Raw genomic sequence first — 72,089 nt, forward strand, 5'->3', positions numbered from 1 at the left:
CTCAAATTGATTAATTTTTTGTTGTATACATTTCTACAATCCCAAAGTTCGACCATCAGTAGCACAGATGTTGTAAAGGTGTGGTGCTCTGTCATGGAATAACCCCACTGAAGAAGATAACAGTGGTTGCCCAGAACTCATTGCTGGTTGAGAAGGAGTGTCCCCAGATGTAGATCTGCCAGTGGGGCCATCCCTCCTTCATAGTACCTGTCCACATATAGAGAAGGGATATCTCACAGGGCTACAATTCTCAGTGTTCCCTCAGAAGAAGGATTGGCTGTTAAACCACTCTGAAAATTGTAGCTCTGTGGGGAGAATAGGGGGTCTCCCCACATGTCTCATCACCCTTAACAAACTACAGCTCCCAGAATTCTTTGGGGTAAGCTATGGCTGTTTAAAGTGGTACCATAGTGCTTTAATTGTATAGTGTGAAAAGTGGCCTAGGTGTTGCCAATTTATTATTTAAGAAGCTTTGGAAATATAGGACAACCCATATGTTCCCTTCCTCTTCTCCCCTGCCCCTCAAACACACAAACACACTGCAAGTAGAGCTTTCATTAGAAGAAAGTGCTTTTTTTAAAAAAAAAAAAAAAAGCAGCTCAGTAAAATACCAAGATAATGTAAACAGAGAATTTCAATATTCTTTGTTTAAATTGCCTGGTATATTGTAAACCACTTAATCCTGAAAGATTTTGCTGTTCTATAAACCTTTTCCATACATAGAGAGAGATGTATTTCTAATCTCTTTTCTCTTTTCAGCATAGCTACAGAAACAGATCTTGTTCTGTGTATTTAACATTTTCCTCGACTGCTGCCGTAGCAGATTCTAACAAAGGGATTAAGAAGTTTTAAAGTCCACAGGGGTGGCACATTGTTCCGTTGGTCAGGAAACACTTTTGTGTTAGTTTACTCAGCTTAATAGTGGCTGAGATTACACTCTTTGGAGCTTTATTCTGACCCAAATTTCCTGGACCAGAGAGTTTCATGGTTTTTTGTTTTGTTTTGTTTTTGCACAGGGCAGCCTCAGAACCCAGAGAGAGGAGGCTTTAAAGGCAGGGAATTCCATGAGCTGATGGGCAGGATCAGGCCCTCTCAGGCATTCTTTCAGACATTGAACCCTCTTCCTTAGTTCCCTTTACTTAACCAACCTTTGCATTCTTATAGATACCTGATTTTTTATTTGTAGCCAGCCCCAGTAGAATGGTGGGTCTATCACCTTGATATTTACTTGCTGAGATTACCATCTGAGATAGCTCTGATGATAAAGCATGGGACTCTTAATCTTAGGGTCATGGGTTTGAACCCCACGTTGGGCAAAATATTCCTGATTTGTAGGAAGTTGGACTACATGACCCTCCTGGTCCCTTCCAACTCTTTGATTTTATTATATTTATTATATATATATATATATATATATATATATATATATATATATATATGGGGCCAGTAAATTCTGTTAACAGCATTGATTCTTGCGATCCCTGGGATCAATGAGGGTGCACTGCGCTGCTCCTTCAGAATGCTGATTGTTCTGCTCTAACACTGCCTCTAATGGGCTACAGCAAATCAAATCTCACAAGATCTGGGCACTAGATACATAAGTACAGAGAAATAGGTTTCCATAAATAACCCTCAAGCAATTTAGCCTCAGCTTTTTACTGATGATAATGCGATTGCCCTGTAAAATGCACACAAACCCCTCCCCCCATACTCTGGAGACACTACAAAAATTTTATCAGTTGGGACGGGCCCTCTAAGCATTACACCTGAGCATCAAAACCTTTCAAAGAGGGATGGAATTCAAGATTTGGGGGAATGGCCAAAGGGACCCAGTTCCCCTTTGATGTTTTGTTTTCTGCTACATTTGGAAGTACTTTTCCAACCCCGCAATCTGAAGAGTGTTGTTTGTTTAGTAATCCTAGTGAGGTGTGGTTACTGGAGAAAAGGCCCTCTCATCTCTGCTCTCCTAGACAGGTGCAACTGGCACCCGCCTTGGTGTCCTTTTGGCACTACTAAAAGACTTTGTAATTTTCCCAGGCCTTTTGATCTGGGTTAATATGGGGAGTATGGGATCTCAGGGTGACTTTTACCATCAGAGGGGAGAGCATAGGCAATTGGTTCCTATTTCCCTCTCCAGAGCACAAGTAGCCTTGAGTAGTCATGCTGGCTTACCCTTCGAGTCTGGTGGTGTTGCTGGTGAATACCGAGTCGGTCCATAATAAAACATTGCTCAGCCAGGATTTGATCATGGATGAGGGGGCTGGGCTGGCATGCATTACAGAGGCCTGAGCGGGTAAGCCAGTTGTGCCCTATTAGGTACCATATTTTTTGCTCTATAAGACTCACTTTTTCCCTCCTAAAAAGTAAGGGGAAATGTGTGTGCGTCTTATGGAGCGAATGCAGGCTGCGCAGCTATCACAGAAGCCAGAACAGCAAGAGGGATTGCTTTCACTGCGCAGCAATCCCTCTTGCTGTTCTGGCTTCTGAGATTCAGAATATTTTTTTCCTCCTCCAAAAACTAGGTGCGTCTTGTGGTCTGGTGCGTCTTACAGAGCGAAAAATACGGTACTTGGCCAGATCGGAGGGTCAGAAGAGTCGCAATTGACCACAGGGGTTCCATCATAATCACTAGGAAACCAATCTGGCTGGGTGCCAGATGTGAGGGGCTGTTATCAAGTGTTGGGTGACCGGCAGATACCGCTTGCCCTGATTCATGTGTTACAGACAGTCTTCAAGTGTGGTTTCGAGAACTGTGGGATTTTAGCTTGTCATTTTTTCAGGTCTAGCTCAGAAATTCATGGGCAATGCGTCAACCACTGGGCTGCCTCAATACATTGATCGTAGGTCCAACACATAGTCAGTCATGTCCTTGGTCTGGTTTTTACTACAGGACAAACTAGGAGTAATCCAATGGCCAGGAAGGGTGACCATCTGCTTTGCATTAAGAAGGTCCTATGTTCAACTCTTGGTATCTTCCGATTGGGCTGGGAATGTCCCATCTGAACTCCTGGAAAGCCAGTGCCAGTTGGTATGTACACAATACAGAGTTGATAATGGTCAGATTCAGTATAAGGCAGCTTTCTATGTTTCTTTGTCACAGACGGATCACTTTCCGGTGAGGTTTGGACTAATATGCCCCCTCCCTACTTGGGGCAAAAAGAAGAAATAGTCCTCCAGCCACTTACAGTGAGATACTGGCCATTGTGCCTTTTAAAGCACCTACCCAGCCCACAATGACTCGTGGGAACTATAGTTCATCCCTAAACAGAGCTACAAATCCAAATTGAAACGAGCACCGCTAGGCCTGCATCATGCAGTTGAAGAGCCAAAAGAACTTCCTTCAGCCTTTTTGTGGCTAGCCTGCGAAGGAATCAAATATGTTACTGGTACGGAAGAGTCTTTATTAGTTTAGTTTCCCTGCATCAAATAAATAGTTGGATGGCAGTCTCAGAGCTGCAGCCAATCACTGTGCTTTGAACTGTTTCAGATGCCTTTGATCCATTCATATCCAAGACAAAATGAATTATGGCACTGTAATGCGGCAAGTGTTGCATCCTTCAAAAACTTGGCTGATAAATTACCCAGGCAGAAGCATCACTAACCCACAAGCAACGAAGAGAATCATGTTTCAATCACTTTGTGGATTTTTAACCATTGGAGTTTGTCTACAGACATGGCATCCCTTGAAATTTCTTGCTAAGCTACTCATTCAGATGCAGACTAAATCTACTCAGCTTCATATTTATCTCATTTAACAGGAGCCAGGGTTAACAAACTAGCATTCCTTTTGGCTAAATCAAAACTTAGGCATATCTTTGTTCGATGGTAAATTCTACAATTTCTCTTTATGACTCAGCCTAACATTTTAAGAAGGATGGAAATAATTTGATAGCTCTGTCACTACCCTTCAAAAAATATACTGGGATGAATTCTGGAAATGGGGAAGGGGGTGGGACTTAGATCAGTTTGAACTGAAGGAAAGCTGACTGAAAAAAGTACCTGTTGGCTAGCATCTGTGACATCACCAACAAGGCTATTTTAACTTTTTACTTACTTTAGACGTTTTATGGAGAAGCTAATAACTTTATTTTTAAAAAAGCATACTTTATTCCCAACAGTCGCTAGAGAAGTTTTGCAACTTTTTTTTTAATGTTTGCAGTTTTTGCTTTAATTATGTGATTGATAATAAGACTTTATGTACCAGAACCATGATTTGGCCAAGGTTCCCAGAAGCAGCACCACCACATAACAGCATCTTCAAAAGCGCTTGGCACTCAACAGCAGAATCCGTACCCAAAGCTGAAAGTTGCCGTGGCTGCTGGCAATTTAGGCTTAATCAAGTGTGATGCAAAGAACTTGTAGCCTAAAATATTGAGATTAATATCATCTGGGTAAATCACAAACCTTTTATTTTGCAATATGTTGTTGCAAAGTTACTCAAGTAGAGGTGGGTAGCAATCCGAAAAGGCCAAACTAAACAAACCGCAGAAATTTGCTACAATCCATAAGTTAAAATTGAAAACAGATTCCATAGGAGTTGAAGCAAGTTTTGACCTGTATTTACCTAGGCTCAATAAAGAGCCAGTTTAATCTCATCGTTGAGCCTCATCAAACTTAACAGAATAAATTAATCACAACTAAATTTGAGTCTCCATTCTTCTTATGTGATGCAAGTATAACTAATTACCTGGCTTGGAGACACCATATTTGCTCAGTTTGATCTTTTGCTACACTAATTAATGCCTGGATTACAGAAAATGGATTTCCATTGTCTATAGGAACCCCTTTCAAACCATTTGGGACTGTAAGGAACCTTGGGGAAACTGATATTCTAATTAAACCACTGACATGTATTTAATTCCATTACCTGATGGCACAGATTTCTTTATATGTTGAAGGCCACATACTGGGGAAATTTGGGGCCATAATGTTGGACATTTTTTTGGCACATTTTACATATGGTCAAAAGATTTAATTGTTGTGATAGAAAATACTCAGCTGCCTAAGTATCCTTACAACAGTGTCAAACTTCCTATGTGTCTATTCCAGAAGATAGCTGGATTTTTTGAAAGAGGCAAGGACACAAGTGACATGCCCAGTGCCTAGCATTTAGGTAAAAGATGTTCAACTTGTTCTCAGGAGCTACTACAACTCCCAGCATCACTGACCATGAGCGATGCTGGACAATGCTCATGGGAGTTGTAGTCGAAAACATCTGGAAGACACTGAGTTGACTACCATGACTCTAGATGATAGTTTGAGGTCCAGAACTGTTTGATCCACACTGACACACCTAGTGGACAGTTATATTCCATGATAAGGTTACTGTCTAGGATGAAGGACTTTCTGGGTAGAGACAGCATGAACTCAAATGCTATGAAGTCACTGACTGGGGTGGGGCTGAGGGTTTGCCAGATGAAAGATTTGTGTACCTTTCTGATTTTCCGAGTCTGTAGAAAATAGCGATAGAATAAAATTTGCATGAAATACACGAAGAGCATCATTTTTCTTTTGCTTACAATTGGAAGCGGGCAAAGCTGCAGCTGGATTTGGGCCTTATTCTGTACGACAAGGGCCTGCTTTAAAAACAGTTTCATATGCTCACATTGCACACTCATATTGTGACTTTCTAAAAGAAATCTGTGATTATTAAAATTTCCACATATACCTCAGATAGCAATCTACCTCATAATAAAAGGTTAGTTCCTTGAAACAAGATTGATTTCTCCACTGAGTTAATTAAAAGAAACACACACAGTAAGAAAAGCTATTTGCCAGTACAATAAATAGACTACATCTCAACAAAATACACCAAATTGGGCCAGGAAAATAGAAAACTAGTATAAATGTGATAATGGAGAGGTATTTTACTTTTATAAGTAGAATAATTTATTTATGTAATATATTCATATATATATACTATATATATATATAATATAGACAAAAGATCTCTTCCTTTCTTGCTGAAAACAATGTCCATTACTTATTTTGCAAATTTTATATAGCTGGTTTGGGGATTTGCACGTTTTCTGAATGAGCCCAAAAGTTCATCAGTTCAGCCTACAGTCTTAACTGTGGTCTCCAGAACTATGTTCTTGTAAAATAATAGACTTTTAAAGAAAAATCCATTCTTATAAAAGTATCCTTTGAAAGATTCTCAACTATCAGTAATGAATGTCTTTTTCTTCTTTCTGATTAGCAAACGCTGGGTGAATGTTCTTCCGCAGTCTTCTTAACATGCACCCAACTAATTCAAAAAGGCCATCCATTGATTGTGTAAAAATGCATCCAATTCTTCTGCTTCGTCTGTTCCTCAAAAATGAACTTTCATAATTGCAATTAACAGTTCCCATCACTGTATTTTTCCCAGCCAGTCCTTCTAGCAATTTGAATTAAGGGCTAATATATGGCTTTGAATGTCAGTCAAATGCATTTTTAATGTTTCAGAATTTCTTCACCCCGGGGCAGCAGAGTGAATAGGACGGATAAACTAGCGTTCTTCTCTCTCAACATCTATCCAGTAGATCTGTTGTAAAATTCCATTTCAGTGCAGGAATAATTGGTGCCTAAATCCAATAGCCTATGAAATACTCCCAGTATACTGTTAGCTTGCTATATGTTATAATTATATTAATATTAGCCATTCATATTCAATCTGCATAGATATTGTCATTTACATTTCTTCACCACTGAGATTACAATAGGAAGACAGGTTTGAACAACATTATGGAGAAAAGGGTGCCTTTCATAAAAAAAAAGTGACCAGAATATCAAATACAGGTACTGTTCTAATGTCCCAACTTGTCCCATGACAACTGCATGCGAAAAGCTGGACATTCATACATATGACAAGCAAACAAGTGAAGGATTCTTTTTTCCTGTCCCACATCTTGACAGAGTAGGAAAGTTTTTCACTCTTTGAATCTTTATTTTTTTTCTTTTTTAGCCAGTGGGTGCTGTTCTTGGGACCGTAAACAGCGAAAATGTTGCTTTCCAAAATTGATGGATGACATCATGGATGTCACCATCATGTGGGGTGTATAAGACTCAAGAAAGACATTAGCTAGAACATTGCAGTTCAGTAACACTTCCTCCAGGCAGGTACATTGTCCACTTTCAAGATTGCATCAGTTCAGGAAAAGGAAGCACCTGCAGGTAGATAATCCATTTGAGAGTCTTGAACATTTGTTCATCTTCAGTGAGTTTCATGTCTTAGGTAGTAGGTACTCAACTTCATACCTGTGGAAGAAAAATGCACAATGAAAGGCTTTTCCAAATGCTGTTGAAATTTTGTTTTGTATTCTGAAACCATTATTATTTTTAACGGCCAAAAGCAAGGGTTATTTTATAAATAAATGAAACAAGCACTGAGAGCCTGTGTGGTGGAGTGGTTAGAGCTGCTTTCCTCAATGTGATGTCTACACAGATCAGCTACAGATCCCACAAGACCCCTGCTCCATACAAGACTTCAAGAAAAATATATATTTACCAGGTGTCTGGACATACTGCAAAGCAAAGCGTTGTCAGGCCATCCAGCTCATTTCTGGTGGTTACTGCAAGACAAGACTTAGCTCCAATTCCCCCCACAGAAACCAATTTGTTGCTGTTGTTGTTTTGATTGATGGCATGGGCTTTTCAGGAACAAACTAAGAACAGAATGCTTATGCAACTTTTGAGCCATTTGCTGTAGAATAATTCTTCATTTGTAAATATAAATATATACCCAGAAATGTAGCAAGCAGTGCCAGGAAATGTGCGGGCAACAGGCAAAAAATTAAATTTCTGAGAACTATTAGCCATATGTTACCACAAAAATCAACTGCCATTCTAGCAAAGAGAAAGGAATTGGAGTAAGCATCATAGTATGGAAGGAACTGCTTTTAGTTATCATAGTGCCTTAGTCCACAACTAGTTTTTAAGTAGGTCAGCTCTGAGCAGGGAAGGGAGGGTGCTGCAGCAAACCTCCCCCGCCCATCTTCAAAATGGGCTGCCAGCAAGTCCTACTGCAATTGCTGCCACTATCTTCACACACATCTCTCATATCTGGGTCCAGCATATTCCTTAGACCTTAGGCTCGGGGCTTCGATATGGCCCAGTCTCCAGCTGGATGGAGTTCTACTTACTTCATTCAGGAATAATCCCACAGACATGAAGTTAGGGTAATGTACGCGGGTGGCACTGTGGGTTAAACCACAGAGCCTAGGACTTGCCCATCAGAAGGTCAGTGGTTCGAATCCCCATGACGGGGTGAGCTCCCATTGCTCGGTCCCTGCTGTTGCCAACCTAGCAGTTCAAAAGCACGTCAAAGTGCAAGTAGATAAATAGGTACCACTCCAGCGGGAAGGTAAACGGCGTTTCCGTGTGCTGCTCTGGTTCGCCAGAAGATATTTAGTCATGCTGGCCACATGACCCGGAAGCTGTACACCAGCTCCCTCGGCCAATAAAGCGAGATGAGCGCCGCAACCCCAGAGTCGGGGAGTCCCTTTACCTTTACCCTTGGTCCACCTAGCTAGATTAGTGAAATTAGTGCAATGGAGGGGGCATCTTTCCCAGGTTGGTGCCCTCCAGATGATTTGAGCACTAGCTTGGGAAATGCTGGTCTAATGCAATGTTTGGAAGGTTAGCTGTGCACGTCGGAAACCCAGTGTCAGTTCCCTGATGGGTCGTGAGGTAGTGTGACTGGCTGGCTGTCATCAAGTCTTAATTTTTCAGCCTAACCTATCTCATAGGTCATATTGAATCAAAAAAAGACCAAGATGTGGAGTGGGAAACCCCTGCCACAGCTGAAATGTTATCTTGTTATCTCTGCCATGAACTCAGTAGGTGGCTTTGAGCAAGATACTGTTTCTTAGTACCCGCTCCAACTTCAATTGTAGGAGTAATAAAACTAATCCATCTTATTATAGGGCATCTGTAAGGCTTACTTGAGATAAGGTATATGAAGCACTTCGAACACTCTGAAATGCTATATGTTGCTATTAATAACACAGTATTAAAAAATTCTAAAATCACCAAATAATTATTTTAGGTTATGCTTTCTGTTTTGCACCAAACAAAGCTATTGAGTTGAGTTTGGTTGCACATTTGAGTCAACAGAAAACACTTTACATTTTGAATACAACACTTCTGCCTTGAGGCAAACCAATTTCATTTTTTGGCTGGAAGAACAGCGATGATTAAAAAGTGCCTTAAATATGCACATGATCAGGTAGAAACATGCCTGCTACCTGCTTCTAGGCCTTTTCTTTAAACTAACAAACTTGACAATTATCAAAATATTAACTTGCCCTCCAAACGTTTTAGCCACTTACGCGCACAATATAATTAAAACATAGACTGCACCTCTCCACTTTGAAGAAGCTGAAAATTCTCCTGGGCTACAGAGTGAGATATTTGCTCCTTTTCTCGATGGGGATCTGTTTCTTCTCTGCTGTTCAGTTGCTCATTATTACTATGGAAAAGAAAGTTGGGGCTTTTAAATTACCACGCAATTTCTTCATCCCAAATATTTATCTAGCTTTAGTTTTTAATTTGCACTTTGTATTTTATTATATTATTTGTATCTGTTGTTGAAAACCACCATTATCCTAAAAGGTTTTTTAAATAAAGGGTTGCAGCCAATGCTAGACCTACTAAGAGTTGATCCACTGAAATTAATAGACATGTTCTTTAATTTCAGTGGGTCTGCACTAAGTAGGACTAGCACTGAATATAATCCAAAGATTGTCTCTTTCAAAGAACAAGTTCAAAACATACCCATTGCTTTTCCAGCGTCTGCCTTTAAGGAATGCTAGAATAAAGTAAGCACTGCTTAACAGTTAACTGGACAAGTGAGCTCAACTTTTTTTGACACTATTTCCACAACGCTACATTCCAAATAAATATTAAGGGCTCTTCTCCATGTTTCTTCCATTCACTAAACTCATCTGGGACAAACTCTGGTGCTTGTGCTATCTTACAAACATCTGAGTTTCCTTGTAGGATCAAAGCAAGGATCCATCTAGTCCACTATTCCGTTTCCAATGGTGTCACAGCCAGATGCTTCTCAGCAGCTCACATGTAAGGTGTTAAGATTATAGATATCCATAACACTTCTGAATGTGAATACACCAAACAACTGAGCTGGCTGAGCTCAGTTTCAAACAAATTAACAGTGGCATAACACATGGGCCATTCTTGCCCATCTGCACCATGAGGATGCAGCTAGCTGTGGATGCATGTGAAAGGGCACAGTGCTAACGGCCATCATCACATTTGTGGTAGGGAATTCTATACAGTCATACCTTGGGTCTCAAACGCCTTGGTTCCGGAACAAATCAGCTCCTGAACGATTGAAACCCGGAAGGGAGTGTTCCAGTTTTCGAACCATTTTCGGAAGCCGAATGTCTGGTGCGGCTTCTGACTGGCTGCAGGACGCTCCTGAAGCCAATCAGAATCTGTGCCTTGGCTTTCGAACAGTTCCGGGAGTTTCGAACAGACTCCCAAAACGCATTCCGTTCGAGAACCAAGGTACGACTGTACACTGAATTAAGTACTTCCTGAAAAGTTACTTCCTGTTGCTACTGCATCATTTAGTTTCTCTTATACGAGAGAGGGAGAAAAATTATACCCACAATATTCTCAATTCCTTTTAGATACACAAATACCATAAAACAGGAGAGTGCAACATGCATTATCCTTGGGCTAATTTCATGTGAGTGGTAAGAAGGGGGAAATGAGGGAAAGGGGGCTATGCAAGAGAGGATAGGGGACAGCCCCACCCACCATAAACTCTGTCCCCACCTACCATCACTATTGCGTCCCTCAAAAAAAAAGAGGGGGCTTCTCACCCCTGTCACAGATGAACAATCTTACCATTGGCCATTCTGGGTCCTTCTGCAAAAGTGCATACACTGCTTGTCACATCTGTCTGCACAAGAGCAGCGCAATGGAGGCTGTTTTGATGAATGCAAGCTCTTACGATGCCGCTCTGTAGATCTTTTGCCTCTGAAACTTCCCCTGTAATTTGCCAGTCCATATGGAACAATCCTCCTGCAACAAAAACGTAAGAATGCTTTAGCATTTTCAAGATCGTATGGAAGCTATCAGGGGTCAGCAAACTTTTTCAGCAGGGGGCCAGTCCACTTTCCCTCAGACCTTGTGGGGGGCCAGACTATATTGGGGGTGGGGATGAACAAATTCCTATGCCCCACAAATAACCCAGAGATGCATTTTAAATAAAAGCACATATTCTGCTCATGTAAAAACACTAGGCAGGCCCCACAAATAACCCAGAGATGCATTTTAAATAAAAGGACACATTCTCCTCATGTAAAAACAAGCTGACCATCCGCAGGCTGGATTTAGAAGGCGATTGGGCCGGATCTGGCTCCTGGGCCTTAGTTTGCCTACCCATGTTTTAAGTGTTTTTACCCCACACTTCAGGCAAAAAGAGCAGCCATGGTGGGCAGAAGCAGCGGTATCCCATGAGAAGGAAGGAGAATAGTATGTATTGTATTATTGCTTCCCAACTTACACCTCAACGCAAGCAGCCTCAATATCCTCATTGGAGTGACAAACTTCCTAAATTTATATCCAAAAGATATGATGATATTAAATGAATTAGCGAAATAATTTTGGAATACATCCTGGAGTGTAAAAAGGGAGTCTACTCCAGACCTGGTAAGAATCGCATGAGGACGATCAGACTGGAAAGAAAAGAGAAAAATAAGGACATGCTGTGGAACTATGGAAGAGAGGGGGAAGGTAGCCGAATGACTTTAATTAAAATTGAAGAAATAAACCAGATGATTTCCCCTCCTCCCCTCCCGTATTTCAACAACTCACTTTCAGCCTCAACAAAATAAGAGTGCTGAATTGAAGAAGGAAAACTGAAAAAAGCCAGAAGCTGCATATAAAGTCCACATGGATCTATCTGTTCATGTAAGGGCCCCCCAAATGGCCTCACAATACATTTTGTGTCAACATACATACTTAACAAAAGTAGATGCAGCTTTCAGCTATACCACACAAATCAATTTGCATGCACTAGTTCACTTAAGAGACACAGCCAGTAATCTGGTTTGGAGACAATGCTAAACTATGGCTAAGTGCTAAAATGCACTAACTTTGGGCTTGTGCACTTTTCCAATATGGCTGCAAACAGAAACTTGTTAGTTTTCACTTCCGTTTTCAATTAACTGAACTCAAAGTATGGTTAACCTTAAATGTGGTTTAGGCAAATAAGCAAGGATAATAAACCATGGCTTTGGGCTTAACGCTAAAGTGCGGTTAAGCAAAAGTAGAAGCAAAAGTTTCCAAAATCCTCCTCATAAGGGGAGGAATGAGCAAACCAAAGGCTCAACGAGGCTTGTTTCTGCAACAATTAACCATCATTCACCAATTATATGCCCACTCAGATGCTTTGATCTTCCGAACTGGCACTTTTACAAGAGCCACATAATGTTTGTTAAACACTTACAATGAACCAGCGCTTCAGTGTAGGTAGGTTTCTTTCTTGCACTGTTTTCGGTGCCTGGTAAAAACTTTTTTGTCTAGGCAAGCCTACCCAGACATGTAAATTTAACCAGTATTTTAATATGTAACATTATTTTATAATGTATATTTGTTAACACTGCTGCTTTTATTTATATTTGGGGAAAGAGTTGTTCAACCTGTTTTAAAACATCTGATTTTATCAGTGATTTTAATTTATCACATATGTAAACCACTTAAGAGATTCTGATGCTCTTAAATAAGTAAATGCCAAAAGGTATCAGAGAGGGAGATGAACAGTGCAGATCAGAGCTTTCCAAACTGTGTGTCACGACACGTTAGTGTGTTGGCTGCAGTGTGCTAGTGTGTCACACGAATGCTCCCCGCATTCCTCCCAGGGCTGGAAAGGGGTTAGTTTAACCTCCGGCTTGCAAGTAAAACTGAATTTCTGTGTCGCAAAATGATGCATGTCTAAAAAGTGTGTCACCAATATGAAAATTTTGGAAAGCTGTGGTGTAGATAGTAACGCTTCTAAGCCATAGTTTATTGTTTCTTATTATTGTCACAATTACAGTAACAGCAAATAAATTTAAAACAAAACTAAAACCCTGACAAGTGGACCCTCATGGTAAAGACCCAGCCAAATCAGCTTGGAAAGACTGATTGAACAAAACTGTTGTGAACTGTTCCTGGAAAGAGCGGGTAGCGGGTGCCAGTCGTACTGCGGCAGGAATTGTCATTCCGCAGAACAGGGGCAGCAGAAAGTCCTACTCTGAGTTACTGCAGAGTGGGCTTCTGAGATCTTTAGAATTTGCATGAGAAACTCTCCTACAGACCACAGCAATTTACTGAGTTTATAAGAGATAAAGCGGTTTCTCAAGTAACCTGGCCTTTACTTACAGGGGGAATTATAAGACTATGTTAGCACCAATCCCCTCAACCTGCTAGCAAATTGGCAGCCAGTGCAAATTCTGAAAGTAAAGGATTATATGCCCAGTGGTAGCTTACACCCACAAGCAACCTAACCACCATGTTCTGCACCACTTGCAGCCTCCAAACCAACCCCACATAGAGAGCATTGTAGTAATCCAACCATGAGGTTACAGGTGCACGAACAACTATGATCAAGTTATCCTGATCCAGAAAGGATCGCAACTGTCTTGCCGAAAAAAGGAAAAAAGGCACTCCTAGGACTTAGCTATAGAGCTGCTATACAGCTGCAAAATAAAACATTTTAAGTGTGTTTTAAGTGCAATATACAATGTGACACTAGATGGTGAGCCTAATGGAAAATTCAATGTATTTTTACAAAGACTTTTTTAAAAAAAGCTTTTTCAGAACTGTTTTTATATGTGTGTAGATTCCACCCTAGTCACTAAGGACACCTGTACAGTGGTACCTCGGGTTAAGAACGTAATTCGTTCTGGAGGTCCGTTCTTAACCTGAAACTGTTCTTAACCTGAGGTACCACTTTAGGTAATGGGGCCTCCCGCTGCCGCTGTTCTCATCCTGAAGCAAAGTTCTTAACCCAAGGTACTATTTCTGGGTTAACAGAGTCTGTAACATGAAGTGTCTGTAACCTGAGGTACCACTGTACCTCCAGTGACAGAACTGGATCAAGGAGCATCCCCCAAACCACAAACCTATAGTACTCCTTCAGGGAGAATCCAAATTCATTTAGCATTATGTCCAAAAGGGACACTGAAGAGTCATGAGTCCCCACTGAATCATGTAGCTCATTGGAGTAAAACAATGATAAAATTGGAGCTCTAAGATGCTCGGAGGAAGGGTGGGAGAAAATGTAACTATTCAGTAATGCCCAAGACTGGTTCCAGCAATGTCATCACAACCATTTCCTTCCTCCATTTGAGCGACCTAGAAGAGCTCAATCATCAAGAATGATTACATTCTGCTGGAATTGCCAAATGAGTCTTCCAAACAGCACTGAAAGCTTACATATGTACACAAGAATACAAAGAATGGCAACGCTGATTGGCTATAGCGGTTACAGAAATCCTATGACTAAAGAAGAGGAATTAGGAAGGAAAGAAAGAGGAGGAAGGAGTTTGACAGCTGAAAGTGTAGGAGGTTGCATCAAGGCCTAGGAATGGCCTGAAAAATTGGTACAGAAGACATATATTTGCAAAAATAAATGGAAGTAGATAAGAAGGCATTAAGTGAAACAGGCAGAAGAGAAAGGAGGAAAAGGAGTGTAAAATCATGGAAAAGTTACAGCAATAGAGAAAACTAAGCAATTTAAATGGGCTAACCCTGAATAAATTGGCAAGAAATTGGACTCCAGCGCAATCCTTTTGGGCTTCAGCCTACACTGAAAAAGTCAACTCTCACTTATTACAATTATTTTTTTAAGCCAAACACAGGCAAGGGAACACAGTGAATTTTATATTACATGTTTTAGGTTTATGTGCTCCTCCCCAAGTGCCCGTAAATATTAGCCTGACCGTGAAAAGCAATGCGTCAACAAAACTACTGAAAAATTTATTAGAGTGGAAATGGGAGTGGGGAAGAATTCGCAGAACACTGACACTAATCTTGGAAAAATTAATAGGGTTTCGCACCAATGTGTATGACTAGTAAAATTCCCCATCTCAAAGGCATTGGGTGGCTGTGTGTCTCATTTCCTGTTCAGCAAGCAGTCTGATCAAAATTAAGTTTTATTTTCTCTAGTTTTGCACACACACACAAAGAAAAAAGGAGGGAAATTCTAAATTCATGCAGCATAAATGTTGTTTAATATGGAACCATACAAAATTCTAAAATATTCAAACTTTATTCAGATGAACTGAATTGAATGCTACACTAGAAATCTCAGCTCCAAGGAAGGTAGTACAAAATATTTTCTCGCTCGCCAAGCCACTTGTTTTCCATCTATTTCTTTAACAGACACACAAGCACACAAGAAAAATGTTCTTCTCTCCCAACCCCCTCTTCTCCTGTGTCTGGGTCAAAAACAAGGCATGAGAAATTAATTTCTGCCTCTTAAAACAAAACAGACCTTCCCGCAATAAGGAAGGGAAGAAGGGCATCAATAAACATCAGTATAGAGGTAGAGAATGTGAAATAACGCAGAGCATTTTCTACAGCAAACAACACAGCATATGGGAGTTAGTACTTACTCTTCTGCACTTTAATATTCAGCAGCATGAATAAATGTACACCAGTATTAAATGCCTCAGGACACCTTAGACCAAACTGGTACCCAGTCCAGCATTTTATCTCTAATATTGTCCAGCCACCTGTGAATGTCCATTTATGTCATTCACAAACATGGCCTGATGGAAACAGCCATTCTGGATTGTTTACATCCTGCATCTGATAATCAGGAGTGTGCTGCCCCTGAATATGCCATTTTTCATTATTTTGGCTACTAATTTCCATGAAGCCATTCAATCCTCTTTAAAAGGACCATTAGACAGAGTGTTGGACTGGGATTTGGGAGGCCAGGGTTCGAATTCCCCATCCAACCATGAAGTTCAATGGGTGACCTTGGGCCAGTCACTGCCTCTTAGCCTAACCCACCTTACAGGGCTGTTGTGAAGATAAAATGGGTAGTGGAGAATCATGTACACTGACTTGAGCTCCTTGGAGGAAAATATGGTACATAAATGGCAATAAGAACATAAGAAGAGCCTGTTTATCAGGCCAATGGCCAGTCTAGCCCAGCATCTGTTCTCACAGTAGCCAATCAGATGCCTGTGAAAAGCTCACAAGCAGGATTCAGGCACAAGAGCGCTCTTCCCTGTTGTGGTTTCCAGCAACTGGTATAGCATTGCCATCATGAATTTGCATTGTCATCATGGATTTGTCTATCTAGGTTAGTGGCCATCACTGTCTCTAACGGAAGCGATGCAGTTTCATTTTTCCTTCTTCAATCTATTTCAGAAACTTCTCCTTTTTCTCAATCAATCCAAAATCCACTTACCTAGAACTCAATGGGACTTCCCTCTCTGCAGACATGCATAGGATGGCACTTTCAAATGTTTTATTCAAAGCATGAACAGGTGGACCTGCCACATAGGATGCCATGCTGTTATACCCTTTAAGATAAAAAATAAAACCATGCAAAACTGACCAAAGACTGATCAAATCTGCATAGGGAAACTAAACCCAAAGCAAACCATGGGGCTACTGTCCTTAACCACACCACCCTGAAATCTATTTTTAGGATGCAAGTACACTTTAGACTTTTTCAAAATAAATAAATTTAAAAGATAAACTAAACTTTCCCATTCAAGGAGGAATGGAAAGCTTTTGTTGCTGACGATGTGCAGGCTTAAACCTCATCCAATTTTATTTTTCTCAAAAACGTCTGAGAACCACCAAACATTAAAATTTGCATGTAAAACGGCAAATGATGTCTGTCTCTGAACAGTTAGGCAGAACTAGTAGCTTCCAAAAAGGATTATCCGCTGTCTGTTTTGCCTGCCCTTTTTCCCTGTAGCGATTACAACTATAATCTTTCCATTATTTACTTTTAATAGTTTGAGACATTGATTCACTCTTAATCCTTCTGTCTGTCTCTCTCTCATGCAAAGTTGGAAGCAAATGCGTATACAACCCGGTGCTGTATAATTCTCTCACGCAAATCTCCCAGAAGACCATGGCAGTTTAGCAAAGGCTCAGGAACTATCCAAAATTAGATTCTACAGTCCAATCCTTGGTAATGGCATTTATAAGCTTCTTTACATAATATTCTGTGTGTTTAGCTAATTTTGTTTGAACTGCAATTAACATTAAACCGTTTGTGTGTTAGCTGTATTGATCTTCCCTACAAATATAAGTAATAAGTATGCCAACAAAGGTTAAATCCTTTATTTTTATTGTGTTTTGAAAGATGTTGCCAACACAATACTTTTGCAACCTCGAGAATTTATCTGCAACTTAAGACAACTGTACAGTCATACCTCAGGTTACAGATGCTTCAGAGTGTGTTTTTTCAGGTTACGGACCCGCCGAAACCCGGAAGTACCAGAAGGGGTTACTTTCGGGTTTCGGTGGTCGCACGTGTGCAGAAGCGCTAAATCGCACGTGTGCAGATGCGGCACTGCGGGTTGCGAAGACTGCGGGTTGCGAACGTGCCTCCCGCATGGATCACGTTCGCAACCCAAGGGTCCACTGTATTCTCTAAAAGTGTGTATACACACACACACACACACACACACACACACACACAGTGAGTCTTTTAAAAGAGGCCCCATGGAACATGTGTACTCTGTATCTACAGGGCCTCTTTTAAAGGACTCGCCCTGTATATCTGTCTGCAGCAAAAAATACATGAACAGCTAATGTTTCATGAGCAGGTGTCAATGTTACAGGAATGTTTACTGGAAACTGTGGAAAGAAAGTTTTCCAATAAATGACCTGTGACCAACAGGTGACTACTCACTGACAGATACACAAATAAAGGCCTCCCAAGCAAGGCCTCGTGCATATAAGGCTTTACTATGTGTTAACAAATTGCAGATCTGCACAGAGTCCATGTGGAAAGTTGTAATGCCCATGGGAATTTGCACTTGGCTGTGGCAGTGCCCAAACTATTTGTTTCTTTTCAACCTAATCTTCATCTTCATTTTCAGGGAAGACAAATGTCAGAGGAGTCCCATTTTTTAACACAAGGATTTCATATTCAACCATTTTCTTTTCAATTTCCGTCTCAGACTCAACAATAACAAATTTGCCAACTGAAACCAGTACTTCAGTGACTGCTTCAGCACCTGTGCTTTCTTTCAGGATAATCATATTTCCTATGAGGGCATCTTCCCCTGTGTTCATTTTAAAATATGTGAAATATCCATTTACACTTTGTGTTCAACACTGCTTTCAACATTTCAACATTTCTACAACATTTCCGGAGGTGAAGTTTTGGATTTGTAAATGCGTCCACCTGTTCAGCCTGGCTCATCAGGCTGGGCCTCCCATTCCTTGACCCATCTGAGTGGAAACTGGTATGAACTTGTATATACTTCAAGAAAAAGAGTGGGGGCTCTATTAGAGAAAAATCAATACTTGAGAGAGGAGTAGAAAAATTCTAAGTTGTATGTAAAATGTCATCTTGAAAAGCTGCTTACCAGATGGAACTTTGGAAAGTTTTAAGATTATAAAGAGCACATTCGGTATACATGAAAATGAAAAATGGGTCTGTAGGTTGACATTTTAATGGAATTACCCTCCTGTTGTTTTCAGTGGGTAGTATGTGAAAGGGTTTGCATGTAATGTTGGATAATAACGCAAGTTTAGCAGCTGCAGAAACCTAAACAAAGGTTTTCCACAAGTTCAATGTCAGTGGAAAGTAGCATGCAAGGGGCAGATTGGACAACACTACTAAAGACTACCATATCCAGATCAGCAAATACTAATGTATAATATATACCGTTTTTTTCTGTGTATAAGACTAGGTTTTTTTACCAAAAAAAATTGATTTAAAATTGGGGCTCATCTTATACATGGGGGCATCTTATACACGGAAAAATATGATATATATACATATATACAGACACACACACACACACACCACCAACATGTGTATATTACCTTTCTGTCTTTAAATAAATACAGCCTTCCCAAGGAAAGCAATAAATCTCTGTTAACTTTTTCTCCTTTCTCCCGTCTCCTTGGATGCTTAACTTACATAAATCCTCGATACAAAACTGTCCCGTGCTGCCCACTTCTGCATAGTAGAAAGAAGTGTGGCCCATCCTGTTTCACCACCCAAGGTGAAATAGGAAGGTGTCGTCCCCACGAAAGCCTCACTTTCCAGCGTATGCAGGCTGAGACCCTATCTGCTCGCAGACTGCCTTGCCAGAGTGGTGCATGCTCTGGTTATCTCCCATTTGGACTACTGCAATGCACTCTATATGGGGCTACCTTTGAAGGTGACCGGGAAACTACAACTAATCCAGAATGCGGCAGCTAGACTGGTGACTGGGAGCGGTCACTGAGACCACATAACACCAGTCTTGAAAGACCTACATTGGCTCCCAGTATGTTTCCGAGCACAATTCAAAGTGTTGGTGCTGACCTTGAAAGCCCTAAATGGCCTCAGTCCAGTATACCTGAAGGAGAGTCTCCACCCCCATTGTTCTGCCGGACACTGAGGTCCAGCGCCGAGGGCCTTCTGGCGGCTCCCTCGCTGCGAGAAGCCAAGTTACAGGGAACCAGGCAGAAGACCTTCTCGGTAGTGGCACCCGCCCTGTGGAACGCCCTCCCACCAGATGTCAAAGAGAACAACAACTACCAGACTTTTAGAAGACATCTGAAGGCAGCCCTGTTTAGGGAAGCTTTTAATGTTCGATGTATTACGGTATTTTAATATTTTGTTGGAAGCTGCCCAGAGTGGCTGGGGAGGCCCAGCCAGGTGGGCGGGGATGATGATGATGATGATGATGATGATTATTATTATTATTATTGCAAGATTTTGAAGTGAAGCTGCTGCCAAGCGACTCCAGGAATTCCACCGTCCAAGGCAGCTGCTTCAGTCTGCCTCATGGTAGGAAGCTCCAGAACCACTTTACAGTCCACCGGAAGTTTGTATTTTTAAAGGTGGTGTTCCTTTACATACGCCAGTGAGAAGTTGATAGGTACACAGATGGGCAATGCTAGTATTATCAGAACTGTCAGTCACCAGAAGGAGGACCCCTCCCACATACGCAGAGCCAGCTCCACGACATCAAAGATGTTTTCTCTGTGTGTTCAAAGAATGCCCAAAGGGACCTCTAGAGACAGCTGTGGCTTCAGGTTTCTTTTCCCATGCTTTTTTTTTTTTTAGTTTAACATCTGCTTAACGGTCCATTAAGGAAACAACTATTGTTCACCGTCAATTAGCAGGCTATAAGAGAACGCTCTCACTGTCCTTTACGCAGCAGCATTTTCATTGCAAAGGACATTATTATAGCTCCCGACATTCCAGCAGAGTGTCAGTCAACAATGACGAGTCTGAGACTAAGCCGCCGTCCAGTTCAAGGACAGAGGAAAATAGATTTTGTAGAATTTACACTTACAAAAAAAAGAAATCTACCACATTACTAATTCTTAAAGGCGGACCAAAAGCAACACTACAAAATGACAACTCAATATTTGAGCGCAAAGGAACAAGAATAATTTTAGTTTTAAAACCCCTTTTTTAAAAAAACAAAACAAAACATGTTATTGGTGATGCCCTAATATTAATCAGACTGGAAGTAATGGGGATAATTTTCAGCATTTGTGGCTTTGGCATAATAATTCAATGGGAGATATTACAATCAGCAATGTGAAACAGCTGTGTGGCAACAGCTGAAGGCAGAAGTTGACTGCATTTTGATTTCGGCAGCCAGGATCTCAGAAAACAATTGAAACTATACTTTTTGTAGCACAGTGGGCAAAAGTGAGAAGGGAACGTTTCTTTATTTTTGTTCTCTTGTGAAGCACCCAAGCTAAAAATCAGCTACTGAAGTTAACCTCAGCAAATAAAGAACCAGAGTATACCGTTTGATTCTGGAATTGTCTTTGTCACAAAAAGGCCACAGATGTGTTCTAAAAATAAGTTCCAAAAATGAACATTGACACTGATTTGTTAAGGCATTTAGTGCATCTGCCCTTGGTATTAATGAGCAATTCTATAGTTAGTCACTTATCCAGAGCAATTCCTAGTTGCACCAACTATTTTGTAACTGTTCTAGGTGGACTGAGGGGGGAAGGTGTGAACTGGTAAAACATTTTGAAGTAATCTGCATTTAAAAGGGGGGAAAGATTCTGGGGTTGCAATCCTAAACACATTTGAGGCCACTCAACACAGTTACTGTAGATTTACTCCAGAACAGAAATGCACAGGACTGCAATAAAAGCTGCTCAAGAGCTGTCCAGAAAGAGCTGTCCGGAAAAAGGAATTGATTTCCAAAGCCACAAATCCTGTGAGGGGAATATGAAATATGGGTCTCCTTGGGTGGCTTTAAAAAGTGGCTTTGACTGAGGGCTCAAACATGCTTCTGCTTATCCAATGCCTAGATAGCACAGTCTGAGAGGTTTTCCCCAGGGGAAACTTGCTCTTTACCACTAAATCGGACCAAACGACTGGAAAAACCGATTGGCGTTTGCTTTGATTCAGCGCTAAAGAGTGGGTTTTTTCCGGCAGGAAAGCGGCAAGACAAGCAGAAATCTAGATGAGCACAAAATCTTGAAGCATGATGAGGCTGTTAGTAGCAATGCTGCCACCCATTCTCCTGACCCTGGAGCTATTTAGATACGCTCCGCCACTAATAGGAGTCTCCTCACAGCACGCTTAACAAACTACAGTTGCCAGGATGCTTTGGGGAAGCCATGACTGTTTAAAGTGGTACAATGCTGCTTTAAATGTATACTGCAGAAAGGACCTTGCTCTTTATTTTTTAATCTCTTCCTCATTAACTCCCTACCGCCATTGCTAAGCAACATCTCAAAGAAGGCGTCTTGCCCTTCCTCCACCATTGCTAAACAACACTTCATGGGAGTAACTGTCAGTTCCAACTGCCAACTTGAGGGAGTAACTGTCAGTTCCAACCAGGGTGGATTTGATTTAAATCACGATTTAAATCACTGGTCAGTAAGACTTGATTTAAATCATATTTTTTTACAGAAAGACTCATTCTTGCTGGTATAATCTTAATATTTACAACCAGATGAAGGTATCATTTTTGGAATAATAATTTTTTAGAGTAGTTTTTACAGTTATATCACAAATTACTGATTTGGTTATACTATCATTAACAGACAGATAATTATGAAATAATTATGAGGTTTAATAAGTTAACTGTTTATATTTGCACAACTTTTCTGCTGTACTTTATTGGAACGAGAAAAATAATCATTAGTAACAATTTAAACAATTTATTTAACTAAAACAATAACATTACAGCATATGTATCCATGTTAACTGATGTGGTTAAACAATTTTTTTTAACAAAAAACCTACTGAGTTTTAGCACACATGAAAAACTTAAATCCTTATTTCCTGATGAATAGCCTTTGGACTATAACATAACTTAAATAGAAAACTATCTTTAGAAATATTTTCCCTCCAAAAGCATTTTATTTTAAAAATCCAATTTAAATCAAAAGAATCTGATTTAAATAAAAAAAACCATTTTTAAAAAATTCTTTTAAAAAAAAATCATTGATTTTTATCCACCCTGGTTCCAACTGCCAACTTGAGGGAGTAACTGTCAACCAGCCGTGAGGGAAGAGGACTTGGAAGGAAATGGTTACTCAGATTGTCTCAAGAGTTGAAGGGGAATTTACATGGCAAACATTTCATTTGGCTGCTTTCTCATGGCAGGAGACCACTTCAGAATTAACTCATTTTAAATGGGTTTGCACCAGCAAAAGTAAACCTCACCGTACTCTAATTCACTTTGTGTTCACAATGTAGTTGATGTTAAAAAATAATAATTAAGTGCTTTATAATAAATGATTAGGTGCTGCACAGAACATTAAAAGATGTTCCTGCCCACACACTTCCAATTCCACAGACATGATACAAAAAAGGTGGGGAAGAATGGGCAGGGAAGAGAAAAGCAAGTAAATGTGAAGCAGATATGGGGAAATTGTCCCAAGGGAACCTTAAAATAACAAAAAGCCACACGGGAAGTCAAGTATTTGCAAACATTGAAAGCTGGCTGGGAATAGCTCACCTAAGTAGGCCTCTTTTCAATGGCTACATGCATGTGGTTTCCCTTAAGTTGTATATGCAGTTAACAGGGGAGACGTGAAAAAGCTGTTTTAAAATGTATTCTATATTATAGCCAAAGTAGGTTTTATATTTAAATTAGAAGCACAGATAAAGTGTGCTTAAGAGACTATTGTGAGAACAGTTTAAATCTGCTTTGCCATGCACACAAACATATTAACTGTCCTGCTGGATGTACAAAAATATCCATTTAGTCCAGTCTGATTTCTGACTCTGAGCATGGTTGGTTCCTTTTATAGCCAAAGGCTGTAAATATTGTCTTACATGTACATGGTTTTTCCAGTCCCCTTCTACATTTGTGGCAGCAAATTCCCCAGGTTCATTATGTGCTTTGTCACAAGTACAGTGGTACCTTGGGTTACATACGCTTCAGGTTACAGACTCCGCTAACCCAGAAATAGTGCTTCAGGTTAAGAACTTTGCTTCAGGATAAGAACAGAAATCGTGCAGCGGCGGCGCAGCAGCAGCAGGAGGCCCCATTAGCTAAAGTGGTGCTTCAGGTTAAGAACAGTTTCAGGTTAAGAACGGACCTCCGGAACGAATTAAGTGCTTAACCCGAGGTACCACTGTACTTCCTTTAGTGGTGAGGAGTCTTCCACTTCCATTGTACTGTTCTACCGTTATAATTTTAAAGTCATATGTAGTAGTTTAACATTCTGTTTTTTGTTTTTTGAAGTTCCCCTTTACAATAAAGACATTTTCAAGTAAAGCAGCAGAGCACAGAAACCTGGCCTGGAGCAATTCCAATTCTAGGTAACTGTGATGTCAAATTCTACCACAGAGAGCAAAAGGAGTTCACAGAACTATGAATTAAGCCTCGTATGTCCCTTGGCAGCTGTGTTTCCTTGACGCCTCTGAGTATTAAACAGTCTGCTCCAAAGGGTGAGTGTTCATAACATTCTAAGGTGACTCAAAATTACATCACTCTCATAACCAATTTTAATGCAAAACTCAAGACTGCACTTTAGGGCTTCTTGTAACATTTCTAATACTATGATTTCGCGTCACAAAATGTGTACAGAGAACATACAACCCTCTCCAAAACAAACACACACACACACAATTTATTCAGGAGAGAATAGTGATCAAAACAGTTTTGTATCTTGTTGAGCATTACCAGCGTGCTGTGATTTGGGCAAGAATGTAAGAAAAGCTATACTGGATCAGGTCAAAACCCAGCATCCTTTTCTCACAGTGAAGAAGCAAATGCCCATGGGAAGCATGCAAACAGCACCTGAGTGGAACAGCATTCTCCCCACTTGTGATTTCTGGTATTCAGAGGTATAATGCCTCCCAACAGTGGAGGACAGAAAATAGCCATCATTGTTGTAGTCACTGATAGTCTTACCCTCTATGACCTTGCCTAATCTCTCTTAAAGCTATCCAAGTTAATGGCAATCACAACATCTTCTGGGAATGAATTCCAGCATTTAACTATGCAGCGTGTGGAAAAAGCACTTTATTTTGGCTGCCATGAATATACTAACATTCAGTACTGTATTTGATGGCACCCATTTCTACGATTACAAGAGAGGAAGAGAAATGCCTCCGTATCCAATTTTTCTATGCCAGGCATAATCTTATACAACTCTATCATGTCCCCTTTACTCACCTTCCTTCCCTAGACTAAAAGCTGTTAATGCAGTAACCTTTCTTTATAGGAGAATTGCTCCGATCCCTTGATCATTTTGGTTGATCTTCTCTGAACTTCTGCTAGATCTATGATATCCTTTTAGAGGTAAGAAATGTACCAGAAATGTGCACAGTATTTCCAGGATGGTGTTCAAAACTCACCAAAGATTTGTATAACCGCATTATGATATTGACAGTTTCATTTTCATTCCTGTGACTAGTGATTCCTAACTCGGAATTCACATTTTCCCCAGCTGCCACACCCTAGGTTGACATCTTCATCAATCTATCTGCTAGAACTAATTTTCTATGTGCCTGGAACTTTCTTCATGTCAAAGAACAATCATGTGAGACACACTTGCAGTTCTACTTCAGTAAGAACTGGGTCTTGCAGGAAGGAATGTGTAAATGTTTGTTATAAACATCTGCAATGTTTATTATTACTAGTGAATTTTTATAGAACCATCTATGTACGTAGTGCTTTACAAAGAACACACCTGACATCTTCCTCCTCCAAAGGGACTTTACATCCTAAGTATTTCAAATAGGCATTCAGATAATCTTTATTATCACACCCTGCATAATGTGGAATAACTCAGTGTTCGCCAAGACCTCAGTCACGTAGCAACATGGACTCGTATTTTATTTCTATTCAGATATCCACCCTGCTTCGTAAAGCACAAGTAGGAAACCTTAGTCACAGGGGCCAAAGGTGGCTGCCCAGACCCTCCCCAAGCCACAATCTTTACTGGCTCTGTTCCAGGCCCTTCTTTTAAGTGATTCTCCCAGGGTAGAGGTGGGAATGTGTCCTGGAACTGTGATAATACCTCAGTTGCCTAGCTGGATGGATGGATGGATGGAAAGATTTTGTGGGTGTGTAGAAAGCCAACCTGTTTGTGACTAGAATGTAGCCTACTATACAAAGTATAGCCCTGCCCAGAACTAGCATATGGTCCCTGAAAGGTCTCCCATGCAGGAATGCAGCAGTCAGGCTGCAAAAGGTTCGCCATCCCTGTCATAAACCATGCTCTCAAATATCTTTTCAATTAAAAATCAAGAACAGTAGAACTCAGCAAAACCAAAATAAAGGAAATACACACTAAGTTAAGACCATCAACTTGGCCACAAAAAGACCAGTTTCCAGAACAATTATCTGCCTTCCCCTGGTCTGCAAAACAAGAATATTTTAACCACCTACAGCCTGGGAGAGAGTTTGATTAACATAATTCTGTGGCTAGGGAAACTTTTAAGTTCCTTCCTGTGGGTAACACCACTTGGCTGGGGAAAAAACATGAAACAGGAGAGTCACATATCTCCCGAGTTTTTTTCGCCCTTTGCATAAAAGTAGCTGCTGGGGTGACTTAACCCTTTCCCTAACACCATTTTCTATATGTAAATCAAGCCCTTTAGTTGGGACAGCCTTTTATTGCATAATTTTGTTGTTGTTTAGTCATGTCCGACTCTTCATGACCCCATAGAGCAGAGCACGCCAGGCACTCCTGCTTCCACTGCCTCCCACAGTTTGGTCAAACTCATGCTGGTAGCTTCAAGAACACTATCCAACCATCTCATCCTCTGTCGTCCCCTTCTCCTTGTGCCCTCCATCTTTCCCAACATCAGGGTCTTTTCCAGGGAGTCTTCTCTTCTCATGAGGTGGCCAAAGTATTGGAGCCTCAGCTTCACGATCTGTCCTTCCAGTGAGCACTCAGGGCTGATTTCCTTCAGAATGGATACGTTTGATCTTCTTGCAGTCCATGGGACTCTCAAGAGTCTCCTCCAGCACCATAATTCAAAAGCATCAATTCTTCAGCGATCAGCCTTCTTTATGGTCCAGCTCTCACTTCCATACATCACTACTGGGAAATCCATAGCTTTTACTATACAGACCTTTGTTGGCAAGGTGATGTCTCTGCTTTTTAAGATGCTGTCTAGGTTTGTCATTGCTTAATTAAATTGCCTCATTTGGTCTGACCCCTTGGAAGTTACACCAAACCTTCTGTGCTAAAATAGTAAAGTTTAAAACATGCCAGGAACCCACAAAACAGCAGGGAATTAAAATGTCCAGGCATCAAGCACTGGCCATTAGAAGTCTTTTCGCCTTAATAGGGAGAGAAAACAAAGGGTGGAAAGGTTTGTGGTGCTTCTGGAAAATGTTCAGCCTCTAGCAGATTGGCAGCTGCCCATTTGGCAGCAAGAGTTAATGAGGAAGGAATCTATTTGAATTCAATTATATTGTATACCTAAATTCCTTTTTAATATGTTACTCGCCTTGAAGCTTTGGAATAATAAAAAAAAGGTAGGAAGGAATGAAAATATAAACCAGCTAGCAGTCTGTCAGCATGTTGCTAATGCAGCAGAGCATGTGAAGAGGAAAACTTGGCATGCCAATGTCATTGAGTAACACTGCCCAATAAGCAACACATGCTTACTGATTCCAACACATCAGTGGGCTGGCACATTTAAAACACTTTCCCACCCTTATTATTCTAGTTAACTCCCATTCCCTACAAATAAGCACGTATATAAGCCTGGATAGTTCAGTCGGCTAGAGAATGGTAGAGAATAATAACACCAAGGTTGCAGGTTCAATAGCTGTATGGTGCAGCTGCACATTTCTGCACTGCAGGAGGTTGGTCTAGATGATCCTCAGGTCCCTTCCAACTCTATGATTCTATTATTCTATATTATACCAGCAACCATGCCACATTTAATCATAGAATAACAGAATTGCTCCCTTCTTACATCAGTTTATTATGCTATCACCAGGCTGGGCATCACTTTCCTTTTGGGTGAAGACAGAGGCAAAGTGGGTGTTTGTCACCCAATAGCATTTCTCCATCTTCTCCACGCAGAGGACCTACCACTTGTTTCTTCTTCCTCTTGCTTCGAACACAGAAAACTTTTAAAATTATTTTTAACCTCTCTTGCAAGCCTGAGCTCATTCTGAGCTTTAGCCCACCTGGCATTCACCCTCCAAATGTTTACTACTTGTGTACACTCCTCCTTTCTTCCATTTCTTACACATGCCCTTCTTAACTCTCAGCTCATCTGTAAGCTCCTTATGCAGCCACACCAGTTTCTTTAAACAATCGTCTTCCAAAGCAACTACTCTGTTCCAAACTTAAAAATGGAAAGTGTAATGCTGGTGGTCAACAAAAGAGGTTTAAAGACAAATCTTTAAAAATGTAGTATAACTGTAGTATAACACTGACAACTGGGAAACACTGGCCTGCGAGCACTCCAACTGGAGAACAGCCTTTACCAAAGGTGTCATGGGCTTTGAAGACACTCGAACTCAGAACGCAAGAGAGAAATGTGCTAAGAGGAAGGCACGCTTGGCAAATCCACACCGTGATCAGCTCCCTCCCCAGAAACCAATGTCCCCACTGTGGAAGGACGTGTGGATCCAGAATTCGCCTCCACAGTCACTTACAGACTCATTGTTAAAACCATGTTTATGGAAGACAATCTTACTCGGCTATGAGTGATTGCCAAAGAAGAAAGAAGAAGGAAGAGATGCCTCAACCTTTTTTTTCTTGTTGGAATTGTCTGCCTTTGTGCCTTTGATAGCTGACCCATTCATCTAGGACTCCCTTCTCTTGAGTATTTCTGACCCAGTAGTGCCTTAAGCTTTCTGAAATCAGCCTTAGCTTGATTTACTTAGTGCATAAATCCTCAGAATAATTGAACATCCTGTCAATTTGTAGGTAAATATTGGGGAGACAGAATCAAGTCTCCACTATTTTCCAAATTTATCCTCACAACAACCCTTTGATGTAGGGTAATGATTTACTCAGTATTGCCGAGCAAGTTTCATGCATAAGCAGCTATTTGAACCCATGCATTGCCCTCCCAAGTTCAGCAGCCTGCGCTGTCAACCAAATTGCCAGTGTTGCACTAGCAAAAAGAAGGAGTAAGGAATCTGCAGGAAATAACAATGGCATGTGGGGTAGAACTTCATGTCTTCCTATCTTTAACACCAGAGGTAGTTGGTGGCTAGACCAACTACAGTAGAGAATTTGGCTGCCTGAGTCTGAATAGTCATTCAGCATAGCAGAAAAGGCAAATCAAATTCAAAACAGTGTTTTCTATTTTAACACTCTTTCACAGTTTATTAGAAAGCACTGCCAATTTAAAAATGGAAAGCATATGATTGATTCATTGCAGAAGGCCCATTTTTCAACATTAAGGACTGGAACCAGCAATTCTGCACATAAAATCCTACTAAGGTGAGCAGAATTTGATCAAGGATAACTGGCTCATTGATTGATAGTATGCTATGATGTGAGATGTTTATTTCCCAAATTCAGATCTCAAATTTAAGCTGCCTCAGGCAAGAAGGTTTATCTAGACAGATAATGCTTTGGTACAAAACAACATTGATAAGAGTTTAATATTCAGTTGTATTTTATTGCACAGAAATGTGGCGGGAATGTGCATCCTATTAAAGAGAAGGGTGCATTTATCATGTGTTTGAGGAGCTCAACTGCACAAAAGCAATAACTTACAGAAATCTATATTGTGTGAAAAGGTCCTCACCTTAAAAGTTCCCTAGCAGTACCTCTTTTTTATATATACTAAAAAAAGGTTCAGAGACTAAGGACAGAAGTGTGCAATCCAGTAACAGTTTTCCAATAACAGTTTCCCAAGAAAGAAACACATGCTTATCATATGTGGTATGAAAACCAACCACATGTCTAATCTTTTCTCCTTTGAAAAATTACAAGTGGGAAACAGCAGATGTCCTGGGTCACATTGATTAATGTTTTGAAGGGAACAGCCACAATTTGTTTATGTAGGTTCCTTACAAAACCAGTATCAGAAATTTCAAAACACAATACTTTGAAATAACCCTAAGTTTGCTTTAAAATGAGAACTCCAAATGCATTCTTATCCATGTCATCTTCCTTTAGCAGATAAATAAAGATAAACAGACGCTCAAAACGTGGCATATTCAATGCACAAAAATTGTGAATACTGAAATAATGTCTTATTATTTGGGTCATGATTTAGCCTGCATTTTAAAAGAGAAATAGAGTTTAGAATGTCAATTTATATTCCTTTATTAAGCCACTTCACTCACAGCATTTTAAAGGTTTACTTCTAAAAAAAATGCAATTTGTGAATTAGGCAAATGCACTAATGTATGGCACAGGTACACCTAGAGAGCCAGCATTAGCCGCACCAATCTTTCAACAATTCACTCAGTACATTACTGTGTGGTATGTGGTATGGCAATTATTCTGCATTCCATCTCTGAGCCAAAGAGGAGCATTAGGATCAAGAATCACAGTGATATAGCTTCCAGATTCCGGTGCACCAGGAATGGGGTCTCTCCCATCACTGCAAGAGAGAAACAGACTGAGATAATCAGATGATGATAAGGGGATTTCATTATCTGCATTCCTCTTCGGTTGGAAGAGGAACCAGGCTCTGACTGCAGTTTGCCTGGCAATCTGGCACTGCACTCACTTCCCCATGGAATGCGAGGGTAGGCAAAGGTACTGGGTGCACGGAGCACTCCGGCTGCCACGAACCCCCCCCCATCCCGTTCCTGGAAACACAGGTTATGCTGTTAATTGGATTTTAATTTGAGAAAACTACAGGCATATGCCAGAGACGATGAGATAAGAAACTGCGAAAACAACCCAGCTACAAGGATGTGAAAGGTTTGGATTGAGAGCCGATTCCATTTGGTGAAAGAGACAATGCGGAGAGGGGAGCCCACGTTTGCTTACTTAAGGTTTCTCTCTACATTTCTGATACAGCAACCCCACCCCACCCCAGAATGGAAGTTTTATTTTTAAATATCTGCACAAGTGAGGATGGAAGACATTGGAATATAATATGGAATTTAATAAAATTGAAACTGTGTGTGAGAGAAAAAGGAACTGAGAGGGAACCAGGGAAGAAAGGCTATGCTTTGAAAATATAGCGCAAAATGCACCCTAACCTCCATTATCCACAAAGGAATCTGTTTGAAATAAGGATAAATGGCCATAAATCAGTGGCAGGGAGGAAAGGAGTCTACCAGTTGCAAGAATAGAAGTTTTTGGAATAACTATCTGCAGTCTGGATACAGACCGTTCTTTCTAGGCTGGAAAAATGGCGAAGATGGTTTGTTTACTAGAAACTGAATCACAGGACAAAGCGATGCAGTGACTTTTGAAAACTCTGAGATAACAATTTCTCCCAAGACATGACTAGAACCATCAACAGTTGCAGGAACAAAGGATACAACACCATATATGGATGGAAAGACATTGTGGGGGTAAATATCACACACAGGAAAGAATAACGATTGCAGCTAAAGTTCCTCACTTGAAACTTTATAAATTACCTATTATACCAACACGAATTGAAATCAGAAGATTGTAACTGTTATATAAGGGATATTTATATCTGAATGGAAAAGAATGAAAATTATTAAAATTTTGGAACGCAGGAAAAATGTAGAAGAATGAACTCTAGCATGCGAGGGGGCCAGTTTAATTAAACTTTATAATTTGACATTTGAATAATTGGCATTAATAATTGTATCAATTGGATAAAATTGGTATTGTTATAATGAGGCTGTTATTGGAGCAATATACTATAGTGATATGGAAGCCAATAGCAGCATATCCTATCAAAATATCTAGCAAAAACCTTCACTTACTAGTACAAGCAAAATACTACAAAAGTGTACTGGAGCAAAATACTATAAGTGTCCTGGAGCAACTATTACAGCTTTTCAGATATGCACCATGGAAAACTAAGCAATCTATCATCTGACAAAAAGTGCAGTTGAGAAAATCCATATGTGCAACATGATGGGATCCAGAGAAACATACTATTTCCAGTTTTCAAAAAAATCCTGTAGCATCTGGATTTCTCTTATGAAGTTATTTGCTATTACACAGGAGTTTTTAATTGAAAATGTATGCTTATATGGTTCTTTATGACACAGCGGGCACCGTTTTCAATTCCTGGCGTTCATCTGTGAGAACTGGGTACTAAAGTGGAAAACATGCATCTGGGTGTCATACATTTTCTGTGTATATGGAATTTAAATGCTAACTATTCAAGCCACAAATCAAGTGTATTTAAAAGTTGGATGGATCTGAAGGACTGCAGCGTTTTTGCAACTGGTATCTTCATGAGGGTCAAAGTAATCTGTATTCCAGTTTAATTCTAGTGCTGCTTTTGTTTCTTATAATGTATTTAAACATATTTCAATCCGTTACCCCCGAGGATGTGAACAGGCTGCTTGGACACGTGAAACCAACCACCTGTCTCCTTGATCCTTGCCCATCCTGACTAATAAAAGCAAGCCGGGAAGGACTGGGCGATGGGCTCTGCGGGGTGGTGAATGCTTCCCTCTGTGAGGGAACATTCCCAGATCCGCTGAAAGAGGCGGTCTTTAAACCGCTTCTTAAAAAACCATCTTTAGACCCGGCCAGTATGGCCAACTATCGCCCAGTCTCAAATCTTCCATTCTTGGGCAAGGTGATTGAGCGTGTGGTTGCTGAACAACTCCAGGCATGCCTGGAGGATGCGGACCATTTGGATCCCTTCCAATTGGGATTCAGGCCTCATCATTGGACTGAAACTGCCTTGGTCGCGCTGGTTGATGATCTCCGGCGGGCTAGGGACAAAGGTGAGAGTTGTTTCCTAGTTCTGCTGGATCTCTCAGCGGCCTTTGATACAATCTACCATAACATCCTTCTGGGCCGTCTAGAGGGGCTGGGAGCTGTGGGCACTCTTATACAGTGGTTTCGCTCTTTCCTCCTGGGCCGTGTTCAGAAAGTGGTGGTAACTGTGCCCCTGAAGGACCAGGTGCGCAGCCTGGGAGTCATTTTGGACTCACAGCTGTCCATGGAGCCACAGGTTAAATCCGTGTCTAGGGCAGCTGTGTACCAGCTCCATCTGGTACGCAGGCTGAGACCCTATCTGCCTGCGGACTGCCTCGCCAGAGTGGTGCATGCTCTGGTTATCTCCCGCTTAGACTACTGCAATGCGCTCTATGTGGGGCTACCTTTGAAGGTGACCCGGAAACTACAACTAATTCAGAACGCAGCAGCCAGACTGGTGACTGGGAGCGGCCGCCGAGACCATATAACACCGGTCTTGAAAGACCTACATTGGCTCCCAGTACATTTCCAAGCACAATTCAAAGTGTTGGTACTGACCTTTAAAGCCCTAAACGGCGTCGGTCCAGTATACCTGAAGGAGCGTCTCCACCCCCATCCTTCTACCCGGACACTGAGGTCCAGCACCGAGGGCCTTCTGGCGGTTCCCTCACTGCGAGAAGCCAAGTTACAGGGAACCAGGCAGAGGGCCTTCTCGGTAGTGGCGCCCTCCCTGTGGAACGCCCTCCCACCAGATGTCAAAGAGAACAACAACTACCAGAATTTTAGAAGACATCTGAAGGCAGCCCTGTTTAGGGATGCTTTTAATGTTTGATGTATCACAGTATTTTAATATTTTGTTGGAAGCCGCTCAGAGTGGCTGGGGAGGCCCAGCCAGATGGGCGGGGTATAAATAATATATTATTAATTATTATTATTATTATTATTATTATTATTCTGATCGGCAAGTCCTAGGCTCTGTGGTTTAACCCACAGCACCACCAATTCCTGGTCTGAGGAAAACGTGGTGTATTAACAACAACAACGGAAATGGAATTCTGCACATGCTAAAATGCACTATTATTATTTTGAATGATACAATACAGAGTTCCAGGGTCTAAGCCCCTCCAAAGTGTGGCTCAGCCTGTGGGATGCTGGCTTATGTGTTTATGTTTGGGTTTTTATCTTTTATAGTACTGAAATCTGATTTAAGCGATCTTGAGGAACCTTTGACTGAAAGGTAGGGTATAAATCTTCAAACTCAATGGCAACGGTATGGAGGATGCATAAAGGGCTACTCATTCTTAGTCTAAAACAAGAAACCAAAACGTACTGTCTTTTCACACACCTAGTAGAAACACAAAAGAAGGGTATGCTAGTATCTTGTCAACATGCTCATTTTCCATGGGCAGGGGTTAACTAGTCTCTTGAGGGAGCAATATGCAGTCTTTGCAGTCTGAAGCTGTATGTAGTCCAAGCCAAGGTGGAAACAACTGTTATATGTCTCCTCCAATGTTTATTTCACTTGTTTAATTAAATAGTGCTAACAATGTGCAGGGTGTTTTACAATTTGTATGACTATAAATGCCTGCCCCAAGAAACTTACAGTCCAAATTTGTAAACAGGAGTGGCAAGACAGGGGAAGTAGAGAGGATAAACCTTTTGGGGAGGGGAGAGAATATATGTCAACAATTAAAAACTTTAATTAACCTGAATATACTCATCTTTTTACCTTTTGTCACATGATGAAATAAGAATAAGGAACTTTTTTTCTTTCATACGGTGCCTAATATGTTAAATGCATAACATTATTAAACATTATTATTACTACTATAGTAAGCACCTAGCAATTTCACATGTCAAACTAATAGCCCTGCAAATAAATTTACAAAAGATGCTTACCTGCAACCCTTTTTCTAGCCTACCTGCTAACTTTATACATTCCAAGCAGCCACTGTCAGCTAAGGGATGGTTGAAATAAAAATAAATACAGTGGTGCCCCGCAAGATGAACGCCTCGCAAGACGGAAAACCCACTAGACGAAAGGGTTTTACGTTTTGGAGGTGCTTCGCAAAACGAATTTCCCTATGGGCTGGCTTCGCAAGATGAAAATGTCTTGCAAGTTCCTGCGGGTATTTTCCCCTCCCCCCCCTTTTCTAAGCAGCTAAGCCGCTTATCAGCTGATCCGCTAAACTTAAAAGCCGCTAAACCGCTAATAGCGCTAATCCGCTAAGCTGTCAATGGGCTTGCTTCGCAAGACGAAAAAAACGCTATACGAAGAGACTCACAGAACGGATTAATTTCGTCTTGTGAGGCACCACTGTACAGTGTTCCCTTCCTTGTTGCCTGAAGGCAATGCTTCACCACAGATGATTAGACAAGTGGCTACTTATAAGCCTGTAATAATATCATTAGCAGCCCAGTGTAACTCCAGTGAACCAACTGCCAGAACAAAATATTCCAACTAGAAAGTATTTGTGATAGAGGTTCTAGAATCGTAGAATCACAGAATGGTAGATTTGGGAGGATTTCTGAGGGTTGTCTAGTCCAACCCCCTGCAATACAAGAATCTCAACTAAAGCATAAATGACAAATGACCATCCAATCTCTGCTTAAAAACCCCAAGGAATATTTATTATACCTGGAATCTATTGGTTCGGGTCCTACCCTCCAGGGCAGGAGAAAACAAGCTTGTTCCATCTCATCTTTCATGTAGTATATCATATCTCTCAGTCTCCTCTTCTCCAGGCTATACGTACCAAACACTCTCAACCGTTCCTCATAAGGCTTTGTTTCTAGACCCTTGATCATCTCGGCTACTCTCCTCTGCACACGTTCTGGCTTGCCTATATCCTTCTTAAATTGTGGTACCCAGAACTAGACATAGTTGTGGTTTGAGCAAGGCAGAATTGAGCAGTAGTATTACAAATTTATAGGAAGGGGGGAAAGAGTAAGGGAATTGTGTGTGTGTGTGTGTGTGTGTGTACTTCTTGCATGCCAGACTGTGCTGTCCATAGATTTTTCTGGAATTCTTGAAATGTCTAGTGAAAAGAGTGGGATATAAAAATTAACTCCTAACTTTAACATGTGCCAGATGAACAAATTCACCAGCTTCCTCCAAAAAAGAGAAGGGGAACCTTTTCCAGCACTCATTGTAAAAATGAAAAATAAAAAAAACCCTTCCATTTTTATGTAAACACTATTGGGGCAGTACTTCAGCATCTGAATTATTTTTGTCAAATTAGTTGTCAACTACAAAAATAATTCCATCTATAGGTTCGGTGGCACTGTGGTCTAAACTGAGCCTCTTGGGGCGAATGGGCCGCATCCAGCCCCTGGGCCTTAGGTTGCCTACCCCTGCTCTTGGGCTTGCAGATCGGAAGGTCAGCGGTTCAAATCCGTGCAACAGGGTGAGCTCCCATTGCTCTCTCCCAGCTTTTGCCAACCTAGCAGTTGGAAAGCACACCAGTGCAAGTAGATAAATAGGTGCCGCTGCAGCGGGAAGGTAAACGGTGTTTCCATCACGGTCCTCCGTGAGCCAATAGTGGTTTAGTCATGCTGGCCACATGACCCAGAAAGCTGTCTGTGGACAAATGCCGGCTCCCTTGGCCTGAGAAGAAAGATGAGTGCCACACCCGCCTTTGATTGGACTTACTTCATACTCCAGGATCTGGTGAAGACACTGCAATATTTAGGGTAGGAAGCAGGCATCTACAAATCGACTTGCTCAGTTAAATACCCCAGGCACTCTGGTGAAAAAGGACATCCAGCAGCTCACAATCCCGCTCTCTTCCACACTGAAATACAGCCAATTGCATTCGTATTTCTACTTGGAGAAGACAAGAACCAGCATCGCCACACCTCTCCTCTGCTGGGCTCCAGCGCATGAGGAGATTCCTCACACAATGGCCCAACGCTGCCATGCCAGAGCTTTCAGGCTGACCCATGGGCAGAAGAGGTGTGCCACTCATCCGCTGGAGTCTGGCATGTGAGGGAGCTGCAGAGGCAGCTTCCTCACATGATGGCCCAGCACCACTGAGCTGCCCAGTCCACCGGGGGTGGCACTTGCCCCGCTGGGGCACCAGCAACCTATGCTATGCCACTGTGGTTGAGAATAAGTAGTGACTGGTAAGAAAGCCAAGCCATTATTTGCAGACTCAGAGCTGGAAGGAATTTTCATGCCAGTAAGATCAGCTACTGACCCTGTTCAGTTTTTGCCTTCCTATCCAATAGTTGCCTTTGCACAATTCACTAGGGCTATCATGTGAATAGTTTTACTCATTGGTTCCTTGCTTGATGGCTACTCCACTTTGATTCACTTTATCTCATCCTATTTTCAGCTTCTGGTACACTACTAGCTAGACGATACAAATCAAACTGTGTATAAACAGGTGCACACGCAGTCAGTTATACACAGCCACTGGAAGCGCAGCCAAACTCCACAGAAGAGCTACATAAACAACATCTAAGAGATGTATACAAACTAATACCGTATCTTATTCATTCAGCATAACCAGACTGTACCGTTATGCAGATTAAAGTGTATATTCCATATGTAACAGTGCATGTGGAGTATATAAAACAGCCGGGAGATTCACTTTTCACACATTATTTAGACCAAACCTCCTCACTCACTCTGGGGTGTTGATCCAGATTATGTCCAGGTGGCAGTAATAAACACACTCCTTATCTTTGTAGGTGTAGCAAGTGCAGCGCTTGGCTCTGTGGTGTATCTCCGGTGGGCCAGCCACTTTCCTCACGGTGGCGTTGCCGGCTGAAAGCAGCCCTCCTACTGCTGTCTCGTTTTCTTTGCTGACCCTCCCGTGGGGCCCTGGAAACCTCAGCTCACTGTTGCTGCTACTGCCACCACTGTAGAGCAGCAGGGGGCGAGAGACGGGCAGTGAGAAGCCTGCAAAGTCGGGGAGAAAATAAAAGACAAAGTTTAATCAGAAGGGAAAGCTTCTATTTCTGCAGTAAGGCATTTAAGACCAATAAAAAGGCAGCAACATCTGGAACAAGATTTAAAGGACCATTGACTGTCACAATCCATAGCATGTTTGCTCCAAGTTAATAGTTGTTTTTTATTACTTTTTAACATATGGAATGGAAACTGCAATAAATCATGAACATCTATTTATGCTAATCAACAACTCAGACTTCCACCTATGATTACATGTGTTCAGACATCATAATAAACCACAGCTTATTGAGACACTGGATAGCTCAGTTGGTTAGAGCGTGGTGCTGATAATGCCAAGGTTGCAGGTTCAATCCCTGTATGGGACAACAGCATATTCCTGCATTGCAGGGGGCTGGACTAGATGATCCTCCAGGGTCCCTTCCAACTCTACAATTCTATGATTCTGTGATTATGACAGGGATGAGCCTGTGTGAGCCTTGGTTTGCACACACCCCTCTCACCTCCTCTATCACGGCCATGAGGAGCTCAGAAGCTTTCTTTACAGTTTGATTCACCATGACCTGTTATGCCATCTGAACAAAGAAAAACTATGCTTAATGATAGCTAAGGTTTGTTTGAAACAAGAGAGCTTCAAACCACGGGGTGTAACACTATACAGCTATTAATCAGGAACAGAAGTGAAACTTCCAATCCACTTCTCACAGTCACGCTGGGGGAGTGGAAAGCTCACGAGCTGAAAACTTGCACAGGCTGATCCATCCCATAATAAACCAGTTTATCATAACATCTGAACATGGCCAATGGACGCATATCACTTACCCATGATTAATAAATCATAGTTTAATGAACCATGGTCTACAAAGCAGGACACTAAGTGAGTAGGACGGCGTGCATGGCATTTTAAGCCACAGTCTAGCATTAATGAACAGAACAAAATAAAAAAATTCCTTCCAGTAGCACCTTAAAGACCAACTAAGTTAGTTCTAGGTATGAGCTTTCGTGTGCATGCACACTTCTTCAGATACACTGAAACAGAAGTCACCAGACCCTTCTATATAGTGAGAAGGTGGGGAGGGGTATTACTCAGAAGGGTGGTGGGAATGGGAGATTGGCAGATAGCTGTGATGAGCCTGTTGACGACTCTTAACGACTGCAATAGGTCTTACAGGAAAAAGCAAGGGGTGAGAAGGTGAAAAATGGCTTTGTCATGTATAATGAGATAAGAATCCAATGTCTTTGTTCAGACCAGGTCTCTCCATGGTTTTAAGTTTGGTAATAAGTTGCAATTCAGCAGCTTCTCTTTCCAGTCTATTTCTGAAATTCCTTTGTAATAGAACAGCTACTTTGAGATCTTGTATAGAATGTCCTGGGAGATTGAAGTGTTCTCCTACTGGTTTCTCTGTCTGAGAGAAACCAGGCAGATCACTGAGCAGATCACTCCTACTTTGCTAAAAAGAACATAAGAAAAGTCTACTGGTTCAGGACAATGGGCCATCTAGTCCAGCATCTTGTTTTCACAGTGACCAACCAGATGCCTATGGGAAGTCTGAAAGCAGGACCTGAGCACAACAGCACTCTCTTGGTGGGAACATAAAACCGCAATCCTTGGCTTAGTGTTCTATCCAAACCAGGGATTGTGGCTTAATTCAATCCCAACAAACCATGGGCGTAGCCAGGGTGCTTCCCCCCAAATCAAGTAAATAAATAAAAATACTTAACTAATTGACCAATTGCATTGAAGATAATTCAGTTTTGCCTCTCCCCCCCATAAAGCTTGCCCCCCTCCAAAAAAGTCCTGGTTACGTTCATGCAACAAACCATGATCTGAAGCCAGATTTTGCTTGTAGTTTGTTTGGAGAAAAACAAATCACAGTCAATAATTTGGACACCATAAACCAAGGGCAGTTTTTTTGCTCCTGCTCATGCAAGGGGAGGAGCAAAATGAGACTGATCCGTGCATTCCTGGTAAAATATTAACTATGGCTTACCTGAGAACAATGCCAATGAGGGAAAAGTTGAGAAAATGGACGAAAAAAATACAAAGTCGTACACTGACTGTCAAACTGCACTACTTTGCCAAGTATAATAAGCACTAATTTCTCCTAAGCTGCCAGTATACAGATATCAGAAGTCTTTTATTGATGTTGGAGGACCACTGGCTTCAACATTTGCTATTGGCCACTAGAAATGTGCAACTTATCCCTCGGAGTTGTGCAACTTCTAGGTCCTGAAATGCAGGAAATACTCCAAAAATTCCTTGAATAATTTAGTGCCATATTACACTGTGAGAAAACCTCTCACCAAAAGCGTGCTGCCTTGCAACAAGCCATAGCATGCAAGTTAGAGGCACATTTTATTGTCATCTGCCAGATCCTTCTGGCATGCAGGATTTCAAGGGAGATCAGAGCAATACCTGCGGGGATGACAGTGCAATCTTAGAGGAGTGCACTCCAGGCGTCCTCACTTCTACAAGCAAAAGATCCTAGATGCAACCAGTACACAGTGCAGTACAGCCATGTGAGATACCCAAAATAATGCAGTATTATTTCCGTCAGAGAACTTCCTGGTGGAGACAATACCGTACTTTTTGCGTCTTCAAAGCAGTTCACATAGACTACTTAGATGATTCTCACAACCCCTTGGTAAGGCAAGCAAGAATGATCAACACCATTGGAGCCAAGAGACAGTGGTTTTGCTATCCTTAATGCTATGAAGAGAATGTGTTACTGAGGTTAGATTTCAGCCAGGGATTTATTCCCGGGCTCCCTGTTCATCACAGCCACAACACGAGAAAACATTCTTCTTTGTTCAGCAGCAAGCGTGCATAACTCCAAAGTACACATAATCAATATAATATTTTGGAAAGGTCTCTGCTTTTTATTTTTTAGAAAAATTGTCAGATTTCCTTGATCCAGAAAATCCTACATATTTCATTTGAGGAACAGTTAATATGGAAAGGTGGGTTCATAATTTTTTGTTGCCAAATAGCATTATTTTTAAAAAGCAAGGGGATGGAAAAGCAGTTTTAAATGTTTGGTGTTTGGTTTGTTTCTAATTTTTATTGCTAATTGTTGTTTTTAATTATTGTACAGTGTATTTTTTAATATTGTCTTGCTTTTAAGTCACCAAGGGATTAGTCATTGATGTAGCCATTTAAATTTTATAATTACTTAACATTTCAGAAATTATAAGCTTCTGGCAAGATTTTGTTGTTCCTATTTATTCTGTTTGGTATTCCATAGAGCACATTGTTCTTTAAGTTTTATATTTATTATACAGTATTGTATTATTAATAATAGTGCTGTTATTGTTAAACAGAAGAAACAGTGTTTAGAATTTCTCTAATGCCATTAAGAAAACTGTATCTTTCATCTTGACTCTACAGTTACTAGGAGGCCCACGGGATTTGAGGCTCAGCAGTAAATCTTACTTTACTTCAGTGGGCTTTAGGCTCAGGTATCTGGGTATAGGATTGCAATCTTCCACTGCAATCTTCCACACTTGACTAGGAATAAGACCCATAGAACTAAACTAGATTTACCTCCGAGACGTGATAGAATTGCACAGCTCAAAACCTATCCACATTTACTAGGGAAGTAAGCCAATTCAAGGGCTGGGTTTTGAGTAAACTAATTACGGATCGCGCGGCTAATCGCTGCAAAATCGAATTCTTGTTCAGTATCGCCGCTCCCGGGAATCCCTCCCGAGAAAGCGATCAGGAATAACCAATACAATCGATCTCTTTCTCCACCACCTTTGTTTGGTTTGGGGTTTTTTACCTGTACTCGAGATAACTGTAAGCCCAACAAGTACCAGGAATCCCAGCTCCATGAAATCCAATGGGAAGCTTCGCAACTTGCGGGCAAACACAGGCGGCGAGGAAGAAGGGGCTGGCGGGGCGGGGAACCCCCGTAAGACTTGCGCGTGGAAATATACTCCTGACGGAAGGGGAAATCCCGGGTCGCGGCTACATGGAAGGTCTCCTCCCGGACGTGTTTCCTCCACGCGCCGTGGAGTTTACGGCGCCTGGGGTCTTGGATTGCCGGTTGCGCCCCCACGCCGCTTGCCCTCCAGCTCCCTCTTTGCAGAACTAGTCCCGAAGAAAGCGTTGCAAAGCCAAGACGCCCTCCATAGCTCGCCTTGCCTTTCCTCTCCCTCCTTCTCTCAGCACCTCTGGATCCGATCCGAAACGCGGGTTCGGGGCTTCCCACGCGCGCACCGACACCAACCGCTGCCAGGCAAGACTGCCGAGTTGCTTATCGTCTTTCTCCGTCTCCTCCTGTTTCCCGCATCCTGCTGCAACGGCAGCTTTGCCCAGGTAAGCGCCGAGAAAAGCAGCGACGCCGGACGCTCCTCCGCCAAGGCGAGCCCGCTCTCGCCAAAACGGGGTTTTGCGCGCGTTTCTCATCCCATCACTTGCGCCGAGCTGTTAAGCGAGCCGTCGGAGGAGGGGTGGGTTTAGGGATGAAGGCGGGGCCTGGGAGCTGGTTCTGGTCCTGATTGGTTCCGCCCCAGCCCGGGTTTTGCATACGGAGCAACAGAGAGTTGGCATTAGCTCGCAGGTTGCATCGGGGAGAGGTTGTAAATCCGTCCACAGCCGTGTTACGCAGCTTGTTTAAAAAGCATGTGCCCATATGGGAGTAGCCAAGCCCCTAACTCAATAAAAAATCAAGACAAATCTGAGGTTCTTCCCCCTCCTAACAAAAGCCTTCCCCTCACCAACAAAAATCCTGGCTACGCCCATGCATGTACCGTATACAGAAACGGTTTAATGTGCAAAGCGCTTAGCAATCTTGAATCTTTGCTGGCTAACCTATCCTGAGCGTGCCTGCCCCGCCCTACAGCACCCAGGGACCGGGGCCAGAAGCCCCAGTTGACCTGTTGAGGCTGAGAGACAGGAATACTGTATGACCAAAGTTGTAAACAAAGATTACTAGGAAATAGATCAGGGTTGTGAACCTGAGACTCAGGGCAAGGGAGTATTAAGGAGCCTACTGTCCAAAGGCAAAATTTGCACATCTTGCTCCAGCCCCTTTTGCCTGTGTTCCTTTGAAGGTTGTCCAGAAGGGAATGCAATCCTCAGTGAAAAATGTAGCCTACTCCTGGCATATATCAAAGATGGGGAACCAGCTGTGGCCCTCCAGATATCACTGGATAGCAGCTCCCATAATCCCTGAGTATTGGCTATGCTGACTGGAGTTGATGGGAGTTAAGAGTTCAGCAACAAGGACAACTCTCAGGCACTGAGAGCACTTGAACCCAGATCTAAGCCTGTCCACTAGATCAGTGGTTTGACAGCTTCCTAACTTCATAGAATCCTTCCAGTGAGAGCCAGTGTGGTGTAGTGGTTAAGAGCGGTAGTCTCGTTATCTGGGGAACCGGGTTCGATTCCCCGCTCCTCCACATGCAGCTGCCGGGTGACCTTGGGCTAGTCACACTTCTCTGAAGTCTCTCAGCCCCACTCACCTCACAGAGTGTTTGTTGTGGGGGAGGAAGGGAAAGGAGAATGTTAGCCGCTTTGAGACTCCTTAAAGGGAGTGAAAGGCGGGATATCAAATCCAAACTCTTCTTCTTCTTCTTCCCATGTCATCTACCAAGACAGTGGATTCTGGGCCACATATGTTCTAGGGCACACTCCCCCCTCACAGAAGACACTTAGGAAGGCCGCCTTCTGTCAACTGAGAAGCCATCTCTTTCAGCTGCACATTGCAGGAGATTTCTATTGGTGGATAAGCTGTGTTTCCAGGAAGTTTGTCTGCTGTTACTGCGCTAATCATTAAGGAATAGCTGTGGGATGTGAAACACAGAGCAGTCAAGTACAACATCCCTAGAGTGGAGATAGAAAGGGGATGTCTGGACCAGCCAGTCGTAACTTCTTGTTTCCTCCTAGGCTGGGACAGACTTCCTCTACATGTGACCAGAGGTGGGCGTGGCCTCACCTGTGCAGGTAACAAAAGCATAGGACTGGCCGCCATCTCTCTCTCTCTCTGACTACATTCGTCAAAGAAGGAACATCTGCTTAGCCTAAGATGCTCTCTTGGCTTCCAGCCAAGTGAGGACAAAGGGACTATCTCTTTATGGGACTGATTCCAGGTATATTACTTTTGTAACGTAAGTCTGCCTTCTGCATAGCTGTCAACGTTTCCCTTTTTTAAAGAGAAATTCCCTTATTCCGAATAGGATTCCTCGCAAGAAAAGGGAAAAGTTGACAGCTATGGCCTTCTGGGATCCAGCTGCGGACAGAATGAGTGAGTAAACTCTTTTTATACTTTTATAGAAGACTGTGTCATGTCTATTTCTTTTATGAGGGACTAAAGGGGAAATTACCAGGTAAATTATTTTAGAGGCTTTAGCAAGCCTGAGCAAACGCATCCACTGTGTAAGTTTAAAAAGGGGAATGTTACTCTGCTAAATTGTAGAACTTGTTAACACAAGTTAGAAAGGATATAATCAAACAATATATCCTCTCCTGCATCCCTGAACATCCCCACTGTTATGTAGTGAAGTTTCACCCTAGGCCAGCAGGGGGATACTGTATATAGTTTTCACTGGAGGATGCCTCATCACTGCTGGCCTCTTCATGATGCACCGGAACTGGCTCCCTAGCAAGACGCGGGCTGCTGGACTTGCGGATCTCCTGGGCGGAGCGTTCAGCAGCTTCTGAGGCCACAGCCTCCTCAATGGCTTTCTGTAGCGTGAGGTCTGGCTTGGCGAGGAGACGCCGTTGCAGATGGATGTCCCGGACCCCGCAGACGATTCGATCCATCAGGGCATCGTCTAAGTCTCGGAACTCACAGTGCATTGCAGCCTGTCGCAGGGCGGTGGTGTAGTTGTTGATTGACTCCCCCTCTGCCTGGTTCCGGTGGTAGAACGCATGGCGGGCAGCAATCTTGGACGGCTTTGGTGCGTAGTGGTTGCGGAGCTTCTCTTGGATCGTGTCCCATGGTGTTGCCTGGACTGCTTCAGGCGCAACCAATGCTCGGGCCATCTCAAACAGAGGCCCACAGAGGCTGAGGAATAGGCCCCACTTCCGATCCTTTGATACTGCTGTCAGCTCGTTGGCTTGGAGGTAGCAGTCGAACCGAGCGAGGTAGGAGTCCCATGATTCAGAGGCTGGCGCAAACGGCAGTAGAGGCACAAGTGAAGCCATGATTCCGATGCCGGCGTGAAGGGCGATGGATGGAACACCGTGCTCTTAGCCAGAACAGTCAGCTCTGAATTGGTTCTGTCCAGTGATTTCGCTCAGTGATTTCGCTCTGTGATTCAGCTCAGTTATTCAGCTCAGTTCAGAGGCTGGCTGCATCTGGCTGTGCTCTGATGTCCATTGATCCCACCTTCGTCGCCAGCATTAAGTTGTGGGTTGACATAGCAGATGACACAGCGATTTCTCCAAGTAGCTCTTTATTTCGTAAGCTGGAATAGAACTGACTGCAAACAGCTCAGCCGGCCTGCTTTTATAGGCAGCCGGCTGTCAACATTGTAACAACAATAGCCCAGAGTTCCCGCCTAAAATAACTGACGTGGACCTGAGTGAAAACTATTTACAGACCTGAGTGAAAACTATATACAGTATCCCCCTGCTGGCCCAGGGTGAAACTTCACTACATAACACCCACAATAGCAGATAACCTTCCAAGGAATTCCAAGGGTCCTCCAGAACACAGTTAGAAAATTTTTGCTCTAAAGGTGGCTAATTGTTACAGTGGTGCCCCGCAAGACGAATGCCTCGCAAGACGGAAAACCTGCTAGATGAAAGGGTTTTCCGTTTTTTGAGGCACTTCGCAAGACGAATTTCCCTATGGGCTTGCTTCGCAAGAAGAAAGCCCATAGGGAAATCTCCAGGGACCTCTTTTAAATGCTGGCGGTGGGGAGCAAAGCCTTCCCCCCCCCTCCGGCCTTCAGAAGAGGTCCAGGAAGGCCGGCGGGGGCCGAAAGGCTTTGCTCCCCACCGCCAGCATTTTAAAAGCGGTCCGGGATAGCAGGGAAGCGCTTCCTGCTATCCCGGACGACTTTTGAAGGCAGGCGGGGAGGAGCAAAGACTTTCGCCCCCCGCCAGCCTTCAGAAGAGGTCCTGGACCTCTTCTGAAGGCTGGCGGGGGGCAAAAATCTTTGCTCCCCCCCGCCTGCCTTCCCGGGGGCTTTAAAATCGCCCCGGGACAGCGGAGAAGTCCGCTGTCCGGGGCCATCTTAAAATGCTGGCGGGCGGCAGCGAAGCCTTCGCTGCCGCCCGCCAGCATTTTAAAAAACCCCGGGACAGCGGAGGACTTCTCCGCTGTCCAGGGCGATCTTAAAATGCTGGCCGGTGGCAGCGAAGCCTTCGCTGCCGCCCGCCAGCATTTTAAAAAACCCCGGGACAGCGGAGAAGTCCTCTGCTGTCCCGGGGTTTTTTTAAATGCTGGGGGTGGGAAGAAAAGCCCTTGCCCCCCCCCCCCAGCCTTCAGAAGAGGTTGGGGGACAGACTGTCCCCGGACCTGGTCTGAAAGCAGTTTCCATAGGAACGCATTGATTGATTTTCAATGCATTCCTATGGGAAACCGTGCTTCACAAGACGAAAAACTCGCAAGACGAAAAAACTTGCGGAACGAATTAATTTCGTCTTGCGAGGCACCACTGTACTTATAAGTAAGGTTGGGGGGGATAAGCACCCCAACCCTAATAAGTTTACTAAGAAAGCACCACTTTTGATTTCAGTGGTATCTGTTGGGTGGCCAGCTCAGTACTCAGGGACTTCAAAATGCTGGGCGGTGCTTGGAAGCAGCTGCCACCCCCTTCCTTCCTCAACAACTGAGGAACAGGACAGAAGCCACAGCAGCAATAGCCTCTGTGTCTCTAAACTTTTATAGACGGAGGTACTATCTCTGGGTAAGGTCCAGGCAGTCTTGCTTCCAGACCATAAAGCAATGATGTGCAGTTTACAAGGGTATTCAGTACTGGTTGTGCTTATTAAAGTTCATTTGAGAACAACTTGGGAAGGAAGGTTACGGTAATTCCTCCTTATTGTAGGTGAAAGCCAGATTTCAGCTGCAACGAAAAATATTCCCAGCACTTCCCAACACAAGTACCAAATTCATTGCATTACAGTAGCATGTTTTAGATTCCTCACTGATATGCAGCACTGCAGATTTACAGTTATTGTGGCCTTTTTCTTCTTTACGGTAGATGAGTTACACAGGCAGACTATAACCCTGCAATATGTTATGCCCTGGGACAGTTGACTCTGGCTAAAAGTCACAGATGGGGCCATTGCTGGGTGAGCAAAGTAATATGTGTGTGAAACGCCCTGATTGAACTGTAATAAACTGAAGAGCAGCTTCTAGAGTGCTATAATTCACAAGTCTGGCTAAGTGCCCTTGACACGGGAATGGCTCTATTACAGGAGGAATTGCTGTGTGATTGAAGCCATAATACAATAAACTGACCTCTGTGTACTGGCACATCATTGACACTGCATGCATATTCTGTCAGAGTACAGTTTCTTTTTCTTTTTTTTCTTTTCTGAAAACCACAATACTGTTAGCAGTTGTCAGGCTGTAGGCCAACACCTCAAACTACAACTTACTGTCGGAAAATATTCAGAATGATTTACAGCACACAAATGCATTGCTTTATATCTGGGTGTTCCAGATACTGCACTGATTCACTGCACAAAGTGCCGTATTTCACTTATTCATAGTAAATTAAAATGTACTAAGAAGACAGTTTCCTGTTGCAACGCATCATTGCAACCAATGAGACATTTATGAGGACTATGGTTCTTGGTTTTTATCATTTCCTTTGTTCAGATGTTGCAAAATTCCTTCTCTTTCCCAAGCAATGAAATCTTCATACAGCAATTAGGAAGAACAGGGTAACAAATCATAATTTTATTTTGTATTTATGGACTCTTGTTGACTCAGTTCCAGAGGAATAGCTGCATCAGTCTGTTGTAGTAAAACAACAGCATCCTGTGGCATCCTAAAGGCTAACTGATTTATTGTGACATAAGCCTTCATAGGCTAGAGACCACTATATCATGTAAACTGTACTGAGAAGACAGTCTCACTCAGATAGTCTAATCAGCATTTTCAGATTGTTCATGGTTTTTTTAAAAAAATAAGATATAATAAATATATGTAAGGATGTATCTAGAAAGCATGCTGGAGAGTTCACAGGTAGCCATCCTTGATTTAGAGGCAGCATCAGACAGAAGTGGTCCAGGACATTTTGTCACCTGAAGCTGAACATCTAAATGGCACCCCAGAGTGGTAAAAATAAAATAATAAACTAGGCAGGTGGCACTATGCTGCTTTTTAATGGCATACCCAAATTTGCTGCTTGAGTATTGCTGAATAGCAGCTCTGGCCCTGACACAGGTGGCCCAGGGCTTTAAAATCCACTTCTTTCTCCACATAGATCCATCTTTGGTTCTTTTGTCTTTAAACAAAAATAGACAAATGACAGCTAATTCCTCAGCTGCAGTGTAAGAGTGCAACTTAGACATCAGACACGAATACCAGAGAATCAAACACTGGTTGGGCTGTCAGATTTCCTTTCCTCTTCACTTTAAAAAACACCTCTCTCTCTCTCTCTCTCTCTCTCTCTCTCTCTCTGTGTGTGTGTGTGTGTGTATTGTTTTCATTCGTTACTATATTGTGTATTTTTGTGTTTTTGTATTGTAAATCACCCTGAGATACTCAGATGAAGAACCGTATAGAACTTACTGAATTTAATTAATTTTTTTAAGATTTTCCATTTAAAAATTTTTTACAAAATTATACATCCATTTTTAACTTAAACCCTTTTTTCCAGAACTTCCCTCAGCTTGTCTGATAATTTTCCGTTTATTTTTTTAATCCTCGTCTCACATTTCCCAATATTATATTGCACTCAGATACTCTTAATCACATCATATTTTTTAAACAATATTTCTAACAGTAATTTCACAGAGCTTCTTGAAAGCCAATGAACGTTATTTGCTCATCACAGAAATTTTTGATATACTCTGAAAATTTATTCCAGTCCTCGGAGAATCTCTGGTCACGTTGGTTCCTAATTCTCCCCGTCAATCTGTCCATTTCTGCGTATTCCATCAGTTTCATCCTACATTCTTCTTTCGTGGGCATCTCTTCCTGTTTCCATTTCTGTGCCAGCAAAATTCTGGTTGCTGTTACTGCATACAAAACTAATTTCACATCTTTTTTACTAATTTCATTATCCAGTATTCCCAATAAGAGAGCTTCTGGTTTTTTAACAAATGTATATTTCAACATTTTCTTTAACTCATTATAGATCATCTCCCAGAAGCTTTTTACCTTCTTACATTCCCACCACATATGGTAAAATGTTCCTTCTGTCTCCTTACACCTCCAACATTTATTACACACTTTATACATTTTAACCAGTTTTACTGGTGTTATATACCATCTATATAACATCTTCATAACATTTTCCTTATCGTTGTTCAAGCTGTAAACTTTAACTCATCCTTCCATAATTTAGTCCATTTCTCAAATTCAATATTATATCCGAAATCTCTAGCCCAACTAATCATTGCAGATTTAATCTCTTCGTCCACAGTATTCCATTCCAACAATATTTTATACATTTTAGATAAAATTTTCACTTCATTGTTTAAGATTTCTTGTTGAAACCTAGATTCTTTTTCAGAATATCCCCTCTCTAAAAACTCTTTTTTAAACATTTCATTTACCTGAAAATAATGCAGCCAATCCTTAACATATTCCTTCATCCAAAGATCTCAGGGTAGTTCACAGCGTAAAAAATTCAAGATCAAAACACAAAATACATAATAAAAACAAGAAGTTAATAATTTTTAATTAAAAAAAAATTAAATGAACATTCATACAATAATCCACTTATTCATTCCTTATTAAGTAAACGAAATGAGAGTGAATCCTGTCCTGGATTCCTTGGAGGAATGGCAGGATTTTGTAAAGAGACAGAGAGATAGAGAAATAAAATAAATATTCCCTTACATTCATCATGTGCTGAAGAGCCAAGGAGTGCTTGGTCATTGCACCCAGTGCAAAGTCAGCTTACAGTCATAAAATATATTTCCTACTTAACAGCACTTAAAGTTCAAAATGGAACATCTTAGCCAATGCTTTGATCCCAACTTTCTTTGGGATATAACACAAATGACATTTCCAACACCAAAAGAAGCCCTTGGCTAAATATGTGAATAAAACAGCTTGAATTCTAGAAGACTGAGGCTGTTATCAATCAAGGCTGGGTTAAACATTTCTGTGTTTTGACTGTAATGCATCAGTGGGGTGGCTTGCCAAGAGATGGATGTCACCTGTAACTTGAGAATAGTTAGATTCCTGTTTGTTACATTTTCCTTACTGATTGAAACAAGAATTGCTTTAAGCCTCATGTGTGACAATGCCCCACAAACAAGAACTAAATTTTGTCAGATTGCGCCATCTATCTTTATTCCGTTTCAGATAGTTGTTGCTGGAAAAATCCCATGAAGCCCAAAATAGATGCTCTCTTTCATTGGGCAAGCAACAAAATTAAAGTGAAATCAGAAATTTCACACAGTCTTTTACTGAGGCAAAAAATGTGTGTGTGTGTAAAAGGCACAATTCGCCCATTGAAGCCCCAATGATCTTAGTGGAAGAAATGTATGCATACGCTTAACTCTTCAAAATGCTTAATTTTGGCTGGATTGTACCCATAATGCTACATATAGTTAGGTTGCTTAGGTTAATCAGACCATCAAAAGCTCTGAGAAAAGAAGGAATCTCTCAAATGTTAATGATCAGGGACATTTCCAATTAAATTCCCAATTAAAATGATAACTTGAATACAGTTGTGATATCATGACTCATGATATCATTCAAATGAACTTGGTTTGGGAGTTCCAAACATAATTAAATGGTTCCATCCATTAATTCCCCAAGAGGGTTAAGTCGGTGGACGATGCCTCTCATTTTCTATTGTCATAAGAAAGGTTGGGTGTGCATTTTTTTAGTTCTGTGCAAATGTCACAATTTATAGCATAGCAACAACAGTCCAATCCTGCATAGAGTATGGCACATCTTAGCACATAGTTCAATATGCCTGGTTCTGCATAGGATCGGGATGAAAGGGGGGGAGCGATGAGAAAGGACCCTAATATTTATTTATTTTTAAATCCCACAAAAACATTTTATTTATATATATTTTTGTAAGCAAGCTTTTCATAGGCATGGGCATCCTGGTGCACATATTCCACGGTTATGTTCACAATGGGGAGAGGTGATTAGCTTATTATAATTTTGCACACATGGATCTACTTCCATTGAAATTAATGAAACAGCTTGCCCGCTTAACAGCTCAGTGAACTAATGCACACATGTGTATTAATGTTATGTCCTAGCAGTCTCTCAAGCTTGAGACAATCATAAAATAAAACAATGGTTCTGAAATATTTAACAGCATAAATTTTAAAAGGAATAACATTTTTCTAAAAACAACCAATTTTCTTTCTCCAAATTTATCAGAGTTTCATAGGGCTCTCTCTTTGAGAGCTACTAGAAAAGAGTTATCAATATAGCCAAGTAAGTGCTTTGTTTCCTTGATTTTTAACAGTTGTTCCTAATAGCTGAAGTGGTGCAGTATTAAATGCCCTAGAAACAGTGATTCCCATCTCCATGCGTTCAGGGATTAGATGTTTCCTTATTTGCAGCAGAGAAGACAACAAAAAAAACTTTGGTCTTTTCTGTTGTGACAACAGTATTCCCCTGCAACACAACGATTTTAGTTTTTGTAAGCCACTTTTCTATTTGGGTCAAAAGGCAAGTTAAAAATATATTAAATAATATTTAACCATTGGGTCACACCCATAACCTTGAATATATCAGAAAGCAACAGCCCACATTTCCTCATCACCATGCTAATGAATAGTGCAAAGTTCATGCTTCCCATTATTTCTTGCTATTAAAGCAATATCAGCAAATGCACGAGCATAAAGAATGCTGAATGTGCAGATGCATCACTCAAAGTGCAAAGGCATCGCTCAAAGTAAATAGGTCATTCTCTGATGTCTGTGACATTTTGACTCAGACATGAAGCCGTCTAGTCACCTTAGGCAAGTCACCATTACAGTATTAAACTTCAGGTTCTCAACTGAAAAATGGAGCCATGGATGCCGAAAGGCATGTTCTGAGAAACCTGACTACAGGCTTTGTCTGCTTTAATGCACTTACTAGAAGAGCCTCTCACCAGTTCTTGGGATTATTGCATGGAGACTATCCCTGGCCCTGTATCTTTAACGTTGCCTCTGAATAGGAAGTCGAGGAAGTATCTGCTTTTGTTTCCGAATCCTATTGTCCTTCCTCTTTCATGCCAAGGACATTGCACATCCTTTTGTAAACCAAGAATTCTTTAAAAGAAGAAGAAGAAGAAGAAGAAGAAGAAGAAGAAGAAGAAGAAGAAGAATTCCAAGTGTGCCATACTACTGTAGGGGAAGTAGCAGATAAAAACAATAAATTAAAGGTGAATGGAAAAAGGAAAGCCTAGATGCCTCATCTACCCAACTCGGCAGCAAATTTAAATTCAGGAGGAATTTCTGCATTACAATCTAGCAACTCTAGCTTCAACAGCGAGAGAGAGTTAACAGACCTGCTCATGCCGTGCCTGCTCATTTTGCTATCACTTCTATTCAGGGGTGTACCTAGGGGTTGACCAGGTTGGCTCCCACTAAGGGCACAGGCCCAGGGGGCCACAAAAATTGTGCCTCTTCACTCTGGCTCGGAGTGGCAAGAAGCCCACCCATTTTCCTTGCCAAGGGCACAAGAGAGCCCAGGTATGCCTCTACCTTTGTTTACAGGTTTTTACAGAGCTTAAAAAAAATAATTCACCACAAGGAACACATATTAGTGTGCATACCAAGGCGACTATAACCCTGTACAATATTATCTTTTTCTGTGTACATAAACATGGGAGGAACGAGTACATAAACATGGGATTGTGCAAAGCAGCCCCACTTGACACCGGCATCTGCAATGAATATCTGAAGCATAGCTGTCAAGCGTCCCTTATTTGGCGGGACAGTCCCTTATCCCAGGGCCATGTCCCGCTGCTGTCCCTTATTGATGATGTCCCTTAAATAAGCTACTGAAGGTAATGGGGCCCTTTCTTTGTCCAGCTGTCCTTTGTCAACAACAAATTGTTGCTGTTTTTTGTGTTGAATATATGCTATATGGTATTTTATGGACCTAATAGGTATCTAAAGCCATTTGCACGCAACAATTATCAAAGTAATTGTTGATCCCTTATTTTGGCTGCTGATCCCTTATTTTCGAGGCTGCTGGTCCCTTATTTTCAAATCTGTAAGTTGACAGCTATGATCTGAAGGGAGGGGACCTTGGTGTGTATGGTGGGACATATGAAAACTTCTCTGGGATCTAGAACCCGGATTCTTCAGGGTTACCGATCCCAAGGAAACTTTTGTGCATATAACCATAAGCATGAAGGGCCCCCTCTCTATAGACGTTAATGCTGAATATGTGGGTTTTGCTGAAGGGACAGTCCCGCTCCTTGGCCCTTTGTCAATGCACATAGCAAAAAATAACACCCAAACAGAACTTACACCTGTTAATTGGATCAACATCAACTCTGGTTGTAATTTGTTGGCAGTCATTTAATTTTATCCTGATTCTAATTTTTAAGCTGTATTTTAATCAATTGTTTGATTGTGTTTTAATGTATTTGATATTAACCGCCCTGAGCCTGGTCTTGGCTGGGGAGGGCAGGGTATAAATAAAAATTTACTTACTTTACTTACTTACTTTTAGATACTATCACTTGTATCCAGTCTGGAAATTAGCTGATGACGATAATTTGCAGATAGTGCTTGGAAATTATCTGCCTTGTAAATAGTTGTAAAGCTTGACATAAGCAAATACTTTGTATTTGATACTTTCCTGAATCTGTTTTATTTTAATGGACTAACCGTAAGCTTTTCTGTTCCTGCGCATTTAATTCTGAGATTAATGATTAATTTCATATGCTCTGTGACATGGATAAAAAGGCCCTTTTTGTAATCAGACAGAAAGAAATATTGTTACCACATGCAATTCTACTGTGATAGCAGCTTCTAAAGTATTTTGAGATGGGTGGTATTTCTTCTCTCTTTCATCATTTATAAATTTAGATTGGTTGCTTTTTGATATATGATTAAAGACTTTTGTAGTTTAAAAAAAAAATCTTTTGAGAGCATGAGGTTCTAATGGTTGAAATCTAGAAATAAAACAAGCATCCTTCACAAAATAAAGCCGTCTCATACACATCATAATTGTGGAGAAAAAACTAAGGAGATAATTAGAGCCAGAAACTTAGATTGCTATAACTGTCACTAGTTTTTGCTTTGGATGTGTTTGGTTAGATGTTGGAAAGGTAGGTTTTTCAAAGATGTAAATGGTACCCAGAGGGCATCAAATTTCCCTTAAGACAAGGCAAAGCAAAAGATCCCATTTTGAAACTGCTGTACAATAAAATTCCCTTTCCACACCCCTTTGTAACAAATGGGAGCAACACAAGAACACTTGTTCTTTGGCCCAGCTCACTTTTCATTTCAATTGGGTATACAGTGGTACCTCTAGATACGAACGGGATCCGTTCTGGAGCCCCATTCGCATCTAGAAGCAAATGTAACTAGTGATGGCATGTCTGTGCACGCGTCTGCGCATGCGCATGATGTCATTTTGAGCATCTGCGCATGCGCAAGCGGCGAAACCTGGAAGTAACGCACTCCGTTATTTCTGGGTTGCCGTAGAGCGCAATTCGAACGCGCTCAACTCAAAGCATATTCAACCGGAGGTATGACTGTATGCGGAAGAAATTCCTGGGGGATTATGTCATAAACTCTAGGGTACGGCAAACACTTGCCATATGTTAACAGTGGCGTAGCGTGGGGGTGCAGGGGGTGCTAGCCGCACCGGGCGCAACATTTGGGGGGGCGCACTCGTTGTTCTCTGCCCCTACCTGGCTCACTCACTCTCTCTCACTGCAGTGCTGGCTGTGCGAATCCGATCCGAGCTGCCGGGTCGCCGCCCACTGTGGAGGGGGAGGGTGCCAGGCGTGCGTTGCGGAGCGGAGCGGAGAGAGAGCAAGGGAAGGACTATCTGGGGGAGGGACAGTGCAGCAGCCGGAGAGAACCACAGCGCGGGAGAGAACCACATCCGACCAGCCCAGGCAGCAGCAAGAAGAAGCTGGCAGCGGCAGCAGGTTAGGGGTTAGGGGCGCAAATTACTTGCCTTGCCCCGGGTGCTGACAACCCACGCTACGCCGCTGTATGTTAAACTTTATTATCTTAGTTACAGGTAGGTAGCCGTGTTGGTCTGTCGTAGTCAAAACAAAATAAAAAAAAATTTGTGTTAGAGTGTTAGAATTAATTTTGTGTTAGAGTGTTAGAATTAATTTCTGACTTTGGTCGGGTGGCAGGATTCAAGCTGAACAAGCAAAAAACTAAGGTTTTAGCAAAAAATTTGACAACTACAGAAACAGATGAGTTCCTGAAAGAAACAGAATTAAATGTGGTTAAAAAAGTAAAATACCTAGGGGTGTGTCTGACCTCCAAAAATCTGAATTTGTTTAAAGATAATTATGAGAAATGTTGGTCAGAAATCAAAAGAGACTTGGAAATATGGTCGAGATTGAAACTTTCCTTGTTGGGCCGAATAGCAGCTATAAAGATGAATGTATTGCCGAAAGTGTTATTTTTGTTCCCGGCCCTACAGATCGTGGACAAAGTGGAATGTTTTGGAAAGTGGCAGAAGGATATTTCTAAGTTTGTTTGGCAGGGCAAAAAGCCCCGGATAAAGTTTAAAATATTAACTGATGCGAAAGAAAGAGGGGGATTTGCCCTGCCAGACTTGAGGTTATATTATGAATCTGCAGCCTTCTGCTGGTTGAAAGATTGGATCTTATTGGAGAACACTGATGTCCTAGATCTGGAAGGGTTTGATAATGCTTTTGGGTGGCATGCATATTTGTGGTATGACAAGGTTAAAGTTCACAAATTGTTTAAAAACCATATTGTCAGAAGAGCAATTTTGACGGTCTGGACAAAATATAAGGACTTATTGGAGAGTAAGACTCCGAGGTGGCTCTCACCGGTGGAGGCCAAGGCACATAAGAGACTTAACATGGAAGCCTATTGGCCTAAATATTGGGAAATAATTGAAAAAATCGGAGACAATTGGAGGTTGCTGAGTTTGGAAAAATTAAAAAACAAGGTGCGAGATTGGTTGCACTATGCTCAAATCCAGGAGGTTTTTAAAGTGGATAAAAAGGTTGGATTCCAGGTGGAAAAATCGAAATTAGAGACAGAATTGTTAGAGCCAAAAAATAAACTACTTTCGAGAATGTATAACTTGCTGCTTAAATGGAATACACAGGATGAGACAGTCAAATCCGCCATGATAAAATGGGCGCAGGATTTGGGGCACAACATTATGTTCGAAGACTGGGAAAGGTTATGGAACACCGGAATGAAATTTACGGCATGTAGTGCCTTGAAGGAAAATATTATGAAAATGATATACCGGTGGTACATGACCCCAGTCAAACTTGCTAAGATATACCACCTGTCTGACAATAAATGTTGGAAATGTAAAGAGGCGGAAGGGACATTTTTTCATCTCTGGTGGACTTGTCCGAAAGTGAAGGCCTTTTGGGAGATGATTCACAATGAACTAAAAAAGGTACTTAGATTTACCTTACCTAAGAAACCGGAGGCCTTTCTTCTGGGCATTGTGGACCAGAGAGTACTTAAGAAAGATAGAATTTTTTTTATGTATGCTACTACAGCAGCAAGGATCCTGATTGCTAAGCATTGGAAGACACAAGATTTACCCACGCTGGAGGAATGGCAGACGCAGTTGATGAACTATATGGAACTGGCCGAAATGACTGGCAGAATCCGAGACTTGGGAGAAGAAACAATTGAGGAGGACTGGGAAAAATTTAAAGATTATTTGAAAAAACACTATAAGTTGTATGAATGTTAAAAAATGCATCTTTTAGGAAATTCTAGCTCCAGCAATTGTAAATTAATGAAATGAAAATTAAGGTACAAGAAGTTAGAGGTGGAATAATGAAATAACTTTATTGTGTTTAAGCTAAAACATATAAGATTCGGGTTATAACATCTTTGAAAATAGGTAACATGATAAAATGAAAGATACATTAAGATTTGAAATAAGTTAACAAATTGCTGATGTTTTGTATCACAGAGAACGCAGGGTTTGGAGGCTGTGGGGAAGTCTATTAGATTTGCTGGAAAAAAGAATATGGAAATATGTAACTTTTTCATTTTATATCTGTCTTTTATTTTTTCTTTTCTGTATTCCATAAACTTAATAAAAATATTATAAAAAAAAATAAAAAAAAAATTCCTTCCAGTAGCACCTTAGAGACCAACTAATTTAGTTATTGGTATGAGCTTTCGTGTGCATGCACACAACTTAGCTGGTCTCTAAGGTGCTACTGGAAGGAATTTTTTTGTTTTTATTATCTTAAGTATAACTCTGAATTCTGCAGGGACATTTGCCATAACTGCTCCCCTGCTAGGTCCCTAAGCCCAATGCCCATTCCCCAAATTCTAAACCTGACAGGTAACAGAGTAGCTAATCGTATTGGTACTATTCTCTCTAGGGGTGATACCCAATGTCAGACCCTATGAATAGGACTTAGCTGAAGTTTTCCCAGCTGTAGACAGAAGTTTCAAATCTGTTCTCTTTCCATCAGCTGAACAACGCAAAAGGAATGAGAAGAGGGGGAGCAGTATCCATTTAAAGCAGAGACAAGGGCAAAACAATGTGGAAAGTGGAACAGCTGAGAAGGGTGATACCAGAATACCCAAACTGAGCTTGTAGTAGGAATCCCCAAGACAAGTGACTTCAACACATTCCATTTTCTATATTTAGAATATCATAGAATGGCAATGCAAATTCATCCCCACAGATTTCTTTAAAATGTATTCGTCAAATTTGGCCTTTGTTTCCAAAACAGAGATTCAGAAGTTGCTATATCAGAGTTGTCCCACAAGCATCTCTTTCCTGAATACAGGTCACTCTATTTCTGTGTTAATTATATATGTATAACAGATAACTGCCCTTCTGTTGCCAGACCTACACTGGAAAACTGTGCCTGTCTTCATCATGCTGCCTTCAGAGTCAAAATACTTTATTATGGAAAATAGGACATTTTCCATATTATTTTATGCATAGTTATAGACTAGAGCACTCCCCCATAATCATTTCACAGTTAGTCTTTTTTGGTAATAAACCACTCATCAGCTTAAGTTGCTGCAAGCACCAGGCAGGCCTGTTTCCTTTTATAATATATAATGCCCCATTCTCCATTCATAGAAAGTGATTCTCTCAGCATGCACAACATCCATCGAAGGACAAATTTCCAGGTTTGAGTGTTTCTTTCTGCAACATCCATTGCAACGGTTAACGAAAGACAATGTTTCCCCTTTCCATTTAACTACTGAATATATTTGATCAACTTTCTATTATATAAACCTTGCAAAAACCATCCTGTTATTTCAAAATACAGTGCAAATAGCTCTCCACCCTACAAGCACCATCCAGTAGCCACAGCGAGCTCCCATTCCTTTGCAACGAAAACACAGTTTTCCAGTTTGTGGGCATCATTTGCACACAGGCCTCTCAACCTGCAACAACTTTCTGTTTATAAATTAAACCCTTGGCATGAGGCTCAATCAATCTGTTTTATTTCTTCTCTCGGGTGACATGCTGTTTAGATCTCTTTGGGGGCCTCTCTTTGGTGGATGGGAAAGGAAAGGTCATATATTCAAGTGTTAGATTGCTGGATTGATGGGACATGGCTGTGGGAACAAATGAAAGGCTTTGGGCATAGGGCTGGGGCCTGCCTATTAATAAACAAAACAAAGGGGAAAGGGAGTTTCCTGCAACTGTTCATACCTCACTTTGGGCAGAATCCAACAAAGTCACTACAAGGGTAGGATGACTTTTGTGCCACAGAACTTCCCCTCCCTGCCTCTCCCTCGGCATCGACTCTGGATGGTTAGGGCAGGAAGTGTGGTGCAAGGAGGGGTTGTTGTGGATTTTCAATTAATCACTGTTTAATTAACTAACTGCAGCATTGCAGTTAGATTAATCATTTCCAAGTGTTCCCAGATGTTCCTAACCACATCCAGCTTCTTTGGCTCATTATAATGTTTTAACGTTTTGCCGTAGAGTATCCTGGATATGGTCATAATATATAAAATCTCTGTCTGGTGGGATTTTTTCACCCCACTCCCTTGGACCTGTGTATAATTTAATAAGCCTAACAAATGGCCAATAAGAGTTACCTGGATGTTAAATGTATCACCCACCATCTCCAGCACCGTTTTCCAGAATTCCCCTGCATTTTAGAGCATACCAGTGGCGGAGTGGAAGAGGCGTGCGGGGAGAGCGCACTGCCCCTGGCAGCGCAATCCCGGTGGGGTGTCATTGCAGCTGCCCTCCTCCCCGCACTGGGCACCATGCACCTGTGGGCAGTGCGCCACGCCCCTGCAGGCAGTGCACCATGCCCCCAGGACGCGCACCATGCCCCTGGGACATGCGCCAGCCTCGCCCCGCCTGCTCTCAGCCCCCTGTGCCGGAGCATGAAGCTTCCATGTGGAAGGAATCTCCTATGGTTTCTCAACATAGCCAGCCCTTTCCATCACCTGCCTTACTGATTTGTTTGCTTTTCCATGGGGTCCAGTACCAGTGAGCTGCCATCTTTATGCAGCTTTCTTTATATGAAGTTGGTGTAGTTTAGAAAAATGAATGAAATTGCCCTAAGCGCTTGGGCCGTGTCTTCAGCAGCCGTCTCCCATGTCTGGGTTCTGTTTAGAGAAGTACACTAGCTGTACTGGGTTGGACTAGACGACACTTGGGGTCTTTTTCAGCTCTACTACAGTTTTATGATTCTATGATACTCAGCCACATGCATAACATGTACTGGAGTGAAATCCCCCTCAGCATGTGGGCTGATAGTAATATCATTGCTTTAATTTATACTTCATGGCGCATCAATGAACCAGTCACAAAACCAGATGAATTACCAGTTTGTAATTCTTCCTGAAGTCAATGAGTTATCCAGCCTTAAGATGAGCTCCAGGTTTTTTATATTCCCTTTGAATTTCAAGGCATAAGCATCTTGTTATGGCTGTTTCCTGGAATCTATTTTATGAAGCTGCTTTTAATTTTTCTCTCTCGGCTTCTCACATCTTCCTTCTGCCTTCTTAATGTATGTTTCTAAGGCGAGACAAGTGGCTACTTTATTTCCAATTAAAAGTCCGCATAAATCCTTCAATTTAACAGCACTGTATATTGGGCAGATTTTCAGGGCAGGTTACAGCTCATAGAATTGGCAAAGAGTGATGTAGAAAGGTACTATACAAATTAAAAAATTATTTCCAGAGCTGCAGCGATGTCAGTATGTTGCAGCAAAAATGTGCGGGGGGGGGGGGGAGAGAGTCTTATGAAGCCTTAACAGACAGACACTGACAACTTTGTACTTTCAACCCATGGGGTTCTCCACATGACTGACTTCAGGTGTTAAAAGTGAGTGATTTCAGGTGTTAAAAAAAGCATATAGTATTTTATTAGAGTGGAAAACCAAAGATGAAGAGGTTAAATCAGTTATGATTAAATGGGCTCAGGATGTGGGACACAACATTCGATTTGAAAGTTGGGGGAAATTGTGGAAAGTTGGTATAAAATTCACAGTTTGCATACTATTAAGAGAGAATTACATGAAAACGAGAGGGCACAAGGAGAAGGGGACGACAGAGGATGGGATGGTTGGACAGTGTTTTCGAAGCTACCAGCATGAGTTTGATCAAACTGTGGGAGGCAGTGGAGGACAGAAGTGCCTGGCGTGCTCTGGTCCATGGGGTCACGAAGAGTCGGACACGACTAAACGACTAAACAACAACAACATGAAAACGATGTATAGTTGGTATATCACACCAGTGAAAATGACAAAGATGTTTAGGAAATAAAATAACAGATGTTGGAGAAACACCCTGAAGCCTTTTTGTTCGGTATCTCAAATCAAGAGCTACCAAAAGAAAAATGGACATTATTTATTTATGCTACAACAGCAGCAAGAATCTTGATTGCACAATATTGGAAGACGGAAGAAATACCATCAAAGGAACAATAGGAAGAAAAATTGATGAACTATGCAGAATTGGCTAAGCTAACAGATAAACTATGAGAGAAAGACAAAAAGGACTTCAAAAGAGTCTGGGAACCATCTACAGTTTATTTTCAGAAACAACAGAATGGACTGGATTCACTGGCAGGATTTGAACAAACGTTCACAATTTCATTTGAGTAACAGATATTTCAGAGAAATGATAAGGGATTTTATTTTTGTGTAGGAAAAGCAGGATACAATAAATAAAACTAAATAACTCAGCAGAGGGGGAGTTGAGGGAAGTCCAGAGGAGGGGAGAGAGAATAATTGTAAATAACATGATGAATGAGATTTGTATCATTATTTGTTATAAAATTCAATAAATATTAATGTACACAAAAAAGTGAGTGACTTGAGGTGCAGATAGAACTTTAAGCACCATCAGTTTGGTCGTAACTCCAGCTCCGTGACACAGAGACCAGAATGGGGTGGGGGAGCAGGGAAGGGAAGGGAATGTAAAAAAAAAAAAAAATTAATAATAATGTTGCACTTAGCCAACCACTTGGCAGGGCTTCCCAAACCAGAAAAATGAAACTTTGTACCCATTGAGAACAACAAGCTGTGTCAAACGAGGTCTCAGCTATGCACCCTCCCATTCAGAATGCAAAGAAGCACCATGTGTGCTTGACACGTGGCTACAGAGACTTCCCAGGAGTCCACAGGACTCTTGAAGCCTCCTCCTCTATACAAGCATAGCTTAGTCAAAAAAAGGGTGGATACTCTCTCTCAAAAGTCATTGGGGAACTCACTTGTGTATGCGTGCCATTTTAATTAATTATTTCCACAAGTCTTGGGTCCTTGAAGGGAAACTTGGATTGGCTAGAGCCATCTGCTCAGAGGTTGCACTTCTTCAGCAAACCACTTCATTCTTCTAATCCTTTGTCTAGGGGGGAATATATTAATGCCGACCACTACCACAATCAATTGCACTTCTGAAGTTGCATTTTCTATCCAAACCACAAACTGTAGTTGCCAGGAAAATGTGACAAAAACATCCTTTTCTACACAACTGTTGAAGACACAGCAGTCATGCCCTAATTGGCATCTGGTCACCCAAAGGCGAAGAATGCCACAAAATTTTAGAACAATAGGGCTTTTCTGAGAGGGCATTTGGCGTGTTTAGTACAAACATACCTTGCTCTTCCGTGGTCAAGCTTATGGGAAAGGGGAAAGGAGGAACAGTTCTGAAAATTCATATTACGGGTCGGAAGCTGTCTGTGGCACTAATGGGCTGTCCCATGCGATGCCACTGAAAAATATTCTCTTCTCTCATCCCTAGAGCAGTTTTGTTTGTTTAAGTTTGCTTTAGTAAATTAAGCTGAGTAGACACATCAAAACATTAATGGAATGCTTTTTAAAACAACTTAAATTGTGAGCGGTTGGGGCAAGTTTAGCAAGAGAGCCAGCATGCAGAATTCACCTTTGCTGAAGTTCAGTCTTGGCAACACAGAAGAACTAATGATGCTTCATATGACTTTGTAGGTGGTGTTCAGTCTTCTCCGGATAGGATGGCAATCCCTCCAAAAGTACAAGTTTACAGCTGTATGATATTGCTGCATGCCACCCCAATCTCTGAGTGGTGAGAGATTCCAGGTGTTGTAGGCCCTTACCCAGGGTTCAGTTTCCTTGGAATGAGGAACTGTGGAGACTATGGTGTCCTTATGATATATGGCTTATTCACACATACTGTATATACATCCTGAGCCTACGATGGAGGGGCTCACAGCATTAACACCCCAAGAGGTCTTGCTTCTCCCACAGTCACAGCCTTGGAATCAAACAGAAATCTATCATGGTTCTCACTCTCTGTCTTCTGCCTGCTTCTACCCCAGGTTTCGCACACCACTCTGGCTTTTGTTTTTCTCACTTCCAGCCAGATGAGGGAAGGGGCTCCACCCATTTGCTCTCTGCCACAGAGTCACTTCTTAATGGGCTTAGGCCCATTAACTCAACAAGAAGCTGGCCTAGCCATTTCAACAATTAACTCCTCCATTATATTTTAACCCTTGCTGGACCCAGGATCCCAAGAACTGGAAGGGATTCAGGCATCATACCGACTAACCTCACAAAAGTCACAACAATACAGTGGTACCTCGGGTTACAGACGCTTCAGGTTACAGACTCCGCTAACCCAGAAATAGTACCTTGGGTTAAGAACTTTGCTTCAGGATGAGAACAGAAATCGTGCTCCAGCAGCACAGCGGCAGCGGGAGGCCCCATTAGCTAAAGTGGTGCTTCAGGTTAAGAACAGTTTCAGGTTAAGAACGGACCTCTGGAACGAATTAAGTTCTTAACCCGAGGTATCACTGAATCCTTTTTGAGATGCAGCAACCACAACTGTACTCTGTGTATTTAGTGTGGTTGGCCATAGATTTCTATCCCAGCATGATAGTAGCAGTTTTATTTTCTCCTGAGTAATCTTAGTAGTCATGGAAAGAGGAGAGGTCCTCTTGTGAATGAGGAATTTGTGAAGTAGCAGGAAACGCAATGGAATAGATGAGACAGAGCGGTGGAGGGGGCAGCATTCCTTGTCAGGTGCAGAATAATTGAGATGAGCAAGGGATCTAGGAGTTGCCAATTCAGCACTGACGTTCCTGCTACCTAATACAATTATCTCATTGCAATGCTCTTCTCAGGTACAGTATGGTCACCTGAAGCTCTGATGACTTCTCAGCACCAGCTGAAGACATTTAAATTTTCTCAGACCTTTCTAGATCAGTAAGCATTTGTTATGTATTTATGCCAGGGGTCGGCAAGGCTTACCAGGCATGGGCCAGATCACTTCCGCGGAGATCCTCCGTGGGCCAGACCGGCGCAGTGTGACACTGGAATAATAATAATAATAATAATAATAATAATAATAATAATAATAATAATAATACTTTATTTATACCCAGCCACTCTGGTCGGCTTCCAAAAAAATATTAAAATACTGTAATACATCAAACATTAAAAGCTTCCCTCAACAGGGCTGCCTTCAGATGTCTTCTAAAAGTCCGGTAGTAGTTGTTCTCTTTGACATCTGGTGGGAGGGCATTCCACAGGGCAGGCGCCACTACCAAGAAGGCCCTCTGCCTGGTTCTCTGTAACTTGGCTTCTCGCAATGAGGGAACTGCCAGAAGGCCCTCGGTGCTGGACCTCAGTGTCCAGGTAGAACGATGGGGGTGGAGATATACCGGACCAAGGCCATTTAGGGCTTTAAAGGTCAGCACCAACACTTTGAATTGTGCTCAGAAATGTACTGTGCTCGGAATAGCGCCTGCGCATGTCTGCAGCTCCAGAAATCGCTTCTGCGCATGCCCAGACACTGAAAATTGTGCCTGCGCAGAAGTGGTTTTCGGCGTCTGGGCATGCACAGAAGTGATTTCCGGAGCCGCAGAAGAGAGTCCCCGCGCTGCACCAGTTTAGCACAGCGCGCTTGGAATTGCCGATCGGTCGGCTCGGTTCGGGGGCAGCTCATGGGCCAGTTAAGCGACCCTCATGAGCCGCTTCCGGCCCATGGGCCTTAAGTTGCCAACCTCTGGTTTATGCTAACGTTCTGTTGGTTTTACTAATTTCATTTCATTGTATTGCTTTTTTGTTTTAATGAATGTAAGCTGCTCAGCAAGCCTTTGGACCGAAGAGTGGATTTTATTTTCTAAGATCATTTAACAAACAAAATAAAACTAACATTTGATTCGCTGGTATGCAGATCTTTCATTTTAGTTTCAAAGCTGGAAGGAAGCCAGGCTTACCAAACAGCTTAGGGATGTGCATTCTCTTTTCATATTCCGCCTGACTTTAGCCTCAGTAGCACTGCACTATTTAGAACCTCTCTATTTAGCCTGGCACAGCATAGCAGGGGAAGGTTATGGGGACCACTGGGTAAGTTAGCTGAACAAAGAAATACCTCGTGCTCTTAATAAAGCTAGACCACTACCCCTGAGATTACATTTTCTGCACAAGAATTAAAGACATCGTTGAGGATAACCTATTGCCAGATGCATGCATACAGGAATCAAGTCATGAACTAGAGCTAATCTCAGGAAGAAAACCCAACATGAGCTCACATTTGTTGGTTCCCCTAGCACATCCTGCAGCCTTTGCAGTTGTGGTAGTCAGAAAGGCAACCAAAGCAAGCATGAAACCCCACAAGATGAACACAATTCCAAGTTTCCAAATGGGAAGCTTTTGAGACCTAGCCGGCTGGCTGTGGGGCGGGTTCCAGAGAACATGTCAGCATGGATTACCTAATCCACAAAACCAATCTGGGCTTTAAACCAGCAGCCCCACAATTCATTTAAATTATTCATCAACTTTCCTCCATGGACCTCAAGGTGGCACATGAGGTTCTCTTCCTGCCCATTTGTCAGGGACTGGGCAGAGAAGGAGGGCAATGGAGAGGGGGGCAATGTCAGGAGCTGGGCAGAGGAGTAAGAATGGTGGAGACCACCTCCCCATCCTGACCCTTCCAGGGAGGAGGAAGAGGGGGACAGTATAGATGTACAAAAGTGGCTTGCAGGAGGTCACAGATCAGAGGCAGATGAGGGGGAAAGCTGGGAAATAATGGGAGAGGAAGAGCAGACAGAGCCAGAGCAGCAGCTGGCTGACATGTTGTCACTAGAAAGCATTCCAGACCCACCACCTCCCAGAACCCGGCGATCCTTAAAAGTAGGAGAGCAAAGAGCTCAAAGACCGAGGGCCCTTAGCGGCACCCATAGAGAAGGTGGTGATGATGGCGAATGAGGAAGTGGGAGAGAAGTGGGGTGGAGATTCACTTGGGACAAAGCTGTTATCCAAGAGCATAGATAGGTGGGTAAACTAAGGCCCAGGGGCCAGATCCAGCCCAATCACCTTCTAAATTTGGCCCGTGGATGGTCTGGGAATCAGTGTGTTTTTACATGAGTAGAATGTGTCCTTTTATTTAAAATGCATCTCTGAGTTATATGTGGGGCATAGGAATTCGTTCATCCCCCCCCCAAAAAAAATAGTCCGGCCCCCCGCAAGTTCTGAGGGACAGTGAACCGGCCCCCTGCTGAATAAGTTTGCTGACCCCTGTCCAAGAGGCTGGGTTCTATAGCCTCTCTCTGTAAAGTTTGAAATAAAAAAAGAGTTAGTTGATCTAATGTGTAGAGCTCTTTCCTATTCTAATTAATTCAAGAGAATTCTGGAAGCTTCTCTGTGTGACAGAATCTGGTGCAAGCTGGAAGTTTCTATTCTGCCTAGAAAGAAGCAGAAGGTTCATGATGTTTGGGTTATTCTTTCAGAGAAGCTGAGTACAGCTGGTTTAAACTGGTTCTGTTATTTCTTCTGTCCAGGTCATGCTGACTATAATAGTAAGGTCAGAAGGAGCCTGGGTTTCAGTTTCTCTTTCTCTCTTCCTTCTGGTGTGGTATTCTATACATAGTATGCTTAGTGTTAAGGTTTTAGTCTTATTACAAGTTATTGTAAGTTTAAGTTAAATCTGCTGCAACTGGATTTCTTATGGACAGTGCCAAATCGGAATGTATTGGATTTGTGACCATTATGCTCATTTGCCTTCAGTAGCAGTAAAGCTCTGCTGCATGGAATATTAATTGCCTCTGGTCTATTTTGGGGGAATCCTGCAACGTGTTTAGGTTTTCACTCTGCTAACTATATGTTGGAATCTGCTGTGGATCAATATGAGTAGAATGTATGACAAAAAGGACTGTAAGAAGTTTTTCCTTGTCTTTATACTTTCCTGGGCAACCAACTGGGAGCCTCTGACAGCATCATGATACCATTTTAGCCTCACAAGAAGCCTGTGTGTTTGGTTGCGCTGAGATGCTGTAACAGTCCCAAGGTCATCCAGTGAGCTTCATGTCTGAACAAGGATTTGAGCCCTGGTTTCCCAGGACCTTGTCCAACACCCTTTAACTACTACAGGCTTGGTGGTTCTGATGCAAAAATGTTACCTGAATTGCCGTGGAAACTGGTTAGATGCTGAGCCAAACCTGGTCCTCAAGTAAATGACAGGGCTGAGGAACTGAAACAAAACAGAGCCAGCAAGACCCAGCCAACATCCATTCCCCAGCCCATCATCAAATTATTTACTCTAAAAACTACGCATGAGTTCCCTGCATTTGTAAATTGAATGTGCAATAGCTGCATTAATTTAAGGATTGTTCTCATCTGCTTTCTATTATAAGCTAACAGCATTCACAAAAAGACAGCATCACTTATGAAAACAGCCTTAATAAGTAGCTGTTCCCATTCCAAAAATCTAAACAATGAAGGGTGGAGGGATGCTGTGCTGTTGTCACCATAGAAACCCTTTTCTTACTTCAGTCAGTCCGGCAACTTTGCTGTTTATTTGAAGCAAGCGGGATTTTTAATGAAACAAAATGAGAGCCAAGAGGCAACCTATAAGAGGGCCCATTGGACCCGCATCAAATTGACTAAATAATCTTGGTAATTTTGCTCCAGGACATATGTTCAGGTTCTTCCAAATTCAATACAAGTAGTCTGTCAAAGCATGCAAAAGCATAACAATCTCCAAAGCTGCTTAAACTCAGCTGACGTAGCTCCGTCTAGAAAAGTCAAAACCCTTCAGGATACAGAATAGACTGTCTTGCCCCCACAGTCCCTCCATATTTATTCATGGGATAAGCACTGTTAGTAATGTAACCCTAATCTATATCAAGATCTGATGACCTGGTGGATCCTGCCACCTGAGGCGGTCACCTCATCTCGCCTCATGGGAGGGCCGGCCCTGCCTGCATACACACCATCCATTTAAAGCACTTGACTTCCCCCAAAGAATCCTGAGAACTGCAGTTTGCCCCTAACAGAGTTAAAGTTCCCAGCACCCTTAACAAGCAACAGTTCCCAGGATTCTTTGCGGGAAATACTGTACTTTAAATGTACACTATATACACAGTCCATCTCCCCCTCAACAATACAACCTAGCTGCTTTCTCTTCCTTGGTCATTTGCGCATGCTTTCCTTACAATGCCTTGGCCAAACAGCCATTCCTATTCCACGCCCTCAGAAATACTTTCTCCACACCTAAACAGCACGTTCCTCTCACCCAGCCTCTGAAATGGGGCACTGGGAAAAAACTGCTTCTCCTCCATTTTTTTTTTTTTTAATCTAATTTAGGCAGAGCTAGAAAATTTCCAAACAGCTGCAGTAACAACAACAGCAACAACATTAAAAATGCACACAAACATGAGGACCCTGCTAAAAACTTACCTGGTAATTATTTAAGAACACAAGAGAAGGCTTTTTTATTTTATTTTACGGACATTCCTGCCGTAGTTGTGGTATAGGGATTCCCCCCCCCCCAACTTCACATACTTACATTGAACCACATGTACCGTTTTGTAGCCTTATATTTTTCTTCTTCTTCATAGTCTTCTTTGTTTTCCATCACACTGTTGTCAGGAGCACACCTTCAGAATTCAAGACAATGTTTAAAGTACCAACCTATATATTTGGTTCCAGAATTGCTACCCTGGTGATTCTGTGGAAGAGGAGGAGGATGCCCCTCTCAATGCTTTTTCTTCCCAGCTTCTACGCCCTCTCGCATACAGAGTTCCACCTCTCAGTACATCCCTCATTCGCCTTTATTCCACAGAGTCTGTATCCATGGGTTATTAATTCCCATTGACTATCTCCTTTCCAGGTTTCTAGCCAGAGAGGCTACTTGAGCCTCCAATGGCAGAGCTGGATCCAGATTAATTCATCAGTTTCTGTTCCTGTGGGTTACAGGCGTCCTTTCTTTACTCTCTTACCTTTATAGCTCAATAGTGCTCATGTCCCTGTTCCTCACTGTGAATGGGTGATCCAGCAATTCATGTAAAAAACAACAACACAGGCAACAGTCCCCTAGTGCTTGTGAGAGATGCACCCCTTTCATTAGGGTACTCTGAAGGCCAGCTTTTTCAGTCTTGTGGCTTTCGTTTTCTTTTAATCTTCTGTGTGCTAGCTGCCTTTGTGTTTATATCCAGATTGCTTTTATTAAAAGCCCCCTGTCATTTGCAAACATGCTGTGCAGCTGGGAAGGAGCCTATCCCTTTCCCACTCCTTTAGCCCGAACAGTAACTAGAAAGGATTGGGAAGCTCACCGCTAAACAGAGGAAATTTTTTGACAGGAAAGGCCTCCTGCTGAGGTACAGTTTTGTTATGACAAACTGCAGGCTTCCCCCGCCAATTATCTACTTAGCAGGAGAAACCTCTCCTCAAGTGCTTTGCTGCTGGGCCTGCTGTGTGCAAATAGATCTCTTAAGTATTAGTCCTAAAGAAAGGATTGACAATGGCATTAAACATAATGCCAATTGACTCCAGTGTTTACTACTCAATCTTTAGTGCTTTTGTTTTGGGGGAAGCACAAAATATTATCATTAGTGTGTGTGTGTGTGTGTGTGTGTGTGTGTGTGTGTGTGTGTGTGTTTTTATATAGTTCTTACTGATATGGAGTGCACATCCTCTTTTTTTTTGCTGTCTATCATAGCCGTTTTGTGCTATGACGCTTATAAGAATACCAGCATCTCATTTTTAATGAAAAAAAAGTTGTTATTGTTGTTATGCCTTTCCTCCAAAAGGAGTCCAGAGCAACTATCCCCTCACCCAACCCCACCCCAGAAACACCTCAGCACATGTACAACCGATTCATTTTGTTTTGCGTTGCATTGACAAACTTCATTATTTAGGAAGTTTTCCAGTGGCTCTAATTGCTAGGACTTGGATTTTATTTTATTTTTTTAAAAAAGGCCCTGCAAAAGAGCAGGCTGATGCACATGCATATTTTTCTGTCTGCAGCAGCTTATGCAAGTCACTTTATAATTAAGTTTCACAACACCAGAAGCAATGCCACGTGAAAGTCATTTGATATCTTTGGGACCGCAGGGCGCATAATGTGTTTCCTAAGCAAGAGAAGCAGAAGAATTTGCAACAGCCAGGATGAGAAGCCTCTACAGAAGAACCAAGAAGAAAAAGGGACACAGACTACGGGCTCATCTACACTGCCACTTGTCCCAAGCCTAGAAAGAACAGGTCTGAGCAGTTTTCCCCTTGCCCTGCTCCTTTCCCATGGAAAACCCACTCTCTGTCTCTAAATTGGAACAAATGGCAAGCCACAGAAAACCCGAATTACTCTAACTGAGCACTAAAGCCCAGTTTCCCTCTGGGGGAAAGCAGCAGAATGAGAGGAAGTGTGGATAAGCCCTAGCTGTGGCTCACATGGGAGAGTGGCAGAAGAAAGGGTAGGTCATGTGAAGTGCAATAAAGAACATGCCAAGTAATTCATTGTTTGCTAAAGAAAGCTGATAATGCCAAGGTTGCAGGTTCGATCCCCATAAGGGACAGCTGCATATTCCTGCATTGCAGGGGGTTGGACTGTTTCCCAAACTTGGGTCTCCAGCTGTTTTCGGACTACAATTCCCATGATCCCTGACCACTGGTCTTGCCAGCTATGGATGATGGGAGTTGTAGTCGAAAAACAGCTGGCAACCCAAGTTTAGGAAACACTGGAGTAGATGATCCTCAGGGTCCCTTCCAACTCTATGATTCTATGAACATAGGGAATTCTTAGCAACCTGCGATATATCTCTTCCCATTCCAGAGTTCAATGCCTGAGCTCCCACCTACATTATTCCCCATAAAAAAGGTAAAGTGACCCCTGACTATTAGGTCCAGTCATGACCGACTCTGGGGTTACGGTGCTCATCTCACTTTATTGGCCAGGGGAGCCAGCGTACAGCTTCCAGGTCATGTGGCCAGCATGACTAAGCCACTTCTGGCAAACCAGAGCAGTGCACGGAAACACCGTTTACCTTCCCACCGGAGTGGTACCTATTTATCTACTTGCACTTTGTCCTTTCAAACTGCTAGGTTGGCAGGAGCAGGGACTGAGCAACGGGAGCTCACCCCATCGCAGGGATTCGAACCACCAACCTTCTGATCGGCAAGTCCTAGGCTCTGTGGTTTAACCCACAGCGCCACCCGCATCCCATATTATTCCCCATAGTGGAAGACAAAATGCTTGCTAGAATAAAAAACTATTCCATACATGCCAGAAGTCCAACAGAGAGCGGGGCCTGTCTGACCTCAGCTGGGAGAGAGTTCTGTGAAATAGGGCCCACAATACTGGAAGCTGTTGTGGTCAACATCACTATACTGTAAATTGTGGACCGTTTTGATGGCACTAATGGCCTGCTTGTAGGCTTCCCACGAGCATCTGGCTGGCCACTGTGAGAATACTGGACTAGAGAGACCTCTGGTCTGATCCAGGAACAGACAAAGGAGAAGGATCCTGCTGCACACCTGGTCTACCAGCAGCAGCATTGCTGCACTTATCAGGCGTGAGAGGTTGGTGCTGTGCAAGTGCACTGGCAGAGCCAGTCCTGCATTCCCACCAGTGCACCCGCACAGTGCCAAACTCCCCTCCTCCTTGCCCCTCTCCTTCATCGCAAGTGTGGTGTTTCCGCTGGTGGGAGGCCAGGTCTACACCACGGCCTCCTCATCTGTTCCGGTATGGTTCTGCCTGTGTCCTTATGTCAGTGAACAGCTGTTGAGATGGCCATTGAGTTGGAAGGGACCCTGAGGGTTATCTAGTCCAACTCTCTGCAATGCAGGAATATGCAGCTGTCCCATATGGCGAATGAACCTGCAACCTTGGCATTGTTAGCACCACACTCTAACCCAGGGGTAGGCAACCTAAGGCCCGGGGGGCGGATGCGGCCCAATAGTCATCTTAATCTGGCCCTCGGATGGTCCGGGAATCCACTTATTTTTACATGAGTAGAATGTGTGCTTTTATTTAAAATGCATCTCTGGGTTATTTGTGGGCATAGGAATTTGTTCATCCCCTCCCCCCAAATATAGTCCAGCCCACCACATGGTCTGAGGGACAGTGGACCGGCCCACGGCTGAAAAAGGTTGCTGACCCCTGCTCTAACCAACTGAGCTATCCAGGCTGAAATACATGGCCAGACACAAGCCATAAACTATTTCCCCTCCATCTCTGTCTGGCAGGCAAACTGCCCATTTCACGGAACATAAAATATCGGCTTCATGCAAGGAAGACTTTATGTCTGACAACCAACATAACACACACTTTCTCTCCTGGATCATTCTTATACGCAAACTTCTCTCTTTCTCACCAGCCTTGACCTTTCTCACCAGCTCTGTCCTTTGTCCCTTTCTCAGCTGTTCCATTTTTACTTCCTCCCCCTGCAACCCCTCTACTGATCCATTTTTAGCCCTCCCATGGGCCCTGGCTGTTTGGTTTTTTTCATTGTCCCATTATGTACCTTTCTTTCCACTAGGAAACCACAGATGCAGCCAGGCCATGCTATCTCCTCTTCACTGAGCCATGTGGGGGAGGGAGACAGTGCTCCTGAAGGTAGGAGTCTATCAATTGATGAAGATGATCATCCAAATGTCATAGACCAAATGGAGCAAACAGCACGCAGACCTAGTGGTGGGAGGAAAAAATCCTTAAATAAGAGACACGGGGGAATGATTAATGGACTTCAATGTCTGTACACTAATGCGCAAAGCATGGGAAATA

General features: G+C 42.2%; 1 protein-coding gene and 1 long non-coding RNA gene across 10 annotated transcripts; one reads left to right on the forward strand and one right to left on the reverse strand.

The window, feature by feature from the left end:
* Window positions 1–4,388: 4,388 nt before the first annotated feature.
* Window positions 4,389–42,089, reverse strand: EDN3 (endothelin 3). 3 transcript variants are annotated; one of them, XM_081868133.1, is made up of 5 exons: window positions 41,137–42,081; window positions 37,072–37,345; window positions 10,855–11,031; window positions 9,312–9,451; window positions 4,389–7,239 (listed from the first exon to the last, which is right to left on the reverse strand). In XM_081868133.1, exons 1-4 carry the CDS (start codon window positions 41,186–41,188, stop codon window positions 9,325–9,327), a joined length of 630 nt encoding a protein of 209 aa, XP_081724259.1. In that variant the 5' UTR covers window positions 41,189–42,081; the 3' UTR covers window positions 4,389–7,239; window positions 9,312–9,324. The 3 variants fall into 3 exon arrangements, with proteins under 3 accessions (XP_081724259.1, XP_081724260.1, XP_081724261.1); XM_081868134.1 differs by having other exon boundaries at window positions 9,343–9,451; window positions 41,137–41,948; XM_081868135.1 differs by lacking the exon at window positions 9,312–9,451 and having other exon boundaries at window positions 41,137–42,089.
* LOC309345164 lies at window positions 20,242–30,258 on the forward strand. 7 transcript variants are annotated; one of them, XR_014158037.1, is made up of 4 exons: window positions 20,242–21,824; window positions 23,871–24,076; window positions 24,856–24,932; window positions 28,937–30,258. It is a non-coding gene; the product is annotated as an uncharacterized lncRNA (long non-coding RNA). The 7 variants fall into 7 exon arrangements; XR_014158038.1 differs by having other exon boundaries at window positions 28,994–30,258; XR_014158039.1 differs by having other exon boundaries at window positions 20,242–21,805.
* Window positions 42,090–72,089: the final 30,000 nt, after the last annotated feature.

The sequence above is a fragment of the Podarcis erhardii genome (genome assembly GCF_964252035.2).
Source record: "Podarcis erhardii genome assembly, chromosome: 6".
Classification (NCBI taxonomy): Eukaryota; Metazoa; Chordata; class Lepidosauria; order Squamata; family Lacertidae; genus Podarcis; species Podarcis erhardii.

What these genes read in the sequence shown, in the direction of transcription:
- EDN3 (XM_081868133.1), bottom strand. Translation starts at nt 41,188, where the DNA reads ATGGAGCTGGGATTCCTGGTACTTGTTGGGCTTACAGTTATCTCGAGT. An exon ending in ATCTGGATCAACACCCCAGA is followed by an intron (nt 11,032 to 37,071) that starts GTGAGTGAGGAG and finishes TTTTTGTTGCAG; the next exon opens with GAGGATTGTTCCATATGGAC. An exon ending in AGGACCCAGAATGGCCAATG is followed by an intron (nt 9,452 to 10,854) that starts GTAAGATTGTTC and finishes TCTTTTCCATAG; the next exon opens with TAATAATGAGCAACTGAACA.